Source organism: Vicia villosa, linkage group LG6 (genome assembly GCF_029867415.1).
Source record: "Vicia villosa cultivar HV-30 ecotype Madison, WI linkage group LG6, Vvil1.0, whole genome shotgun sequence".
Taxonomy (NCBI): domain Eukaryota; kingdom Viridiplantae; phylum Streptophyta; class Magnoliopsida; order Fabales; family Fabaceae; genus Vicia; species Vicia villosa.
In genome coordinates, this window is record NC_081185.1 from 74,847,736 (window position 1) to 74,919,824 (window position 72,089).

Sequence of the window (72,089 nt, forward strand, 5' to 3'; positions counted from 1 at the left end):
ATCAGATTCTGAAGAGGTATTTTCTGAACTTACTAGAGATGAGTTAGTTTCCGGTCTAACTGAACTTCTGGAACTCAAGTCTCAGATTAGTCTCAAATACAAAAAGCTGAAAAAGCAATTTGAATTTGAAACAAAGAAGCTTGAGTTGGAGAATTCTGAATTAAAAGAAAAACTTTTAAAATTATCCAATGATGTTGGATCCCCTTCTGATTCAGAAAAATCCACTCCTAGTCTAAACCATACTCTGAAAGAATATGATTTAAGTTTCAGGAAGTTCTTATCCAGAAGTATTGGCAGAAGTCAGCTAGCTTCTATGATATATGCTGTGTCTGGAAACAAAAGAGTTGGCATTGGTTTTGAGGGTGAAACCCCATACAAACTTGAACCTGTTGATGAAATGAAAATCACATACAAGCCATTGTATGATCAGTTCAAGTATGGCCACTCCCATGATATTAGGCACACTTCACATGCTCAAAGTTTTCACATAACACACACCAAAAAGCATGTGACACAACCTAGGAAATATCATGAAACTCACATTAAGAATTATCATGCTGTTCCTCCTATTGCTTACAATGTTAAACCCAAGTTCAATCAGAACTTGAGGAGAACTAACAAGAAAGGACCCAAGAAAATGTGGGTACCTAAGGATAAGATTATTTCTATTGCAGATATCCTTGACTGCAAAAAGGACAAAGCACAACATGTCATGGTACCTGGACTCTGGATGCTCGCGACACATGACAGGAAGAAGGTCTATGTTCCAAGACCTGGTGCTTAAGTCTGGAGGAGAAGTCAAGTTTGGAGGAGATCAGAAGGGCAAGATAATTGGCTCTGGAACTATAAAGTCTGGTAACTCTCCTTCCATTTCTAATGTACTTCTTGTAGAAGGATTAACTCATAACCTCTTATCTATCAGTCAATTAAGTGACAATGGTTATGATATAATCTTCAATCAAAAGTCTTGCAAGGCTGTAAATCAGAAGGATGGCTCAATCCTATTTACAGGCAAGAGGAAGAACAACATTTATAAGACAGATCTGCAAGATCTTATGAGTCAGAAGGTGACTTGTCTTATGTCTGTTTCTGAAGAGCAGTGGGTCTGGCACAGGAGATTAGGTCATGCTAGTTTGAGAAAGATCTCTCAGATTAACAAACTGAATCTTGTCAGAGGACTCCCTAATCTGAAATTCAAATCAGATGCTCTTTGTGAAGCATGTCAGAAGGGCAAGTTCTCCAAACCTGCATTCAAGTCTAAGAATGTTGTTTCTACCTCAAGGCCATTAGAACTCTTGCACATTGATCTGTTTGGACCAGTCAAAACAGCATCTGTCAGAGGAAAGAAATATGGATTAGTCATCGTAGATGATTATAGTCGCTGGACGTGGGTAAAATTCTTGAAACACAAGGATGAGACTCATTCAGTGTTCTTTGATTTCTGCATTCAGATTCAATCTGAAAAAGAGTGTAAAATCATAAAGGTCAGAAGTGATCATGGTGGTGAATTTGAGAACAGATCCTTTGAAGAGTTCTTCAAAGAAAATGGTATTGCCCATGATTTCTCTTGTCCTAGAACTCCACAGCAAAATGGGGTTGTAGAACGAAAGAATAGGACTCTGCAAGAAATGGCCAGAACCATGATCAATGAAACCAATATGGCTAAGCATTTCTGGGCAGAAGCAATAAACACTGCATGCTATATTCAGAATAGAATCTCTATCAGACCTATTCTAAATAAGACTCCCTATGAATTGTGGAAGAATAGAAAGCCCAACATTTCATATTTCCATCCTTTTGGATGTGTATGCTTTATTCTGAACACTAAAGATCATCTTGGTAAGTTTGATTCCAAAGCTCAAAAATGTTTTCTTCTTGGATATTCTGAACGCTCAAAAGGCTACAGAGTATACAATACTGAAACATTGGTTGTAGAAGAATCAATCAATATCAGGTTTGATGATAAGCTTGGTTCTGAAAAACCAAAGCAGTTTGATAATTTTGCAGGTTATGATATTGACATATCAGAAGTTGTTGAGCCAAGAAGCAACGCATCAGAAGCAGAGCTTCTCAGAAGCAAAGAATCTGAAGATCAAGTATCAGCTTCTCTGGAGGATCTGAGTATTTCTGAAGAACCATCTGTCAGAAGATCATCCAGACTCATCTCTGGTCATTCAGAAGATGTCATTCTTGGAAAGAAGGATGATCCAATCAGAACAAGAGCATTCCTTAAGAACAATGCAGACTGTCAATTAGGTCTTGTATCTTTGATCGAGCCAACTTCTGTTGATCATGCTCTAGAAGATCCAGACTGGATAATTGCTATGCAAGAAGAACTGAATCAGTTTACAAGGAATGATGTTTGGGATCTTGTTCCTAGACCAGATGGATTCAATATAATTGGTACAAAATGGGTCTTCAGAAACAAGCTCAGTGAGAAAGGCGAAGTGGTAAGGAACAAAGCCAGATTGGTGGCTCAGGGTTATAGTCAGCAAGAAGGGATTGATTATACAGAAACCTTTGCACCAGTGGCCAGGTTAGAATCTATTCGTCTATTAATTTCTTTTGCCACTCAACATAACATCACTCTCTATCAAATGGATGTTAAGAGTGCCTTCTTAAATGGTTATATAGATGAAGAAGTTTATGTCCATCAACCTCCTGGTTTTGAAGACTCTATGTCTCCTAATCATGTTTTTAAACTAAAGAAATCATTGTATGGATTGAAACAAGCTCCCAGAGCTTGGTATGAACGCTTAAGTTCTTTCCTTCTAGATAATGGTTTCACTAGAGGAAAAGTGGACACTACTCTCTTTTGTAAAACCTTTGAAAAGGATATTTTAATCTGTCAAATATATGTAGATGATATTATTTTTGGAACATCTAATGCTACACTTGGAAAGGAGTTTGCTAAGTCTATGCAGGCTGAGTTTGAAATGAGCATGATGGGAGAACTCAAGTATTTCCTTGGAATACAAATAAATCAAACATCAGAAGGAACATATGTTCACCAAACCAAGTATGTGAAGGAACTTCTGAAGAAGTTTAATCTTCTGGACTGCAAAGAAGCCAAAACTCCTATGCATCCAACATGCATCCTAGGTAAGGATGAGGTAAGTAAGAAGGTAGATCAGAAGTTATACAGAGGTATGATTGGATCTCTTCTATATTTGACTGCTTCTAGACCTGACATTCTGTTCAGTGTTTGTTTGTGTGCTAGATTCCAATCAGATCCTAGAGAATCTCATTTAACTGCTGTTAAGAGAATTCTAAGGTATCTGAAAGGTACTACTAATGTTGGTTTAGTTTACAGAAAATCTAAAGAATACAACTTAGTAGGATTCTGTGATGCTGATTATGCTGGAGACAGAATTGAAAGAAAAAGTACTTCAGGAAGTTGCCAATTTCTTGGAAGTCATTTGATCTCCTGGTACAGCAAGAAGCAAGCAACTATTGCTCTATCAACGACAGAAGCAGAATATGTCGCTGCTGCTGGCTGTAGTACACAGATGCTCTGGATGAAGAGTCAGTTGGAAGATTATCAGATATATGAGAGTAACATTCCTATATTCTGTGATAATACTTCTGCTATATGTTTATCTAAGAATCCTATTCTTCATTCAAAAGCTAAACATATTGAGATTAAACATCATTTCATAAGGGACTATGTTCAGAAGGGTGTTATTTCTTTAAACTTTGTGGATACAGACCATCAATGGGCTGATATCTTTACAAAACCCCTGGCTGAAGATAGGTTTAAATTCAGTCTGAAGAACATCAGTATGGATTTATGCCCAGAATGAGAAGATGAGAAGTTCTCATGTATGAGTATCTTCTGAAATGAAAATGGATTATTTTTTTATATCAGAAGTTCTGATTGAAATCTTTTAGAAATTATGATTCGGTTATTACTAACGTTTCATTGTCTAAGTTGATTCAGAACCTCTTGTAAAGCAAAACAGCTGTTACGTTTTATCTCGGGATGGTAAACCTGTCGTTACTATTCGTGGATAAACGTGCGTGCAGTTGAAGGGACACCGACCATAGGTAACTGTGCTAGTCACCTCATTTGTCTTTATTATCTCTCCTCACGTCACGTAACATTAAATGCTTTTCATCATTTGTTTCATTTTATTTGTCGTTTTATGCATCTGAATCTTTTGAAATATTCTTTTTGATGTTATGACAAAAAGGGGGAGAAGATAAATGATAAATGATTTGATTAAATCTATCAGTTGCTGGGTAGAGGCTCCCACATATTCACTAACAAGAACTGCAAGTTCTATATGGTTTAAGTGTTTTGCAGGTACAGAGAAGTGAAGTGAATCTTCAGAAGCAAACACTAGAAGCAAAACCATAAGAAGCGTTATTCTGTAAAAGGAATAAGCTCTTGGAAACTGAAGCAAGCTGAGTGCTGTCAAGCTTCAGAGATCAGAAGCAAGAAAGAAGAATGAATCAGAAGCACTGATAATAGAATTTGAATATCATTGTCTATCCTGTTCTGACAAAATTCTATTTGCTCTGATACATATAATGTTATGGCTCTGATACATTATTTGCTCTGATACATTATTTCAGCCTATATGGCTCTGATACATATAATGTGTTCAAACATACATTTTATGTTCTAACTCGTTCATGCTGACTTTTGTCGTTTAGTTTTTGTTCTGTAACATTTCAGGATGTAGAGATGCTCAGATGATGCTCTGGTACATTCAACAATGTTCTGATACAAATCTAGCATGAAGTGATGATTGGTAGACATTCAAAGTTCTGAAGCTATCCGAGGGAAGCAGAAATCAGAAGATGTGAATGTTCTAAAAGATCCAGAAAACTCAAGTTCTGAAGCTGTCCTGAATGGAAGCAGAAATCAGAAGCTGTGAATGTTCTGAAGATCAAAGAAATTCAAGTTCTGAAGCTGTCCTGAATGGAAGCAGAAGTCAGAAGCTGTGAATGTTCTGAAGATCAAAGAAATTCAAGTTCTGAAGCTGTCCACGATGGAAGCAGGAATCAGAAGCTGTGAGTGTTCTAAGGATCTAAAGAAATTCAAGTTCTGAAGCTGTCCAATGGAAGCAGAAGTCAGAAGCTATGAATTCTCTGAAGGCAGAAGCTTATATGATCGTCTCTACCGAAATAATCAGGGAAGTCTTTTATCAAAGTTCTTCGAGTATTTATTTCAGGGGGAGATTATTTATCTCAGGGGGAGATTGTTAATCTCAGGGGGAGACATATTCATATGCTTATGCTATAGCTGTGTAATTTGTCTTTTGCCGTCTACTCTTTCTGATCGCAAATTCATATCATTTATATATGTTTTTGTCATCATCAAAAAGGGGGAGATTGTTAGAACAAGATTTGTTCTTATCAATTATCTTAGTTTTGATGATAACAATAATATGAATTTTGCTTAAGATAATATGGTACTCTAATCCAATGCAATTTTCCTTCCAGGAAATATATATAAAGAGTACGCATAATTCAGCGCTCAGAAGTTGTGTCTCAAATGGTTCAGCATGCAACATCAGAACATGGTCTGGCAAGACATCAGAAGATGGTCGAAGCAGAATCAGAACATGGGTCTATGGAAGCATCAGAAGAACATGAGATCAGAAGCACTGAAGATCAGAAGATGGTATCACGCTCAGAAGCACTTCAAGGTCAGAAGATCAGAAGATGCTATGCACCAAGCTGTTTGACTCTGATGATATTCAAACGTTGTATTCACAAACATCAGATCAGAAGGAAGTACACGTGGCAGACTACGCTGACTGACAAAAGGAACGTTAAAGCTACTAAAGGCAACGTCAGTAGACACAGCGTGAACAAGGCTCGAGGTAGTTGACAAAAGCGTATAACATTAAATGCAATGCTGTACGGAACACGCAAAGCATTAAATGCACTCAACGGTCATCTTCTCAACGCCTATAAATATGAAGTTCTGATGAGAAGCAAGGTTAACGATTCTGCACCAAAACAACTTATATCAAACTTGCTGAAACGCTGTTCAAATCTAAACTCAGAATCTTCATCTTCATCAAAGCTCACTACATTGCTGTTGTAATATATTAGTGAGATTAAGCTTAAACGATTAAGAGAAATATCACAGTTGTGATTATCGCTTTTAAGAAGCATTTGTAATACTCTTAGAATTACATTAAGTTGTAAGGAACTAGAGTGATCGTGTTGATCAGAATACTCTAGGGAAGTCTTAGGAGTGAACTAAGCCTAGAGTGATCGTGTTGATCAGTAGACTCTAGAAAAGTCTTAGAGGGTATCTAAGCAGTTGTTCCTGGAGTGATCAGTGTGTGATCAGAAGACTCTGGAAGACTTAGTTGCGGACTAAGTGGAAAACCATTGTAATCCGTGCGATTAGTGGATTAAATCCTCAGGTTGAGGTAAATCATCTCTGCGGGGGTGGACTGGAGTAGCTTCGTTAACAGCGAACCAGGATAAAAATAATTGTGCAATTTATTTTTATCGTCCAAGATTTAAAGTCACACTTATTCAATCCCCCCCTTTCTAAGTGTTTTTCTATCCTTCAACTCATACATAAGATCTTCTCATCTTCTCATTCTGGGCATAAATCCATACTGATATTCTTCAGAATGAACTTAAACCTATCTTCAGCAAGGGGTTTTGTAAAGATATCAGCCCATTGATGGTCTGTATCCACAAAGTTTAAAGATATAACACCCTTCTGAACATAGTCCCTTATGAAGTGATGTTTAATCTCAATATGTTTAGCTTTTGAATGTAAGATAGGATTCTTAGATAAACATATAGCAGAAGTATTATCACAGAAAATAGGAATGTTACTCTCATATATCTGATAATCTTCTAGCTGACTTCTCATCCAGAGCATTTGTGTGCTACATCCAGCAGCAACAACATATTATGCTTCTGTTGTTGAGAGGGCAATAGTAGCTTGCTTCTTGCTGTACCATGAGATCAGATGACTTCCAAGAAATTGACAACTTCCAGAAGTGCTCTTTCTTTCTATTCTATCTCCAGCATAGTCAGCATCACAGAATCCTACTAAGTTGTAATCTTTGGATCTTCTGTAAACTAAACCAACATTAGTAGTACCTTTCAGATACCTCAGAATTCTCTTAACCGCAGTTAAATGAGATTCTCTTGGATCTGATTGGAATCTAGCACGCAAACAAACACTGAAGAGAATGTCAGGTCTAGAAGCAGTTAGGTATAGAAGAGATCCAATCATACCTCTGTACAACTTCTGATCTACCTTCTTACTTACCTCGTCCTTACCTAGGACACATGTTGGATGCATAGGAGTTTTGGCTTCTTTACTTTCAGAAAGATTAAACTTCTTCAGAAGTTCTTTCACATACTTCGTTTGATGAACATAGGTTCCATCAGAAGTTTGGTTGATTTGAATCCCAAGGAAATACTTGAGTTCACCCATCATGCTCATCTCAAACTCAGCCTGCATAGACTCAGCAAACTCCTTTCCAAGTGTAGCATTAGATGTTCCAAAGATAATATCATCAACATATATTTGACAAATTAAAATATCCTTTTTAAATGTTTTACAGAAGAGAGTAGTGTCCACTTTTCCTCTAGTGAAACCATTTTCCAGAAGGAAAGAACTCAAACGTTCATACCAAGCTCTAGGAGCTTGTTTCAATCCGTATAATGATTTCTTTAATTTAAAAACATGATTTGGAGACATGGAGTCTTCAAAACCAGGAGGTTGATGGACATAAACTTCTTCATCTATGTAACCATTTAAGAAGGCACTCTTAACATCCATCTGATAAAGAGTGATGTTGTGTTGAGTGGCAAAAGAAATTAATAGACGAATAGATTCTAACCTGGCCACTGGTGCAAAGGTTTCTGTATAGTCAATCCCTTCTTGCTGACTATAACCCTGAGCCACCAGTCTGGCTTTGTTTCTTACCACTTCACCTTTCTCACTCAACTTGTTTCTGAAAACCCATTTTGTTCCTATAATATTGAATCCTTTAGGTCTTGGAACAAGATCCCAAACATCATTCCTTGTAAACTGATTTAACTCTTCTTGCATGGCAATTATCCAGTCTGTATCTTCTAGAGCTTGATCAACAGAAGTTGGCTCGATCAGAGAAACCAGACCTAATTGACATTCAACATTGTTCTTGAGGAATGCTCTTGTTCTGATAGGATCATCTTTCTTTCCAATAATGACATCTTCTGAGTGAGCAGATGCGAGTCTAGATGATCTTCTGATAGTTGGTTCTTCAGAAATTCTCAGATTTTCCAAGGATGCAGCAACTTGATCTTCTGATTCTTTGCTGCTTTGGTTTTCAGCTTCTGAAACTTTTCTTCTTGGTTCTTCAACTTCTGAGATATCAATATCAATATCTGCAAAATTCTCAAACTGCTTTGGTTTTTCAAGACCAAGCTTATCATCAAACCTGATATTGATTGATTCTTCTACAATCAATGTTTCAGTATTGTATACTCTGTAGCCTTTAGAGCGTTCAGAATATCCAAGAAGGAAACACTTTTGTGCTTTAGAATCAAACTTACCAAGATGATCTTTAGTGTTCAGAATAAAACAAACACATCCAAAAGGATGAAAATAAAAATGTTGGGCTTTCTATTCTTCCACAATTCATAAGGAGTCTTATTTAGAATAGGTCTTATAGAGATTCTATTCTGAATATAACATGCAGTGTTTATTGCTTCTGCCCAGAAATGCTTAGCCATATTGGTTTCATTGATCATGGTTCTGGCCATTTCTTGTAGAGTCCTATTCTTTCGCTCTACAACTCCATTTTGCTTTGGAGTTCTAGGACAAGAGAAATCATGGGCAATACCATTTTCTTTGAAGAACTCCTCAAAGAATCTGTTCTCAAATTCGCCACCATGATCACTTCTGACCTTTATGATTTTGCACTCTTTCTCAGATTGGATCTGAGTGCAGAATTCAAAGAAAACTGAATGAGACTCATCCTTGTGTTTTAAGAACTTTACCCATGTCCAGCGGCTATAATCATCAACGATGACTAATCCATATTTATTTCCTCTGACAGATGCTGTTTTGACTAGGCCAAACAGATCAATGTGTAAGAGTTCTAACAGCCTTGAGGTAGAAACAACATTCTTAGACTTGAATGCAGGTCTGGAGAACTTGCCCTTCTGACATGCTTCACAAAGAGCATCTGATTTGTATTTCAGATTTGGGAGTCCTCTGACCAGATTTAGTTTGTTAATCTGAGAAATCTTTCTCAAACTAGCATGTCCTAATCTTCTGTGCCAGACCCATTGCTCCTCAGAAACAGACATAAGACAAGTCACCTTCTGCTTCTCAAGATCAGAAAGATCAATCTTATAGATGTTGTTCTTTCTCTTGCCTGTAAATAGGATTGAGCCATCCTTCTGACTTACAGCCTTGCAAGACTTTTGATTGAAGATTATATCATAACCATTGTCACTTAATTGACTTATGGACAATAAGTTATGCGTTAATCCTTCTACAAGAAGTACATTAGTTATGGAAGGAGAGTTACCAAGACTTATGGTTCCAGAGCCAATGATTTTGCCCTTCTGATCTCTTCCAAACTTGACTTCTCCACCTGGTTTAAGCACCAGGTCTTGGAATGTAGACCTTCTTCCCGTCATGTGTCGCGAGCACCCAGAGTCCAGGTACCATGACATTTTGCTTTTTGTCCTCTTTGCCGCCAAGGATATCTGCAACAGAAATTATCTTCTCCTTAGGTACCCACAATTTCTTGGGTCCTTTCTTGTTAGTTCTCCTCAAGTTCTGATTGAACTTGGGTTTAGCAAAATATTTAACAGGAGGAACAACATGATATTCTTTAGGTTTGTCAGCATGATATTTCTTAGGATGTGTCACATGCTTCTTGGTGTGAACAGTGTTAAACTTCTGTGCATGTGAAGTGAGCCTAATATCATGTGCATGGCCATATTTGAACTGATCATACAATGGCTTGTATGTGATCTTCAGATCATCAATAGGTTCAAATTTATGTGAGGTATCACCCTCATAGCCAAAACCAAACCTTCTGTTTCCAGAAACACCATATATCATAGAAGCAAGATGACTTCTGCCAATACTTCTAGATAAGAACTTTCTGAAGCTCGAGTCATATTCTTTCAGAATATGATTCATGCTAGGAATGGATTTTTCTGTTTCAGAAGGAGATCCACTATCTTTGGATAGATTTAAAACTTTTTCCTTCAGTTCAGAATTTTCCACTTCCAGCTTCTTAGTTTCAAATTCAAACTGCTTCTTCAGCTTTTTGTATTTGATACTAAGATGAGCCTTGAGTTCCAGAAGTTCTGTTAAACTGGAAACTAACTCTTCTCTAGATAGTTCGGAAAATACCTCTTCAGAATCTGATTCTGAAGTAGATTCTGATCCATCATCTTCTGTAGCCATCAGCGCGAAGTTGGCCTGCTCTCCTTCAGAGTCTGATTCTGATTCTGATTCAGAATCATCCCATGTTGCCATAAGACCTTTCTTCTTATGAAACTTCTTCTTGGGATTCTCCTTCTGAAGTTTTGGACACTCGTTCTTGTAATGTCCAGGCTCATTGCACTCATAGCAGACAGTCTTCTTCTTGTCAGATCTTCTGTCACCAGAAGATTCTCCACGTTCAAATCTCTTTGAACTTCTGAAGCTTCTGAACTTCCTTTGCTTGCTCTTCCAGAGTTGGTTTACCCTTCTGGAGATCATGGACAGTTCATCTTCTTCTTCAGATTCTGATTCTTCAGGATCTTCTTCTCTAGCCTGAAAAGCGTTAGTGCATTTTTTAACATTAGATTTTAATGCAATAGACTTACCTTTCTTCTGAGGCTCGTTTGCATCCAGCTCTATTTCATGGCTTCTCAAGGCACTGATAAGCTCTTCCAAAGAAACTTCATTCAGATTCTTGGCAATCTTGAATGCAGTCACCATTGGACCCCATCTTCTGGGTAAGCTTCTGATAATCTTCTTTACATGATCAGCCTTGGTGTAGCCTTTATCCAGAACTCTCAATCCAGCAGTTAGAGTTTGAAATCTTGAGAACATCTTCTCAATATATTCATCATCCTCCATCTTGAAGGCTTCATATTTCTGGATTAGAGCAAGAGCTTTAGTCTCCTTGACTTGAGCATTTCCCTCATGGGTCATTTTCAATGACTCATATATATCATGGGCAGTTTCCCTGTTAGATATCTTCTCATACTTAGCATGAGAGATAGCATTCAGCAAAACAGTCCTACATTTATGATGATTCTTGAAAAGCTTCTTCTGATCATCATCCATTTCTTGCCTTGTAAGCCTTACGCCACTGGCTTTCACTGGATGTTTGTAACCATCCATCAGAAGATCCCATAATTCACCATCTAGACCAAGAAAGTAACTTTCCAGTTTATCTTTCCAGTATTCAAAGTTTTCACCATCAAATACTGGTGGTCTAGTATAACCATTGTTACCATTGTATTGCTCAGCAGAGCCAGATGTAGATGCAGGTGGATCTGTTGGAATTTCACCAGCCATCTTTTACTGAAGCGTTTTTCTCTTCCTGAATCTTTTCTAAACACGGTTAAGTGCTTGCACCTTAGAACCGGCGCTCTGATGCCAATTGAAGGATAGAAAAACACTTAGAAAGGGGGGGTTTGAATAAGTGTAGTCTAAAAACTTGGACGATAAAAATAAAGTGCACAATTATTTTTATCCTGGTTCGTTGTTAACCAAACTACTCCAGTCCACCCCCACAGAGTGATTTACCTCACCTGAGGATTTAATCCACTAATCGCAACAGATTACAATGGTTTTCCACTTAGCCCACGACTAAGTCTTCTAGAGTTTCCTGATCACAACCTGATCACTCTAGGAACAAATGCTTAGACACAAGCTAAGACTTTCTTAGAGTATCCTGACCACCACGTGATCACTCTAATTACAACTGCTTAGACACAAGCTAAGACTTCCTAGAGTATCCTGATCAACACTTGATCACTCTAGTTACTTACAAATTAATGTAATCAATTCTAAGAGTATTACAATTGCTTCTGAAAAGCTATAATCACAACAGTGATATTTCTCTTAACGTTTAAGCTTAATCTCACTAATATATTACAGCAGCAATGTAGTGAGCTTTGATGAAGATGAAGTTTCTGAGCTTTGAGTTGAACAACGTTTCAGCAAGTTTTTCAGAATAAGTTCTTTCAGAATCGTTAACCTTGCTTCTCATCAGAACTTCATATTTATAGGCACTTGAGAAGATGACCGTTGGGAGCATTTAATGCTTTGCGTATTCCGTACAGCATTGCATTTAATGTTTCACGCTTTTGTCAACTACCTCGAGCCTTGTTCACGCTGTGTCTACTGACGTTGCCTTTAATAGCTTCCAACGTTCCTTTTGTCAGTCAGCGTAGCCTGCCACCTGTACTTTCTTCTGATCTGATGTTTGTGTATACAACGTTTGAATATCATCAGAGTCAAACAGCTTGGTGCAAAGCATCTTCTTGTCTTCTGACCTTGAAGTGCTTCTGAGCGTGATACCATGAGAACTTCAGTGCTTCTGCTTCTGATTTCAAGTTCTTATGATGCTTCCATAGACCCATGTTCTGATTCTGCCTTGACCATCTTCTGATGTCTTGCCAGACCATGTTTTGATGTTGCATGCTGAACCTTCTGAGCGCTGATTTGTACATACTCTTTATATATTTCCTGAAAGGGAAATTGCAATGTATTAGAGTACCACATTATCTCACACAAAATTCATATCCTTGTTATCATCAAAACTAAGAATATTGATCAGAACAAATCTTGTTCTAACAGCTCTCTCAACAAAGTCACAACACAAATTTCCAAAAGATACAGAATCATAAAAAAGACAAATTTAAAAACCAGAAAACAAACCATACAATAGAATGGGAAAGAAAAACAAGAATGATATGAACCTCCAAATTAAGAACAATGGCCATCCCCTTGTTTCAAACTGTTTACTAAATACTAGTATTTGAGAAAGAAGGTAAAATTTCATGAGTTTTAAATGTATTTTTTGGAAATTTGTGTTGTGATGAATATAGTATTTTTAGGTTTTTGGGTTTGACTGTGAATTGGGGAAGAAGATGAAGGAATATTAGAACATTTAGTTTTTTTTTTAATTTTAATTTTAATTATTTTTTATTTACTTTGTTTTAATTAAAAATGAAAATTAATGATGTGGCAAATATTTTTTCAAACTTGGTCAAACTATGCAGTGCCACGTCATAAATGAGACTGCCGTGTCATTAAAAATGCTGTTAAGTGATAAGGGACCTTCAAAAATTCATGTTATTTAAAAATGGGGACCTAATAATTGGCTTTTTTTAGTTTGGGGACTAAAAAATTAAAAATGTTAATATAAGGGAACTAAAAGTGCATTTAAGCCAAAACTATTTAAAAGCACTGAAAATAACAATAAGTATCCGTAGATCAAAGTTTTTTCAGGTTTAATTTGAATAAAAATAATAATAGTTTTGACATTTAAGGATCATAACATGATATAAAATTGTTATAGTATACAATTGTCTTAAAATGCACCTCTATAAATGCAATATATTGTAGCAGATCTATATGTAAACAAATCTCAAATGATTTTTAAGCTTGGAAACATGCCTTATTTATACATACCTCTCTTAATTTAAAAAAATAAAATTCAATAGGATTAAACATAGAATTTCTACTCGTAACAAAAATAAGAATTTATACAAAGACAGATTATAGATTGTTCATAGTAAAAAAAAATCATATATATATATATATATATATATATATATATATATATATATATATATATATATATATATATATATATATATATATATATATATATTTGCTTAATTAAACTTATAAACTTCTAATCCATAAGCCTTTTCTTCTTGTATGGGAAATTTTACTTCCTTTTCCGTTTCCAATAGCACGTATATTATAAATGTAGTGAATCTTTACATTTTAATTAATTAATTAAAATAAATAAAAAATTATCAAAATGTTAATGGTTATATCTTGGGAATAGGTTTTGTGAGTAAGGATCCACTCCATTTCTTACCCTCCATTTCTTTTTCATTACTATAGTTTTGTGTGCATAAAATTAAATAAATAATAAATATGTGTCACATGTCTTAGAAATATGTGTAATATACACAAAAAACTATGGCAATGGAAAAGAAATGGAGTGTAAGAAATGGAGTGGATCCTAGCTTAGGTTTTGTGGGTTGTAAGCCGTAAAGTTATGATACCAATAATGCATATTTCAACTACTTGTTCAATTTCTGGTGCATATATAATTGTTGTTTGAAAAACGTGATAATCATAATTAGTGCAGTATAATAAATATAAATAATAAATAATTAATGGTTAAAAATAATATAAAATTCAACAAAAAATATGGTATTGCCACGTCAGATGCAATAAATATCAAATCAATATGGTTATGGTAGTTTTACAAAATGTTTAATATATCCATTGTAATTAGTTTAATTGTTAATTTTAAACAGAGGGTAATTAATAAATTTCGTAGCACTTAGATTTTATATTAGATTATTATTATTAGATAGATAGATTAGACAGATAGATTATTAGATTAGATAGATAGATTAGATTATTAGATAGATAGATTAGATAGATAGATTATTAGATAGATAGATTAGATTAGATATATATTAGATATATAGATATATTAGATTAGAAGAGACATATGTATTTCTTTGAATGATATCTATTATTCAATGCTTAAATGTAATTTTTTGTCTTTCTATTTGATTCTTTGAAACTTTTAGTCCATTTTCTTGAAAAATTAATATTTTAGGCCTTCTATTCAATATATTTTAGATTATTTTGTCCCACTTCAAATATGCATGGTTAACATATATTTTTTTATCACAAAAAACTGAGTGGCAGAGTATATCTCACAATTTTGCCAGGTCATATATTTAAAAATAAAAATTAATTTTTATAATATTACTCTCTCTGTCTCAAAATAAGTGTCTTTTTAGCTCTAAAAAGTTGTCTCAAAATAATAGTCTCTTTGCTTTTCCAATGCAATATTGATTAATTTTTACCAACATTACCCCTTATCTACACTCTTCTCAAGATATAACAATATATATCAATCAATAGTAATTAAGGGTAATTTTGTAAAAATGTTACCTTTATTGACTCAATCATTACTTTTCTTAATCTGTGTGTAACAACCTTAAACGACTTTTATTTTGAGACGGAGTGAGTATTTGATAGTAAAATAAATTATTAAATTAAAAAAAATTTAAATTATTTATATTTTTAAGGAATAATCAAACTACTTTAAGTTAATATATTTATAAAAATTCAAAGTAATTAATTAATTATATAACTGGACGTCCACCCGCACGATATGCGGAAAAGTTTTAAGTTTTATTGAATTATTAATAAAAAGTACTTTAGTTAAAATTAATAATTTAAAATATAATAATATAAATTAACAATAATTCAATCGTTTGAATGTCACATTTCTCAAAGGTATTAATAGTTTCCTGGATCCAAAAAGCTATCAGCTGTTGTTTTTCTAAATTAGAGAGGTGGATTTATACAATTTGGGAAGAAGTTATGAAGAGGTGCATTTATACTATTTGGAAAGAGGTTGTGAAAACTAAGTAGATTGAAAAATGTGAGAATGATAAAAAAAAAAAACGAGAGAATGATAATGGGATTAATTGAAGAGGTTAAGTGGATTACTTGAAGTAGTGGGTTTATAAAAACTTAATATTAATTAATTAATTAATTACAAAAATGGTGGATTAAATAGTAATTTATTAATAATTTTTATATGTATTTAATTAATTGGTAAAAATATGGAGAGGTTACGTGGAATTGGTGGGTTTAGTTATTAATAATTTTTATTTAATTAATTGATAGAAAGATTTGAAGGGAAATTTTAGTGAGAATAAGTATAGGATTATAATTTAGTATGATTTTTGAAAAATTGTTAAATAATACTACTACTAAATAAAATTTGACCTACCCAGGATTCAAATTTCAAACCCTCTCCCTCGTGGCTATGATTAGGGGTGTTCGCGGTGCGGTTTGGGCGGTTTTGACGAAAAAAATCATCCGAACCGCAAGAGAAAAAATTGTGCGGTTTGGTTTGGTTCGGTTGGCTTTTAAAAAAAATCCGAACCGAACCAAACCAAACTAATGCGGTTTGGTTCGGTTCGGTTGGTTCGGTTTTTTACAAATATTTTATTGAATCATACATATACATATAGATGACAACATAACTTTATATTTAGACATTCATACACTATCAGATAACAAAAAAACTCGTCATATTTTGACAACAACTTTCTATTTAATATGTAAAAATTAAATTACTCAAAAGTGGAATAATAAACATAAAATAATAGTATAAAACAATATAAAAATTATTAGAATGAAACAAAAAAGTAGAAGAGACGAGAGATTAGTAAAGGTGAAAAAGAAAAAACAAAAGAGTTGAGAGATTAGAGAAAAAGATGTGCGATAAAAATGAAATTGAAATAGGGAACATTTGCATAAAAATGAGAAGGTGAAAAAGAAAGAATATAAGAGAGTAGAGATTATAGAAAAAGAAGGAAGATGTATGTGGTAAAGAAGGCGCGATAATGCTATTAGAGATTTGAGAAGATCGGGACTAAAATCATATGTGTAAGGATGAGAAAATTATTCGTAATCATAAGGTTAAGGTATAATAGATTTAAGTTTGGGTTGGATGTGAGTTAAGTAAAAGTTAGGTTATAACATAATGCGGTTTGATTCGGTTTGGTTCGGTTTACAAAATACAAACCACAAACCGAACCGAACCGTGCGGTTTTGTTAAAAGATGGCCCAAACTAATCCGAACCAAATACGGTTTTTTGCGGTTTCGATTTGGTTTGGTTTGGTTTGTGGTTTTTTATTGGGTTGGTTTGGTTTTGATCACCCCTAGCTATGATTCTAAGATCTGATATTCTTGCCAGCTAAACTTCAAGTTGTTAAATTTATCCCAGATTTTATATTTATTACATTTTTTCCATCAAATCTTTTCAGTGGCATTTCTCTTTCATCAAACACCTTGCCTCACACCTTGCTCCTTCCAAAACCCAACCGTGGTTGAAACCCTCCTCGCCCACCTTCACACCAGCATGCAACATTCCCGATTCTCTCTCTGCTTCCTTGGTTTCATCATCATCATCTTCAAACTTAATTTTACCCTCTTAATTCGACATTTAATTTTATGCTATACTGTAATTCAGTAAACAATCCAATTCATTTTTCACTATTATTAGCAACTTTGTAAATTATACTAATAAGTTATGGATATGAATCACTATTTTCCTTTCTATGTTCAACATTTTACTTAGAAAGGTTGCTTTTCAATGATTGTTCGAAAATAAGAACAATTGCTTGTTAAGGCTGATAAATTGAAATTGTTTAATTCATTGAAATTGTTTCATATTCTTAAACCTATTAATTGACTTTTAGTTATTGTTCTTTAAGGCTTTTTTTACCCATGCAATAATATTGTGATAATATTCATTGATTGTTAAACAATTATTAATGTGATGCGGTTATTTCCTCTCCAAAGTAACACTCCCTTGATCACATAGTATTCCGGTTCATGTATTTTGTTCAATACTAAGATATTTACTGTATCTCTTGGATAAACGTTGTTATTTACTAGTACATTCTCTAAATTTTTAAAATAAAACATCAAATTAACCATTAACAGAGCCTTTAATTTGTTGCATTCTCTCTGGTGTAGGTTAATAAATTATTTTTTCCTTTCCAATGTCATATACTACCTAGAAACTATAACAACTTCAAGTATTATCAATTTTTTCCACTAATTTAAAAAGAAACAAGACGTTCATTTTAGTAACTGTCTGTACTTCGTATTATTTTACTTCTGCAATTGCGCATTTGCAATAATATGGATGCAGCTCAATCAGATGAACAAGCTTACAATGTTCGGCTGAGAGTTATGTTCGACAGAGAAAGGAACAAAGTTCTTTATGCTGAGGCTGGTAAGGATTTTGTTGATGCTCTCTTCAGTTTCTTAACATTGCCTTTAGGGACTATTACCAGACTCGTATCTAAGGACTCGAATATTGAAGCAGTTCGAGTTGGAAGCCTGACTTCACTCTATCAAAGCATAGCAGCTCTTGATAAACAATATCTATGTACACATACATGCAAGGAAATGCTACTTTATCCTAGAAACTCAAGTTATGATTATTGCCACAAACTCAAACTCAACATAGATGACACTGAACCTATGCAGTCTTTCCTCTGTGAGAATTGGGAGTGTAATCAGCACCGTTTAAGCTTATTTGTGAATCAAAACTGTAGCTGTGGAAGAGCAATGAATGGAGTTTCATTCCTATCCTCACAACCAGAAGATCAGAGTTTAGAAAATGGTTTTGCTAAGGAAAATGCTTCATTCATCGTTTCTGATGATCTTTCTGTGATGCCTAATGTTTATGGATCGGTTGTACATCTACATCAAAAACATAAAATCACTAACTTTGACGCCATTGTGGAACAAAATGTTGAAATCACCAAAAAAGAGGCATGCATGCTACTATCTCTATAACTCTCATCCTGTATTTGATTTTGTTTTTCCTAATTAAAAATTTCTTCATGTTTTTCTCAGGTAGTTGATATTCTGAAGTTGTCATTGACTTCAAAGACACCTTTGACAGATTCCATCTTTAAGAAGAAACATTTCCATGTAGAACATAAAAATAGAAACCAAACCGAATTTAAGATTGGAGAGGTGACATCTGACAAGGGTAGGCAGATGTCTGTCAAAGTAGTGAGACAAAACTCAACTGGAAAGATTTTGTTTGCTGAAGCAGGAGTAGATTTTATTGACTTTGTTTTCAGTTTCCAAACTTTTCCCTTAGGGGGAGTGTTGCATATGCTTGAAGGAGTCTCTTCTTTAGAATGTATTGATAATTTATATAAAAGTGTGGCAAAGTTGAGTCCAGATATGTATTTAGAATCAGACAATGCTAGAGAAAAGCTAAGCCTGCCTCTTGTTGCTGCACAATTTGAGCTCAGTAACCAGATATTACCAATTGATGCAGCTTCCTTACCTATCTATGCCATTACTACTTCACGCAAACATGGGGGAAGTTCTGTACCTTTGAAGTTGGTAGATCCTAAGTTTTCAGCTTCAAGTTCTTCAAGTTTGGGAATATTTGCAAAAGGTCCGTCCTTGTTTATGGTGACAGATGATTTGGTTGTGACTCCAATATCGTCCTTCAATGCTATTTCATATCTAAATAGTTTAAATGTTCCTCTATTGGACGTGGAAGAAAGAGTTGTTAAAATTGGTCTAAAGGAGGTAAATTCACTGTGTAATACTCTTAGCATTGTTATTCATTTTTTATTCATTATTTATTTCAATGTCTGTATTGTTTATATGTTGCATATTCATTTTTTATTCATTATTTATTTCAATGTCTGTATTGTTTATATGTTGCAGGGTCTCAGTATTCTTAAAGCTTCTCTGACCTCAACTTCTGCTTTAACAAATGGTCTCACCAATACTTTGAAACCGCGGAAGCAGTGGTGGCTTTCGTTGTGGTTGTGGTTGGTCATCATGATTGTGTTAGTTTCTTTTGCGGTTTTTGGTCAAGCATAACTAATGTTGTTTATGATGAGGTAGGATCGAACCAATGTTGCAGTACAACAAAAGCCATGGTATCAACCAATTCATAGACAATTAAAAAATTTCCTTTGGATTGCTTGCAGTTGATATATACAATTTCATCATATGTTTGATTTTATTTTGTCCTTTTCAATGATATATTTACATGGGAAAAGCTAACATGTGTCCCAAGGGCACAAGTTAATGAGATATTTATAGAAATTTTTTCTTGGAACTTGTGCATTCAGTGTATCGAAACTTTAAATATGATTTTATTGCATTTAATTATATTTAACTTTTTCTAATTATAGTATCCTTAACATGTGCCCTAGCATGACCCTATTTACATTTATAATATTCTAAATGATATTATGCAATTTGTAGCTTATTAATCTTTATGGTATCTCCTTAAAAAACTGAATGAATCTGTGTAGTAAGCTTACCAAGTGTACAACATACATGCAATGCATGAAAATACACATATTATATAGTATATACTGTGAGAACTGAGAAGATAACTACAATTTGAAGAGCTTTCTGTGATGAGCTATTAAAGTTGTAAATCAAACATAAAAAGTATGCATGTTAGCAAAAATATTGTATGCACGCACTGGCATAATTAATACAAGAATAATACTAGTAGCTCTAAATTTTTGGGAGAAACATAACACATATCTAGATTAGATAGAACTATGGCACCCAACAGCCCAATAGCTGGCCCAATTATGGTTTATACTAAGAGTGAGGTCAATCCACTCTGCTAACTCCATGGAAAAGAAATCTGTCTTAATTCTATCAGGGACCTTATGAGTCCAAAGTTGCTTTGCTCTGGGACAATCCATTAAAGCATGCAGTGTTGATTCCTTGACCCCTCCACATATCTTGCAATCAGCTCCACCAAACCCTTTCAAGCTTTTATTATAGTTGGTTAAAAGTTGAGCGTGGCACATCAACCAAATGCATCATTGAATATTTTCTATTTGAAATAGTACCATAATTATTGCAGAATGTATTGTATTCAATGTCTTGCATTAACTTGCTTAATTTATTTAATTGTTTTTTAAAAGTAAAAATTGGGAATATTCCTTAATACCAAAAAAAATTGGAAAATGAAATTGTATTGGATAAAGTACATTAGGTGATCAATAAAAAAAAGAATTACAATTATGTGCATAAGGGTTTTTTAGATACTTTAATGTGTTTTGAAGCCACAATATTGATACGGAATGAGTAAGGTATTATAGTACTCATTCCCATACATGCAGTTAGAAAAAATTCTCATAATCAAATTCATATTCGCTTTTGTAACAACTATAACACTCATATCCGTGTCTTATGGGTATGTAAGTACCCATACCTATACTTTTTACCCGCATTTATTTATATATATATATATATATATCAAGTATAAAAACTTAACACTAAGTCTAGAATTTTTGTAGCCGCAAGTAACCTTTAATAAGAGGCACGAGAACCTTTATCCTTTTTGGTCTAGTTGACGCCAGTACATAAGAAAATGTAAAAAATCATACCTGAGGTTGCAAAGGCACGAGAACCTTCGTCCTTTTTGGTTTGTTGGAAGCGTTTTGACAGTCGAAGAGCGTTGCCTCCCTTAGAAACAATAGAATAATCTGTAAAGAAGGGATTTATGAGCGAAGGATATAAGGGGATTGGAGAAAAGAGAGTAAACCTTATTAGGTCGAGCTCCTTCAATTGCAACGTTAGGATTTGATTGCTAATTCTCAGTTGGGGCCTCTCAAGGGAAGGTCGACTGTTTTCCCAAGTGTTGAAGGGGTCCATTAGTTTTTTGAGGAAGTTAGGCGAAGAAAAATACCGTGCTTGATACTTAGACCACCAATGGGCAAATTCTTTTGAATGGAAAAATGAAGTTTTGAATTTGAACGATGGGAATTCAAGATTTTGAGTAGTTCGGTAAAAATGAAGACAATTAATGTGCTTTTCAGCAGTCAATTATTGATCACCCTAGACGACATCCTGATCATGGGAGATAAGAGATTTTTGGGGCATTTGGCTAAGGCCAAATTGTCGGGCCACCAGATTTAGCTGGTAACTCACGATGCCTTAAGCTTTAGACCCAGAGTTAATGTGAAAGGATAGAAATGTAGGAGTAGAGAATGCTCTCCATACATCATTCGATATAGCAGCCAGTTTGGGACTAACACTAGGGAATGGATCTTTAAACTAGGACATGGCTGACAGTTCTTTTCACAAACGGAGCCATAGCCTCGACGAAGGTAGTAGTGTCAAAGAACAAATTTATATACTTCATGAAAACGTACATGCTTGAAGTTTCGTGAGGGGTAACCAGGGATAGCCTCCAGCCTTCGACAGAGCTATCCTTCACCGAATGTCAACATATACCGATATATGGCAAGCTAGTCAGTGCTCAAAAGTGGTATTCAGTCAATGCTTCTGGAGCAAGAAGGGGCCTGAGAGGGTCGGTCCTTTGGGGTTCTTGGGAATATCCTTTATCCTTGAAGTGGAAACACTTAACATATGATAAAGGTACGCCAGTAGATGTTTGCTCAAAGAAATTTGTCGACCCTCATGAATTTGGATCGCCAAGGGGATAAAGTCTTTAACTATTTGTAATGATCTAGGGCAGAATAGAAAATAATAAAGCCAAAGAGTGAGGAAAGCGACATGTTCCTCATCAGATACGTCGAGGATGTTCGTGACATGATGATCTGTGATATAGTGTTTAAAGCTGGCACGAGCAAACTGAAATGTGAGTTGAGTCGACAGAGTGGGGTCGAAGGTTTCACCCAGCGGAGAAATACCAGTAATGGCCGCCACATCGAAGAGGGTTGGAGTTAACATCTGACATTGAAGATGAAAAGTGTTAGTCGAACCTTCCCAAAAGAAAATCAACATCGTAATCATACTAAGGTTGATTCTATGGTCATTCCTCGACAACTGGATCGCATCAAAGATACCTGCCGCTTCCCATTGCGCTTCCTTCTTGCCTTGGACTTTGTCCAAGCAAGCCAAATAATCTGGCTTTCCTGGAGTGGCATAGAATGAATATCCCTCACAGCATGTCTACAAACTGCATATCCAGAGGGCTTTCTTGACCAAAGACAAGAGGTTTGGCAGGAGTAAAATAAGTAAATAACGTTTGATCTTGCTTGGGATCAGTTTTGCGGGTTAGATACGGTCCATGGAAGGCAAAAAGTTCCCCAGAGACTGTGAAAGGGATAAGCATTTGTTTATGCCAAATAACAACCTGGCTTGACTCGATGGGCGGTGGTTGCGGAATGAGTGGTAGGTTTGGGTCATCTTCAAGGGCAAAAGCCACAAAATTGTTACCAATACTAATGGGAGTAGAAGCAAGAGTTACCATTGTAGTGAAATGATGAGAAGAAATACTAAAAATGTGACGGTGTTCTGTTTAAGAGAGTTCTGGAAATGAGCAAATGGAAGAAGAAGAAGAAGAAGGAAATAGTGATTGTCTAAAGCAATTATTTAAAGGGAAATAGACCCGTCGATGACTGACAGGTGTTGTTCGATCTAACGATGACAGACAGGGAGTGGGAAAGTTGGTGGAGTTTGGTTTGAAAGCCCAAGTCCTAAAAATTAGGAGTCATCGTGAGAAATGATGGATTGACATGGGAAACTGTTGCGCAGAAAGTGGTCATGATGACGCGTGACGTCATTTTGAGAAGACGTGTAGTAAAAAAACACGAGAAAAGAAAATGCCCAAGTTCTTCATCGATACAATCTCTATCGAAATTGGCATTTTATGGGGAAATTTGTTGACAAGCAATTTTCGACTAGGATACTATGGGCCTCAAGAAATAAGCTGGCCCAAGTGGAGAAGGTATTTTTTATCAAAAGGCCCATTATGTGAAAGAAGTATGGGGGTTGTCGACGTAGTTAGTGAGGAATTTCCAAAGGCTGGTCGACTAGGACGTCACTTGGGAAATTCGGTCCGACCATCGACATGCTTGGTAAAATGGCGGCAAGAGGAGGTTTCAACTTACGAGTTATGAAGTAGAACGTGGGAAAGTTTGGGAACAGCTTCACACAAAATTCCAACGTGGGATACTAGTAACCGTCAATGAATACTTATATGTATTATCTATTTAAGCAAACTATTGTATTAAGTTTAAAAGGTCGCAATTTATTACATTGAAAACATTACGCTCAAAGTATCCGCTTTTAAGAGAGAAACGAGTTTCACTGTTTGCAATGTATGTTTCTTCCACTATTTTAATTCAAAGCAATTTCCAGCCTTTTCATTTTGAGTCTTTTTTTTTTTTTGTTTACTTTGTTTCTTCTTTGAATTTGCCTTGTTCTTTTGCATTTCTTCTTGATCATTGATTCACATTAAAAACTCCACAGTAAATCTAGTATTCTTGTAGCATATCCTGCAACTAACCGTTAATAAGAGGTTAGAGAATGTTCGCGAGAAACAGGAGGTTAACAACACATATAGAAGAAATAGAAAAAGATGAAGAATATCACGTTGCATAATCTCATGCATGAGTTAGTCAGAAGGTGTAACCAACTTAACTCCATTTACAACTCTTCATGTAAGACTTTTGAAGCTAATGAATGCATATTCGTCTTTCTCCTTCTTCTCTTTTCATCTATGTGTTTCATTCTCCTTTAATGAAGTTTTACACCTCTTTCATGAGGGTTTGCATTGCTTAGAACATGCAATATTTTTGCTAACATGCGTACTTTATGATTTACAAGTTTGATAGCTTATCACTTAAAGCACTTCAAATTATAGTTAGTTTTTCTAAGTTTTCACAATACATACTAGTATACGTTTAATTCCATGCACTGTATGTATGTATGTTGTACAATTGGTGAGCAGAATATAGAGATTCATTCAGTTTTTATTGGACCTGGTCTCTCATTGAAGGAAGCAGAATATAGATTAGTAAACTGGAAATTATATTAGACCATTTGGAATAATAGAAATGAAAATATAGAATCGAGAAAGACAAAATAAACCATAATCCAACATCTGATGAAGCTGTATCAAGTACAAGAATTCTAGAGGAAAATATTTGATCATTACATCTCTTTACTATGGCTAAGAATTGGTTAATACCATGGTTTTTGTTGCACTGCAATGCAACAGTGATGATCTTTCTTTTATATGTTTTGTGAATATTTAAAAGGATTTTCCTCCGCAATAGTGGCAACGCGACCAACAACCGCAAAAGCAACTAACACAACCATAATGACTGACCACAACCCCAGCGAATGCCACCACAGCTGCATCCGTGACAGCATCCGCAATTTAAAAACAATGCTGAGACCATTCGTTAAAGCAGAAGTTGAGGTCAGAGAAACTTTTAAAATACCGAGACCCTGCAACATATAAACAATTCAAACATTGTAATAATGAATGCAAAATGCGTTTACTTGATAGTTGATAACAATGCTAAGATATGAGTTTTACAGAGTGAATTTACCTCCTTTAGACCAATTTTAACAACTCTTTCCTCCACATCCAACAGAGGAATATTTAAACGATTCAAATACCAGATAGCATTGAAGGATGACATTGGAGTCACAACCAAATTATCTGTCACCATAAACATGGACGAACACGAACCTTTTGCAAAATTTCCAGAAATTGATGAATTTGAAGCTGAAAACTTGGGATCTATCAACTTCAAAGGTAGAACACTATCTCCATGATAACTCCCATATTTTCCCAAAGTGGTAACAGCGCCAACAAAGCATGATTTAACTAGAGGCTTACTTAGTTTTTCTTTCACATTCTGGTTACTGAGTTCGAATTGTGTGGCAACAAGAGGCTTACTTAGCTTTTCTCTCATATCCCGTGACACTAAATACATATCTTGACTCAACATCGCAACACTTTTGTATAAATTATCAATACATTCTAAAGAAGAGACTCCTTCAAGCATATATAGGCTAAATTGGTTCCGATTACAATTCGAATTCTCACAGATAAAATACTGCATAGGTTCAGTGTCATGTCATCTATGTTGAATTTGAGTTTGTGGCAATAAGCATCCATTGAGTTTCTAGGATTGAGTAGCATTTCCTTGCATGTATACTGTTGATCAAGATCTACTATACTTTGATAGAGTGAACTCAGGCTTCCAAATGGAACTGCTTCAATATTTGAGTCTTTAGCCACGAGTCTAGTAATAGTCCCTAATGGCAATGTTAAGAAACTCAAGAGAGCGTCGCCGAAATCCTTACCAGCCTCGGCATAAAGAACCTTGTTGCTTTCTCTGTCCACCATAACTCTCAGCTGAGCCTTGCAAACTTGTTCAACTGATTGAGTTGCACCCATATTATTGCGATTAAACAATTGCAGAAATAAACCAATACCAATATTATTATATGAATCTCTTCTTTCTTTTTAAACTAGTGGAAGGTATGGATACTACTTGAAGTTGTTGTATTTTCTAGGTAGCAGATGATATTGAAAAGGTGGAATATGCGGAGTAACTGCATTACATTACCCATCTTAATGGTCAAGAGATTTAACACTTGTCATTGAAATTAAATATCATAATTTTCAATTATTATAGCAGTAAATTTTTTATAATTAGATATTTAATCTATTTGAATAAATTGATTGGGGACGACTCAAGTGAGAACACTTGGTTATTATGAGAAATGAGAACAATGAATCACGACCATTAAATTTGATTTTAATGGATTGGATTGGTTTTCCTTTCTATGATCTTAATATTTATTTTAAATTAAAATAGAAAAAGAAACCAATTTAGTCCATTAAAATCAAATTTAATGGTCGTGATTCATTGTTCTCAATTCTCATAATAACCAAGTGTTCTCACTTGAATCGTCCCCTGAATTGATTATGCATAACTTCATATGAGTAACTTAAACAATGAGCCAAACTTACAAAATTCCTCTACACTTTTTTCTTGACATTTTTTTTTTGTATACACTTTCGAAAAGAAGCATTTGCATAGTAATTAATGTTTCAGATTTATTATTTTTTTCATCTATATAAATTTTTCATTCCAAATTAATGAAAATGGATTTGGCAAAAAATAAAATAAAATGGATGTTAATTTATCTTGTTTTCATCTATCACTACCAAAGATCCGTGAAACGCACGGGTGTCGATATAAATATTAAATAAATATTATATAATTATGGTTAAAAAATATATAAATTAAGAAAAAAATGTCTAAAATGATGATTTTCATATAAATATTAATTTAATTTATCAGGATTGTAGTTCTTATTAGGATATACATAGAATATAGGAGTATATGGTATAATACACGTCACACAAAGACATAATTGTATTAACGGTTTGAATTATTTCCATTCATAATATGTGCAATGCCCGCATGTCCACCATGTCCCGCACCCATGGTTTTGCAGTGCGGAGGCAAATCAAATGAACCAATTGAAAATTCGGTAAATTTAAATATATTCCATTTATATTATTAATATTTGTTAGTATTTATTATTATGTTTAGTACATTATTAGTATTTATTATTACTATATAGTTTTTTTTTTTTTTGAAATCAAGAAATATATCTTAAACTCCAACCGTTCGATATTACAACACCAAAAAGCCAAAAAAAGAAAATTACAAACCGATTGAAACTTAACTTAAGTAAAACAATGGGTTATTGCTAAACTCAAAAAAAGTTATAATTGGAATGTGTAATTTTTCCGATATACGACCACCTCCAAACTAAAGTCTTACAACTCCAAACAACATCCCTCGAATTCCACGATCCATGGTTAAAGACTATATCGTTCCTACGCATCCACAAGCTCCATAGAATAGCTAACCAAACGATACCAACTTTCGCAACTTTAACTTTCTTAGACCGACAAAAGGAGCTCCAAAAGATAAACCACTCCTTAAAATTTAACCCGATTTTAAATGGTAACCCGATCCAATCGGCCATTTCTCTCCAAACAATACCGGCATTCCGGCAAGAAAGAAAAGAGTGGAGAAGAGATTCATTAGAATCGGCACAAAAAACACACTCCAAGTTTGAGGTATTAGTAATGATACCTTTAAACAATAGAGAATCCTTGGTTGGGACTTTGTTGATGAAGCATCTCCATCCAAAAGCTTTCACTTTCAAGGGGGCATCAATCTTCCAAATATCTAAGAAAGCCGAGTCAAATATATTAGCCGGTCCAAGAGGAACAAAAAAACTACACAGGAAATGGTAGCATGATGCTACGGTGTAATCTCCATCCGGATGAAGCTTCCAACGAGCTGAGTCCGCACGGGAAGCTGATAGCCTTGCCTCGGCTAATAAAAGATAAATGCTGTTAAGATCACAAAGAAGGGCAACAGCACCCGATTGCACAGAGAAAGAAGCTCCCGCATTACCGGGCCAAACAGAACCGGTTCGGTCAGAAGCAACACCAACAGCAGCTTCACCGGCAGCATGGTCACTTGCAGGGGCAGAGAGGACATTCAGAACAGCATCATTTGGAGCAGCAAAAACACCAACAGCAGGGGTAGAAACCTCACCATCAAAATGAGCAGCATTCGGAGCAGCATCCTCACGTAAAGCATGGTTAACAGAGACACCTAAATCTCCCCAAGACCAAGTCCCATCAATCCATCCACCCATGGCTCCGATTAAAACTTCTTGCAACAAAGAGTACTTGTAAAGATTCGCAAAAAGATCCTTTAGAATACCGCAATTCAACCAATGAGATTTCCAAAAAGAAATATCGTGCCCGTCTCCAACCTGAAAATGAAAATTGTTAGTAAAAAAATTCTCCGGTAACTCTTTCCCCAAAGATAATAAATCCGCCCACCACACCGACGATGATCTATCCTTCTTAGCTTTCAAATAATCACCGCTCAACCTAAGATTCACATCCTCATACCGAGCTTTGAACATTCTATACCATAATTCATTAGATGCACCGGAAACCCTCCAATTCCACTTCAAAAGAAGCGCCTTATTAAAAAGGTCCAATCTTCTAAATCCAAGCCCTCCTTTCTCCACCGGAAGGCACATGTCATTCCACTTCACCCAATGCATTTTCCTTTTTCTCTTCCGTCCCTCCCCATAAAAATTACTTTGCATCTTGTTAATCTCTGATATTATCTTCTTCGGAGCTTTGTAGAAAGAAAGAGTGAATATCGCCAAACTACTTAGAACCGATTTTAAAAGAGTTATCCTCCCACCAAAAATAAGCCACCGCCCTTTCCAAGAATTCAATCTCCTCCTAACATTGTCCAAAAGGGGCTTCCAAGAAGAGATTCTCCTATGATTTTTACCAACAAGAATACCGAGAAATTTGAACTCCTTCTCCTCCTCCCTACAATTAAGGAAATTGGTAGCCACTCCCATAAAATGTGAGTTAATGTTTATCCCTATCAACTTGCTCCTGTGATAATTAATACGAAGGCCCGACACCAATTCAAAGCTCTGTAAAACCGCCTTAATGGCCTAAATGTGATTCCAACTCCCATTGCCAATTAAGAGCGTGTCATCGGCAAATTGGAGAATATCTACAAAGCATTTTCCATTCACATTAAAACCAACAAAGTCACCGTTATCGACCGCTCTTCCAACCAAAGCCTTTAAACCTTCCGTCACTATAACAAAAAGAAAGGGGGAGATAGGATCTCCTTGACGAAGACCCCTTTCCACCAAGAATTCCTTCGTTGGACTACCATTAACAATCACCGACATCTTGCTAGAGAAAACAATAGCTTCCATCCACCTCATCCATCTATTCCCAAAACCCATCCTTCTCATCAAGTACCTAAGAAAATTCCAACTCACTTTTTCATAAGCCTTTTCGAAATCAACTTTAAAAAGAAGGCATTCCTTTCCCTCTTTACTAGTAAAATCAACTAACTCATTGACAATTAAGACTCCATCCATCATTTGTCTACCCGGAACGAAAGCACTTTGGAAATTAGAAATGATAGAAGGAAGAACTTTCTTAATCCTACAAGCCAAAAGTTTAGAGACCATCTTGAAAATACTTCCCACAAGACATATTGGCCGGTAATCATCTAACAATAAAGGATTGCTATTCTTCGGAATTAGAGAAATAAAAGAAGATGTAATACATTTGGACAACACCGCTCAGGAGAAAAAACTATTAAAACAAGCAAGAACATCTTCTTTTAAAAAAGACCAACACTTCTTAATAAAAAGAAGAGAAATACCATTCGGCCCCATACTTTTTGTGCCATCACAACTCCACACCGCCTCTTTAATTTCTTCCAACGAAAAAGGAACCTCAATCGATAAAGATTGCTCCTCGCTCAAAGAATTTAAGTCAATTCCATCCATCAAAGGTCTCTCAAAACAATCCTCCTTGAATTTGCTTTCAAAATGAGACTTCACAGCTTCCTTCTCCGCATTAACCGAATTAACGACTCCCTCATTAGTGTTTAACGAGCAAATACGGTTCCTACGCCTCCTCTCCTTCACAATATTATGGAAAAATATACTATTAGCATCACCATCATTTAGCCACTTCAATCTACTTTTTTGAATAAGCATGTTTTCCTTTAATTTGAGATTAAACCAAATGTTCTTCGAAGCTTTTACCTTGTTTAGGTGGACTTCTTCCTCCCAATAATCCCTATCATCCCACTCGTTCAAATCCTTTACATTTTCCTCAATCTCCAAATCAATTTTACCAAAAACATTTTTTCCCACCATTTCAATCTTTCTTTAATTAATCGAAATTTCTCCTTCAAAACAAAATCTCCTCTCCCATGAACATTAATCTCTTCCCATTCCTTCTTAACAAAATCAAAGAAACTCTTGTCATTAAACCATTCATTATTGAATTTGAATGGTTTTGGTCCCCAATCTTCTTAGTCTACCATAAACCAAACCGGACAATGGTCGGAAACATCTCTCATCCCTATCCATTGGCCAACCACCCCCAATTCGAAATAATGTTATTAGAAACAAGAAATCTATCGATTCTACTTTTAGACTTTCCATCGCCACTAAACCAAGTGAATCTCTTTCCTTTGCAAGGAACGTCAACAAGACCGGTATCATCTATGAAATCCGAGAACTCTCTCCATTCCAAGTTGCTACTTCCTGAAGAAGTTCCGCTTCTCTCACTTCTCTTTTTCACCGAATTAAAATCCCCCCTATAATCCATTCGCCATCTTGATACTTGTTTTTCAGCTCAATCAAACGGGACCATAGAACACGTTTAAGAGACACTGTACAAGCAGAATACACATTGAATATATAGTAACAAGATCCTTTCCACATAACTTTTGATCCAAGAAACCCCGGGCCACCAAAACTAGCCAAAAAGGTGACCGAATTTGTTCTCCAGATGGACAATAAACCTCCTGATAGACCCTCCGAACCTGAAAAAGAATAATCCATTTCATCCTCCCCCCACATACTTCTCACAATTGAAACCGGAATATTTTTCAATTTCATTTCTTGGATAAGAAAGAAATCAGCCCTTCCTTTTGATAATAAGCTTCTAATTTTTTTTCTTTTACCCCTTATGTTAAAGCTTCCAATAATCATTTAAAACAGTTCAAAGTCGCCTTCCTTCCCTCAATTCTTTTACCTCCCCTAGACAGTACTTCCATATCCAGCATATTATTTAAATCACCATTCCCTTCCTAAGCAAGAAACACTCCTAATTTTGCCAACTCCTTTCTCAACCTTCCACCACTGCTTCTGTCTAAATTAGATAGAGTTCTAGAATTGCATCTAACAATATCTGAGTCAACTGGCTGAGAGGCAGAAGAAGTCGATTCAATGATATCATTGGTACTACTAGGAACAGCAATAGCGAGAGAATTAAAGTAAGCATTAGAAGAAAGCACCTGATTAGGGCCATCCAAAGAAAGAACAGCGTCCTTCTTCTGCTTCATGGGCTTGGGAAGAAAGTTTCTCTTACTGGGCCTACCCTTTGCCCCAACTTTGGCCCCACCTAATTCATTTAATTGTTTATATAATTTCTTTTTCCTAGCCACCGCCTTAAGCTTTGAGATGCCAACCTCTTCATCCGAAAAACTAGGTTTTTCTCTTTCCTTGAACACGAGAAAAGTATTATTGTTAATCTATCATATAAGAAAAGTCTACCATTTGGGACTTTCTTAGGCTATCCACATCAGCAACTCTTCTATGGTTGATCCATATCAGCTTTGGTGGTTACTACAAATTTTTGATCCTTCAACTGCCTGGTGGGCTGCGGCAGTTATTCCTGTGGAAGTTTCACCCTCACAGCTTCTCATGCTATTGCAGTTACAGATTCTTTACTCTCTCTCTGCCCATCCACGTTCCAAACCCCTGTTACCCAAATCATTGTAATTTATTTCCCTTTTCCACTTCTAATCTTTCCTATATTCATGCAATTGAAATAATGCTTTCAGAATCGTTTCAATCCACCCATTAATCTTCTCAATTGAAGTAACCCTAACATTAGATGGTAGCTCCTTCAACACCAACAATCACAGAGAAATATTGAAAGCAATTGAAGTTGTCGAACGAGATTCCTTCGCCATTAGTCAGAGCTTCACCTCCGTCTTCGAAGCACTCCGATTGTCCCTCTCTCAATCCACCGACACCTCATATCATCATATTCAATGCTTCACCGACGCCGCCGGTCATCTTCAAGAATCCGGTACTCATTCCCCTTTTTTTCTCAAATATAACGCTCAGAGTAATAATAATAATAATCATGATTTGTTTGTGGTTTGATTTCAGTGCTTGATGCAGCAACTAAAGGGAATCGATATATAAATTCGTGTCTCAAGTAAGTTTTTATACGTGTTTTTGATAATTTTCTCAGAAAGTTGAATGAATTAGATAAAGTTTGATGCTTAACGATGCAGATTGAATGAGGAAATGAAGAGCGTTGATAGTCTAGCATCCCAATTGTATCCATTCACTTTGATCTTTGCTAATTGTTAACTTAATTTGTTTTTACTGTTTTTGTTTATGATACTTGGAAGGTTAAGCATAGATGTCATTTACAAGTCACAAATAGGGTACCAACCAAAATATCTGATATGACGACATTACCGTGGATCCGACGTTTTCATCGGTTTTATAGAGATGTGCGATTTTCCGGTGGTAGATCAATTGTGCTGCGTTTCCGGTGGCGAGTTTGGTGGTGTCGGGTTCGATATGGTTGAAGCACTCCGATTGTCCCTCTCCCAATCCACCGACACCTCACTACATCATATTCAATGCTTTACCGATGCCGTCGGTCATCTTCAAGAATCCGGTACTCATTCCCCTTTTTTTCTCAAATATAATGCTCAGAATAGTAATAATAATAATAATAATAATTATGATCTGTTTGTGGTTTGGTTTCAGTGCTTGATGCAGCAACTAAAGGGAATCGATATATAAATTTGGGTCTCAAGTAAGTTTTTATACGTGTTTTTGAAGGTTTGATTCACCATCACTTTATCTGCTACACGTCTTTTATTTATTTTCTTTTACATTTGTCATATAAACTAATAGTGAACGGCAGAAGCATAACTTTAATGAGTGGATGTAGCATCTTTTACAAAACTGGAATGCGTCGTATATGTTGTCTTTGAATCAGCGGGTATGTTTTGGTTTTCCTAACTTTCATCGGAGTGGAAATTGACAATTACATTATGGTATTTCTGTGATAATTTGGTTTAGAGTGTTGAGGTAATGCTTAGATCTTATTATCTTATGGTATCAACTATCATTCTAAAAAATCTTTCACTATGAATTTGAGCGAAACTGAATCGTGAATGTTGTTTGGTTATGCTTTTTTTCTTTTCTTTCTGATATCAAATTTGATTACGTACTTTCATTTTTCGTTTTGGTTATGGTGTTGTTTGGCTGCAGTGAAAGAGAGTATCAGAGAGGAGACAAGATTGCGTGGTACGCTGATGGTGATAAGATTGTGAGGTACATAATGTTTGAGGTATTGATGTGGAGTCTACATATTATCGCGAATTGCAAAATTGCAAAGGAGGAGCGCAGAGCAGCCGTTGGGTTTCGATTGAAAAAAGGGAAAACTGGCCTTCTCAGGCTAATTTGAACATGAATGAGCCAGCCATACATGGTAATTGTGATGTTCTTTGCGGAAGTACAAATATTGTAACGTTAACTTCTTAGTCACTAAACTTTCTGTGTCGCTACTAGGATTGCTGCCTGGTGAATTTGCTGACGATTTTGACAACTGGAAATCAGTTGTTCAAAACTATTGGTCACTCCTTTGACCTCTAAGATTTTCTGATCATCCAAAGAGGGTTGGTGATAAGGACTTCGTCACCTTACAACATACAACATGTTCAGAAATACTCTAGACATGAATGCTAATTTCGGTGGCTTTAACTGTGCATTATTACACTGCAACAACATTTAAGTATGCATTTGATTACAAACCATCTGATGTCTACTGGTAACTTCGAAAGCTCATCTTGCATAATTTTTTATCTTTGAAGTGTTCTTGGTGAAAACAGGATCAGTAGTCTTATTTAATAACCCCTATTCCCTGATTATAGGTGCACAGCGGATTGTGGTTGGATTACTGGGCACAGCTATGTCACTTATGGACCCATACTCAATGGTGCAACTGTTGTTCTGTATGAAGGGGTAATAATTTTGAAACATAGTGCAAAATTTTAATTCCCTCAAGCTAAGCTTTATAGATAATTTTTTTGACTTGCCTACATATTTTAGAAAGATTGATATTATGGGGTTTTTGAAAAAATTAATAGTGATTTCCACCAACATCATTCTATTAATTTGGCAATTTGAGTTAATGGATAAATTTTTTTTAAGAGTCATGGAATTGCAAAGAAATATTTTGCTCTGAATCTGATACTATGAATGCAGGCTCCCAATTATCCTGATGCTGGGCGTAGTTGGAACATTATTGATAAATTTAAAGTATCAATATTCTACACTGCCCCTACATTGGTGCGGTCCCTCATGCAATATGGTGATGAGGTAAGATACATCTATGCTTACTCGATACCTTCCTGAAAAATTATTTGTAATGGTGAAAAAATGCTCTTACACATGGAAAAGAATTGAAAGTAAAACATTGCAGAAGAATGTATACAATATCAAACAGGACTGGAAGCATCATTAGTATAATTAGTGGTTCCTTAAGCCTTTCTTGCCCCTTCTGTTCCACCCCACATGTATGATGCAAGCAGCAGGGTTCTCCCTTTTCCCATTTGTGTTGCTTTACGCATATGGAACCTTGAAGATATTCAGTAGTTTGGGTCAATAATCTCTCTTATTACTACTTCCATTTATGGGATCAGACCGTTTTGGTAAAATCATCTCTTTTGCCTCTTGAGCTATATGTATAGACATAGTAGTCATTTAAGAGATTATATTTCCCTAACATACATTATCTTTCTTGATGACATATTTGCTTGCAGCAGGTCCTTTGGGACTGGTGTGAAGAGCTTCACATACGGCAGGTTATGTTATTTAGACACCGGTTAGCTTGATGTATACGGCTGCTGAGATAATGTGACGGTCATTGAATCCGAATGGAATCGTCCCTGTTTCGAATAATGTCTGAACTGAGTGTATGTGTTTATGAGTTTTATATGAGTTTTTCCTTTGGAATGTATCAGTTGTATATGTATGTTTTTGACTTGTGCATAGAATCTTTGCACTGATTTTGGACAGTTTAGTATATTTGGATATTTTCGAGAATGAATTGAGTTGCTTTAGGATTGAATTGGTGAAATAAGTTTGATGTTTTGTTCTCTTATAAATGAATGAATAGGATTTACGATGTATCTTTGGTAGATTGTGTAGATTAAAGTGATATTGACATGGTCTTTATGATTTCGATATGATGCTGATATGGTTTTGTTTATAATAGTGCAGAGCGGTTCAGCTGGGTCTGGAAATAACGCCAGCATTTGGCTGTGATATGCAGATATTGATTTGGAAAATGTTAAGGAGAACATACTCTCATTACCGAAATATTCTAACTTTTGCATGATAGATACCATAACTCTGTATCAGTATTCATACTTAGCATTCTAAATTATGCAATGAACCATATGCCAGAAGAACACAACCTAAAATGTCTATGTGGTACATTTAATTTCCACAAGAACCAAGATGTGGTTGGTCCAAATATTAAGAGACTTGGGCTCCATAAACAAGAGTTCTTGGGTTATGGCTCAATTATGTCTTGCAACGCGGTGTCGAGCACCTTACTCTCGATGTAGGCTCATCCGGGGTCGAGAATATAGTTTTATCTGGGTTGAGTATAGTTTTTCTGCGGTTGAACTTCCATTGCTCAAAACTCTTAATTTACAATTTATTACTTTTCTTAAGGATCTAGATTTTATGTTGCTTTTAGATGGATGTCCAATTCTTGAGAAGTTATTCATATCTGATGTGTTTTATGACTGCCAAGAGGACTCTATAGTAAGCTCAAATAAATAGAAAAACTTTAGGTTAAGTAACTTAATTGTAGCAGATGTTGATTTCTCTTATTTTCATTTTCCATTCCAAGCACTTCAGAGTGTACGGACTCTCTATTGAAATTGCTGAGGTTTGATTACTATATGATAGAAAATCTCCATTTGTTTTCTGTTCGGTGTTTTTCATGATTTTTCTTATACTTTGTTCTCACTTTTTTACATTTTAGGAGTATGTTAGAATTGATGTCATTCATATCTTCATATTTCAACCTACTTGAACCTTACCTTGAGAGGAACAAAAATATATTGTATGAGACCACTTTAGTATTTTAATCAATAAAATATATTGAAAGAGACCCCGGTAATTTATCTTACTTTTTAATATTTTAGTATATATTATATAATATATTTATTTTAATTATGTAGATTCCCGTGGTTAATTTATTTATATAATATTAAATTTTTATTTACATTATATTAAATAAAAAATATAAGTATTTCATATATAATAATGCTTTATTCCACATGACTCTTATTAAAATGAGTGAAATTTAATGCATCTTAGTTGAAGTAAATGCTTTCTTTTTCCTGCTGTCATACTTAATATTTCAAGTAGTGAAAGAGGCGTTGAATATTTGAAGGCAATATTAAATTTCTGATCAAAATATTAACTGTATTGAATATTAACGGAAACATGAAGTTACTGATAAAATATGGAATGTTAACGTGAGCATAAAGTTACTGATCAAAATATTGAATATTAACGAAAAGACGAAGTTATTGATCAAACTATTGAATATTAACGGGAAAACAAAGTTATTGATCAAACTATATTGAATATTAACGGGAACATGAAGTTATTAATCAAAATATTGAATATTAACGAAAAAATACAGAGCAAAGTATATAATATTAACGGGAACATGGAGTTACTGCTAACAATATTGAATAATAACCGAAACATGGCGTTATTAATCAAACAATTGAATATTAACAAGAACAAATTTGGAATATTAACGGAAACACAAAGTTAGTGAACAAAATAATGAATATTGATGGGAACATGAAGTTATTGATCAAAATATTTAATTTTAACGAGAACATGAAGTTACTGAACAAAATATTGAATATCAACGAGAACACGAAGTTACTAATCAAAATATTTAATATTAAGGGGAACATGAAGTTATTGGTCAAAATATTGAATATTAACAGGAAATGAAGTTTATTGATGAAAATATTGAATATTACTGGGAACACGGAATTACTGAACAAAATATTGAATATTAACGGGAGCACGGAGTTATTGATTAAAATATTAAATAATAACGGGAGCACAAAGTTAATGATAAATTTTTTGAATATTATCGGAAACATTAAGTTACTGATCCAAATTTTGAAAATTAACAGGTACAAATTTTGAATATTAACGGGAACACGAAGTTACTGATCAAAATAATAAATGTTGACGGGACACGGAGTTATTGACAAAATATTGAATATTAACAGGATCACGAAGTTACTGATAATTCTTTTAATATTAACAGAAACATTAAGTTACTGATAATTTTTTTGAATATTAACGAAACGAATTCGGAATATTAACGGGAACACGAATTTATTGATCAAAATAATGAATATTAACAGGAACACAAAGTTACTGATCAAAATAATGAATATTAACAAGAATATGAAGTTACTGATCAAAATATTGAATATTAACGGGAAGAAATGTGAAATATTAACGGGAATACGAAGTTACTGGTCAAAGTATTTTTCTATTAATTATGTATTTTGAATGAATCATTATTATAAATGGAGTTTGCAGTGGTTTCTCATTGGCCTACAAGAGAGAGCTGATAGTTTGAGATTGGGCCGGTAGTTTATAGTTATAATTGAGCCAAAATAATTAATTTTCTCCTTAGCAGCCAAAAATAATCGATTCTCCTTAGCTGATAGTTTGAGATTGGGCTAATAGTTTGTAGTTTAATCAATTATATTAAATAGTTATATCTAATTGAATTATATAACTTGATTGAATATTTCTTCATTATAATTTGTGAATTTGCGATTTTAAAACTTTTCCTTCGTTATAATTTGTTAAATAAAATATTACTATTTTTATAACTTTTTCAATTTTACCCAAAACTTAATTTTTTACTAATATCTTTTATTTTTCCCAATCACAATGCGCGAAAACGATGAGATAGGTTATAATATAGTATATTCAATTCAATTCAATTTAATTGTATATTGTATAGTGATCGGTCACCATTTCTAGTAAGTTTCCGCACCTTTTTCCGACCAAAAGTCATAATCTTGGTAATACTAAGTGGCATTGTTATAGGTTTTATTATAAGTTTCTTAATTTGTCGGTTGTTTGAATTTTGCATATTAGTGTGTCTTAAGGTTTATAAAAGTGCCATTTTATGCGTTGGTTGTTAGTTTGTTGTTGGCCAGGTTGACCCAGGAATGAGATAGGAACTTAGGACACTTCGGGGCGAAAAAAGAAGCTGAAAGAACCAAAGATGAAGGTTCACACGGGCACCCGTGTGCATGCACACGGGCCGTGTCAAAAGATGGCTGGAAAGATGTTTTTGAGAAGCAAAACAGAGGTTTCACACGGGCACCCGTGTTCCTGCACACGGCCCGTGTGGAAAGATGCGTGGAAAGGAAATTTTTGAGAGCTGACCAGAGGAACAACACGGGCACCCGTGTTCCTGCACACGGACCGTGTTGTTAGGCGCGGGCAGATGTTCAAGTTTTGTAATTTTGAAAGCATGGATCTCATTAAGGGTATTTCGGACCTTTCGGATGCGGAGGAAGTGAGCCAACACTACTAAAACCTAACGGGAAGAAGTGTGAAAGGATCTTGGATCATTGAGCATAGAGAATTACAGAGAAAGAAGAGTCAAGGGTTTTGGAAGAGATCTTCAAGAGCACTCGCGATTGGAGATCATATCAACTGATAATTTCTTGTAATGACTTCAATTACTCTTGTTATTTTCTTAAACATTATGAGTAGCTAAACTATTTTATGCTAGGGTGATGTCCCTAAATCTTTTCATGTAATGACTTGTTAAAACCGTTGTGATGAATTTGATGTTTTTATAATTTGAGTTTATGATTCAAAGATTTTCATGCTTCATTGTATTGGAAAATATTTTGTTGATCTATGATTAGGGTTAGGCTTGACACACCACTCTAATGCGTTTTGAATCAAAACATTACCGGTAAATCGCTTAGGAATAAGGATTTCACCATAGTGATCATCCATTCTAGAACACGATGCATAATGCCTTAATACTAAAATCAATTATTGAGGAATTGAAATTGACTTTTAAGTATTAAGAAGTTCTCCACTAAGGAATTAGGGAAAACTATTTTATGGAATTGATACTCAATTGTGGTCACATCTTTTCATGAACAACGGTGTTTTCAAGGAGTTACATAAGATTTATACATCAACCTTAGCATGCTTTCTCATTTGTGAACCAAATCATCATTTACTTATAGTTTTTAATTATAAACAGTTAGTAGTTTCATCAAGCGAATCAAAAAAACCAACAATAGCTTTTTGTTCAATTGAAATTTAGTACTGGCTTATACTTTATTCGCAGTCCTTGTGATCGATACTTGGATTCAACTCCATTTTAATAACTACATCGGTAACAAAAGTAGTACACTTGCTATTTTCCGATCAAGTTTTTGGCGCCGTTGCCGAGGACTGCCAAACTATAAGCCGAACTTTAAGTCAATTGAAATTTTGTTGCTCTGCGACCAAAATTTTATTTTTATCTGTTAATTTTAATTTCGTTGCAGTCTTGTATCTGTTCTAACTGTTGTCTAACTGTTTATGCGAGGTCAGACCTCAGCTAAATTTTCCTTTGACACAGAACCAGAAAGAGCTCTGCACGAGAGACGCCGCAAGGCAAGAATTGAAAGACTGGCAGCACCAAGTGCAAGTCTTAGTGTTCCACATCAGGAAAGCGACGACGAAGTGTCTGTGCATTCGGAGCACAGTGACTCTGACTTTGACAGGGAGGTAGTTCAGGAACCAGTTAACATGGCTGGAAATCAACCTCCTGCAGAAAGATTGTTAGGGGACTATGGAGGGGCAAATGCTCACCCTAACCGGATGACTATTGTTAATCAACCTGTGAATGTGGCACATTTTCAATTGCATCCATCCACCATTCGCCAGTTAGAGAGCAAGCCGTTCTCCGGAAGAATAAACGAGGATGCAAATAAGCATCTTCAGAGATTTCTCACTACGACAACTTCGTTGAAGATCGAATGTCATTCAGAGGAAGCCAAGAGACTTGTTATGTTCCCGTTTACACTTACTGATGACGCAGAGGAGTGGTTTTACTCACTTCCGGCTGCAAGTATCACAACATGGCAAGAGATGGAAACGGCATTCCTCAATGAATATTTTCCTGCGTCGGTGTTCATCCGAAAAAGATACGACATTGTAAATTTCAAACAAAAAGAGGGGGAATCATTGGGGGATGCATACAAGAGGTTCAAAAGGTGTTTGACTGCATGTCCTACTCATAACATGGACGCTACCGAGCAAATGCAGAATTTTGTGAATGGGTTGCGACTTAAGACAAAGCAGCTTATTGATACCGCTGCTGGTGGTTCAACAAATTTTGCTACAGCCACAGTTATGAAAAGGATCATAGAGGCAATAGCTGCTAATGAGCATCTTGAGTTGTATGATCGTACCATGAGCCAATCGGAGGGCAAAATTGATTTGAAGTTGCCAGAACAGGTTGTAAAGATGGAGGATCAGATTGCTGCAGAGGTAGAGAGAAGGTTAAAAAAGATGAATATTGGAACTCAGACAGTAGCACAGGTGGAACCAGTTAAAGCGGTTCTTTGTGAAATATGTGGTGGACCGCACTTTGCTATGCATTGTGTAGCAACTCAAGAACAGGTTGAGCAGATTCATATGTTGAGGCAAAACAATCCTTATGCCAACACATATAATCCGGGGTGGAAAAATCATCCGAATTTCTCATGGAAAGACCAGCAAGGAAACGTCCAGAAGCCGGTTCAAGGACAACAACCATATCAGCCTCAGACTCAACAATACCAACCACAGGGACAACAATATCGTCCGCAACAACAACCATACCAGCAACCTCAACAACAATACCAACCACAGGGTCCAAGAAAGGCGGATTGGGAAATTGCCATTGAAAAGATGGCCGCTCAAAGCTCCCAATTCCAAGAAGAGACACGTAGCAATTTAAGGAACACCGGAGCCTCAATCAAGAACCTTGAAGTACAAATGAGTCAAATTGCTCAACACCTTGCAATTCCGCAAGCACCAGGAGCCCTCCCAAGCGCAACTGTTACTAATCCTAAAGACAATCAAAAAATCAATGCCGTCACTACACGGAGAGGGAAACCACGTGAAGTGGTGGAAAAGGATTCGGAGAGTGAGGATCAATTGCTTGAGGTGGAGCTGGACATAAGAGAGAATGAGCAAGTGGAAGAAGAAGTGGTAACACCAGCACCAGTTACGAAAGAAAAAGTATTAACACCAACACCAGAAGTCAAGCTGCCTTACCCTCAAAGAAACAAGAAAAAGGGGCAGCAAGAAAAGAATTTTGAGAAGTTCCTGGAATTATTCAAAAAGCTGGAGCTGAACATTCCGTTGTTGGAGGCACTTGAGCAAATGCCCACCTATGCCAAATTCATGAAGGACATCATCGCTAAAAAGCGAACCATTGCAGACCACCCCATTATTCTAACAGAAACTTGTAGTGCTATTTTGCAGGGCATGAAGATACCAGTGAAAAAGAAGGATAGAGGAGCAGTTACTATCCCTTGCACTATTGGAGATAGATCTTTCAAGAGAGCTTTAATTGATCTGGGGGCAAGTATCAGTCTCATGCCTCTATCCATCTACAAAAAGTTGGGAATTGGTGCAATCCAAGACACTCGGATGACTCTCCAATTTGCAGATCATTCGGTCAAGCGACCTTACGGAGTAGTCCAAGACGTCCTTGTGAAAGTGGATAAGTTTGTGTTTCCGGTAGATTTTGTAATTCTTGAAATGCCAGAAGACGAAGAGATGCCGATAATCTTGGGACGACCATTCTTGGAAACGGGGAGAGTCATGATAGATATGGATGGGGGCACTCTGACTTTGAAGGTTTATGATGAAGAGTTAAAAATCAATGTTCATAATACCATGAAGAATAAAGAGGATATTGGCACTAGTAGCAATATACAAGTGCTCCAACAAGTGGTAGAAAGTGATCATGTGGAGAGTGTATTGCAATTACCTCTCCAAAGAGTTTTGAGCATGTCAATTTTTGGAGAAAATGAAGAAGCCAGTGATAATGACTTGGAGGTGGTATCAATGTTGGAAACTCAACCTATCTTTAAAGGTTCTCGAACACATAGGTGGGAAGATCTAAGGCAACCAATAGCATTGGGTTGCAATGAAGAAAAGCCAAAAAGTTCAGAATTGAAACAGCTTCCGGAGAATCTTAAATATGTTTTCCTTGATTCTGAAGAAAAATGTCCCGCCATCATTAGCTCGAGCTTGAAAAATATACAAGAGGACAAGTTAATTGAAGTTCTGAAAAAGTTCAAGGGAGCTATGGGTTGGAAAATTGAAGACCTCAAGGGAATAAGTCCTACAATGTGCATGCACAAAATTCTCATGGAAGAAGATCACAAACCGGTGGTGCAACCTCAAAGGAGATTGAACCCAGTTATGAAGGAGGTGGTGAGAAAGGAAGTTGTGAAGCTGTTAGATGCAGGTCTTATTTATCCGATATCAGACAGTTCATGGGTGAGCCCTGTTCATGTGGTACCTAAAAAAGGAGGTACAACGGTGATAGCTAATGAAAAGAATGAGTTAATTCCTACCAGAACGGTCACTGGGTGGCGGGTGTGCATAGACTACAGAAGACTAAATCTGGCCACAAGAAAAGACCACTTTCCATTGCCATTCATTGACCAAATGCTAGAAAGATTGGCTGGGCATGACTATTATTGTTTTCTGGACGGGTACTCGGGATACAACCAAATTGCGGTTGCACCGGAGGATCAAGAGAAGACAGCCTTTACTTGCCCATACGGTATCTTCGCTTATAGAAGGATGCCGTTCGGGTTGTGTAATGCCCCAGCGACATTCCAAAGATGCATGACTTCTATTTTTGCTGATATGCTTGAAAAGCATATGGAAGTCTTCATGGATGACTTCTCGGTATTTGGTTCCTCCTTTGATAATTGTCTGGCTAACCTTTCACTTGTTTTGCAGCGATGTCAAGAAAGTAATCTGATCCTAAACTGGGAGAAGTGCCATTTCATGGTACGAGAAGGCATTGTGCTTGGTCACAAGATCTCCCACAGGGGAATCGAAGTTGATCAAGCTAAGGTGGAGGTTATCTCAAAATTACCACCACCTGTGAATGAGAAAGGTATTCGGAGTTTCCTAGGCCATGCGGGATTCTACCGTAGGTTCATAAGGGATTTTCCGAAGATAGCCAAACCGCTGACCACTTTGTTGGTTAAAGACAGGACTTTTGTATTCAATAAAGAGTGTGCCGATGCATTTGAGACACTGAAAAATAAACTAGTGTCGGCACCCATTGTGATTGCCCCTGATTGGTCTCTACCCTTTGAGATCATGTGCGATGCTAGCGACATTGCAGTGGGGGCTGTACTTGGACAGCGGAGAGAAAAATTGCTTCATGTTATTTATTATGCCAGTCATGTTTTGAACCCTGCACAGATCAATTATGCAACTACCGAGAAGGAGTTGCTAGCCGTTGTGTATGCCTTTGATAAATTCAGGCAATATCTGTTGGGTTCAAAAGTGATTATTTACACTGACCATGCTGCTTTAAAATATCTCTTTGCCAAGCAGGATTCGAAACCCAGACTTCTGAGGTGGATTTTACTTCTCCAAGAGTTCGATGTAGAGATTCGCGACAAGAAAGGGTGTGAAAACACTGTTGCCGATCACCTTTCGCGAATGTCACCCATTGAGGAGACAGAAGAGCGGCGTCCAATAAAGGATGAGTTTGCTGATGAACACATCCTAGCTGTTATTGGAGTGCCTTGGTTTGCTGATTACGCAAACTACCTTGTTGGCGGTATAATACCTGATGATTTTGATTCTAACCGCAAGAAAAAGTTTGTTATGATTGCAGGTTCTATCTATGGGACGACCCATACCTATACAAGAGAGGAGTAGATGGGCTGATAAGACGATGTGTGCCTGAGGAAGAGCAAAAGGATGTGTTGAGAGCATGTCATGACTCGGAATATGGAGGGCATTTTAGTGGGGATCGTACTGCCTCCAAAGTCTTGCAGTCAGGGTTGTACTGGCCATCATTGTTCAAAGATTCCCAAGAGATGGTAAAAGAATGTGATAAGTGTCAGCGTACTGGGAACATTTCAAAAAGAAATCAAATGCCCCAGAATTTCATGTTAGAGGTGGAGTTATTCGATGTTTGGGGAATTGACTTCATGGGTCCTTTTCCACCATCATTCGGGAAGAATTACATCTTAGTTGCAGTGGACTATGTCTCAAAATGGGTGGAGGCGGTAGCTTTACCAACTAATGATGCAAAGGTAGTAGTCAAGTTCTTGAGGGAGAACATATTTGCTAGGTTTGGAGTACCGAGAGCACTTATTAGTGATGAAGGAACGCACTTCCTAAATCACCTCATGGAGAAACTCCTGCAGAAATACAATGTGAAGCATCGGATAGCCACCCCTTATCACCCTCAAACAAGTGGTCAGGTAGAGGTGTCTAATAGACAGCTCAAACAAATTCTCGAGAAGACAGTGAGTTCGTCGAGAAAGGATTGGGCAACAAAGCTAGATGATGCGTTATGGGCTTACCGAACGGCGTTCAAAACACCCATCGGGATGTCACCATACCAACTTGTTTATGGAAAAGCATGTCACTTACCTTTAGAGCTTGAACACAAGGCATTTTGGGCAACTAAACTTTTGAACATGGACTTGTCTCTAGCAGGAAATTCTAGAATCTTACAGTTGCATGAATTAGAAGAGTTCCGGAATCGTGCGTACGAAAATGCCAAGGTTTACAAGGAACAGACCAAGAAGTGGCACGATAGGAGGATTCAGAAAAAAGAGTTTTGGGAAGGACAGCTGGTCCTTCTGTACAATTCCCGTTTGAAGCTTTTTCCGGGAAAATTGCGATCCAAATGGTCGGGACCATTTATGGTTCATAAGGTGTTCCCTTACGGTGCAGTTGAAATAAAAAATCAAGCTAATGGAGACATCTTTAAAGTTAATGGGCAGAGATTAAAGCCATATTTCCAAGGTCAACCAGTTGGACAGGTTGATGTCATTCGTCTTGCTTAGTAGGACGATGGACCGTCGAGCCATGCGACGTTAAACGAAGCGCTCCGTGGGAGGCAACCCACGTTTGTTTCCGTTAACTTTCATTTTCTTTGTTTTATTTCGTTTCTTTTGTAGGTGGTAGAGTTTGGACCGGTAGACGCAACTCGAGTAAAAAGGCACGGAGAGTGTCCATTTTTGGTGCATTGAAAGCCATCAACACGGGCACCCGTGTGCAGTAACACGGCCCGTGTTGAAAACTGACTGAAAAGAAGAAATAAAAAATTTAAAAAAGTGGCTTCAGCACTTGCAACACGGGCACCCGTGTGCAGCAACACGGCCCGTGTTGCCCTCAGCACACCCCTAATTGCCAATCCAGCTTTTTCACACGGCCGCCCGTGTGCAGGGACACGGACCGTGTGAGCTGTGCGGGACAGAATTTTTCAAATTTTTTTAAAACCCCATGTGGGGCCCATCTCCATTATAACCATTCTTCTTCTTTCCATTCATTCTCCCACTTTTCTTTCTCATCCTCCATTAAACCCTAGCCTCCACCTTCACTAAACTCATCCTACCACCATCAACCACCATTCAAAACACCATAGTGCTTTCACAAAAGTTGTTCTACTCTCCATCCTCTTCACTTCTATCGGTTCAGATTTTTGATTTCGTGCAATTTTATTTTTCCGAATTTTTCCTTGTGTTATTTGTGTGTTTTTTGTTAACTTTTTCTTGCAGAGCCATTACAATGCCTCCCCGAAAGACAACCACACGCCGTAATGTTCGGGATGATTTTGCCGAACCCTCCCAACCGAGGCAGCGGGTCCGTCGCGCTCCTAGTCGTGCAACCGTTCGTAGAGGGGACCAAGAAGAGAATGCCCATGGCATTACGTTTGCACTTCCTGAACACAAAGCAAGGTATGATATTTTAGTGCAACGTAAATTGCTACCGACTAGATATATTTGTGATGATACTCTTACCAAGTTAGGCCTCAAAGATGAAGTCTACCGGATGTTTCACAATATCGGTATGTTGCCTTTTATGCTGTTTGAGGCACCGACTTATGAGGGCCTAACTTTGGAATTCCTGAGCACTGTAGATTTCAAATTGAGACACAAATGGAATGGCTCCGAAATGGAGTACTTTGGTGATCTAGAGTTTTATATGTTTGGGCATAAGCATGTGTTGTCTGTGGAAGAGGTAGGGGAGGCACTGAAATTACCGTCATCTGGACCAGGCGCCCCCCCTGAAACTTTTCCTGCTTGTGAATTTTGGGAAGCCATTACAGGTGCAGCTGGGTACAATCCAAGCAAGGCTAAGGCCTCGGGGATTCATAACCCTTGTTTCCGTTATGCTCAGAAAGGTTTGGCTTTCACCTTGTTTGGGAGGGGGGATAGTACAGGGGTCTGTGCGAAAAGAGAGCTATTTTTGTTGCATAACATGCTTGAGGTAAGCCGGGTGAATGTCGCTGCTTTTGCTGCTAACCACCTGAAGCAAGTTGGTAATGCTTCTTGTGGAGAGATTTCAGTTGGGGGAATGATCTCTCAATTGGCTGAGCACCTGGATTATGGCCACTTGTTGAATGATGAGCCTTCTTTACCGGGTAAGAAAATTGATTTGCAAACTCTTGTAAATCAGAGGATGATTATAGTGAAGCCTGGGTATTTCTCACTAACTGTCCATGGACAGCATGTTTTGGCATTGCCTGCACCGATTCTGTTTCTATTGCAAATCGTGCTAACTGGCTATATGTAGCTAGGTGAGTTTATGGGTGAAAGCCCTCCACATGACCATAATTTTGCAGGTGATGACATGGAAGATGACCTCCCCGCCCAGGATCGCCCTGTCCCGCCCCCTAGACAGTTTTTCCAGCACACTGTTGGATCATCTTCCATGACTCAGGATCAATGGGGGTGGGTGCAAACGGAGATTGGCGCTCTCCGCACCGAGCAAACACGACAGGGTGTTGAGTTGTTCAGGCAAGGAGCTGTGGTGGATGATGTCCAGGAGATGATGCGACGCCTCATGTTGCAATTTCCTCAGGATCCTCCTCCTCCACCGCCTTACCAGTGAGATTGGTAATCTCCGTCACACTGGAATTAAAACATTGAGACAATGTTTAGTTCAAGTGTGGGGGAGGATCTATTTTGCTTTGCTTTCTTTTTTTTTTTTAATTCATAGTTTAGTTTGTTTAATTTGAATTTTTTTTTCTTTTGTCTTCCTGTTTTTATGTTTATTTCGAGTTTGCAGTGCTGCCATTGTGTTACCAGGTTGGATACAAGTCGGAGGGTGGCGAATGACTAGATAGTGGTTGAACAACACATCTCACACTTGATCTCTACAGGCACCACGGAAGTTGACACAATCAAAGAAAAGAAGGTTGGACGCAATGAGGAAAACACTGAACCAAGAGAGAGTATGGTGAACTTTGGAGGAAAGGAAATTGCAGAACACCTAGAGCACTTTGAAGCATGCAAGCTTAACCTACCCGGTGAGATGTCAGAGCCAAATTTATAACATCCATATGAGAGCTCAGTCAGGTATGACACTATTCACTTTGATTTTGCGTATTTTCTCATAACACAAGCACACTATGAAAGCACACACTGAGGCAAGTTTTTTCTCCGTAACCCCGAGCCTTTCTAACCATCCCGTATGCATGTTATCCATCGTTAACCCCCTTTGAGCCATAATAGTTGTTTTGTTCATTGTGTTAGTCTTTTTATCACCCGTTATCTCATTGTTCATGTCATCGCTCGGCATTCATGATTAATCACTTGTAAGACACTAAAAGGATCTAAGTGTGGGGTTGTGAACCATTGAAAAGGGGGGCAAGAAAAAAGAAAAAAAAAAGAATATCTTAAAAAAAAAAAAGAGAGAAAAAGATGAATATGATCTTGTGAAAACCAACAAAAAGAGGTTTAAATTTCAAAGCAGAATAAGATATTTGCCCCGGTCCACTTTTAAAATCTGAAAAAGGTTCAAACCCCATTCTTATGATTCAGATCAAAATGAGTAGAGAAGTGAATCCTATGTAATGCCGAGCACCTAAACCATTTGTTACCCCGTTCTTTGTTTACCCACCAAACCAAAGCCACGTTACATCCCTAAGACCTCATAAAGTGTGTGTAATCTCTGTGTGTAGTGATTTGAGGATTTATTCAAAGTTGAAAGTAATATGCATGCCTTGATATTATGAGTGTAGACACTTTAACCCGGAGAGATTTTGTGAGAGTGTGAAAAGCTTGCAGGTGAAAAGCGTGTTCGAAAGTGGGAATGCCATTGATAGTCTGAAAAAGGAAACCTTACACTCGATTGCTAAGTGTAGGAATCTTGCGAAAAACCTGGTTGTGTTGTGGAGAAAAGAGTCTCGTCGATGACCTTTGTTTTGACTCGATACATCACTTGAGGACAAGCAATGAGATAAGTGTGGGGTTGTGATCGGTCACCATTTCTAGTAAGTTTCCGCACCTTTTTCCGACCAAAAGTCATAATCTTGGTAATACTAAGTGGCATTGTTATAGGTTTTATTATAAGTTTCTTAATTTGTCGGTTGTTTGAATTTTGCATATTAGTGTGTCTTAAGGTTTATAAAAGTGCCATTTTATGCGTTGGTTGTTAGTTTGTTGTTGGCCAGGTTGACCCAGGAATGAGATAGGAACTTAGGACACTTCGGGGCGAAAAAAGAAGCTGAAAGAACCAAAGATGAAGGTTCACACGGGCACCCGTGTGCATGCACACGGGCCGTGTCAAAAGATGGCTGGAAAGATGTTTTTGAGAAGCAAAACAGAGGTTTCACACGGGCACCCGTGTTCCTGCACACGGCCCGTGTGGAAAGATGCGTGGAAAGGAAATTTTTGAGAGCTGACCAGAGGAACAACACGGGCACCCGTGTTCCTGCACACGGACCGTGTTGTTAGGCGCGGGCAGATGTTCAAGTTTTGTAATTTTGAAAGCATGGATCTCATTAAGGGTATTTCGGACCTTTCGGATGCGGAGGAAGTGAGCCAACACTACTAAAACCTAACGGGAAGAAGTGTGAAAGGATCTTGGATCATTGAGCATAGAGAATTACAGAGAAAGAAGAGTCAAGGGTTTTGGAAGAGATCTTCAAGAGCACTCGCGATTGGAGATCATATCAACTGATAATTTCTTGTAATGACTTCAATTACTCTTGTTATTTTCTTAAACATTATGAGTAGCTAAACTATTTTATGCTAGGGTGATGTCCCTAAATCTTTTCATGTAATGACTTGTTAAAACCGTTGTGATGAATTTGATGTTTTTATAATTTGAGTTTATGATTCAAAGATTTTCATGCTTCATTGTATTGGAAAATATTTTGTTGATCTATGATTAGGGTTAGGCTTGACACACCACTCTAATGCGTTTTGAATCAAAACATTACCGGTAAATCGCTTAGGAATAAGGATTTCACCATAGTGATCATCCATTCTAGAACACGATGCATAATGCCTTAATACTAAAATCAATTATTGAGGAATTGAAATTGACTTTTAAGTATTAAGAAGTTCTCCACTAAGGAATTAGGGAAAACTATTTTATGGAATTGATACTCAATTGTGGTCACATCTTTTCATGAACAACGGTGTTTTCAAGGAGTTACATAAGATTTATACATCAACCTTAGCATGCTTTCTCATTTGTGAACCAAATCATCATTTACTTATCGTTTTTAATTATAAACAGTTAGTAGTTTCATCAAGCGAATCAAAAAAAACCAACAATAGCTTTTTGTTCAATTGAAATTTAGTACTGGCTTATACTTTATTCGCAGTCCTTGTGATCGATACTTGGATTCAACTCCATTTTAATAACTACATCGGTAACAAAAGTAGTACACTTGCTATTTTCCGATCATATAGTATACTACAAATTCATATACCACCACATTGAACCAATGTTTCAATGAGGCTGCTGCTGCTGACTTTCCTGTTTGGGAAAGAATTTGGGCTGTTGTGAGACTCTGCTATGGCATCAGTGAGAATTGTGATGATATCGTGATGCTAAAGTGTGGAACTTTGTAGATACCCTTTTGTTTACTTTTATGAAAAATTAATCTTTAGCTAATTGGGTTAGATATAAAAGGAAAAGTTTATGTTTTCCTTTTTGATTGAATCAATGTTTTTCCAAATTGGAAAATTCTTACTTTGTTTATGGAGATTATTTGGTGTATTTGCATCAATTTGGTTTTCAATGAGTTGTTTTGTTTCAGGTATTTATGGTGCCATGGCTGTTGCGGGGAGTTTTATATGTTCGATTACCGGAATTGAATATCTTGGAGGTTTTATACTTGATGTAAGTTCTTTTGGCTATGCAAATGATGATAAGGTTGTGATTTTGTTGTTTGAGTAGAGATAAAAATGTGAAATTTGTAAGTTTCTCTTTGTTCACTTGAATTGAGCTTTCGGCGACATGGTTATTATTAGAATGAAGTAGTGAAGCTATCGCCTCATGCCCGTGCGATTAGAGACGTAGAAGATGAAGACCTATGGAGTTTTTTTCTATGGCATGTCCCCTTTGCAGGTAGTTTAATATAACTTAGTACTTTTTGTATAATGAATTATTGTCGATCCATTGCAACCATTGAGATTGATATGATTGATTTTAATTCACAGTTTATACTGATGGTTGCTGCAAGGTCAGTGGGAGAGGAGCTCACATTTCTTATTTTATTGGAAAAAATATATGAACAAATTATTATTATTGAATAAAAAAACATCCTAATATTTCATTTGTAAGTCAAACACGTGAAAATTACTTCCGTAATCAAAATACTTTTTTACATGTTTATGTTATAAGTTTTATTGATAAATTTTTTCACACATAAATTCCAACAAAAATATTTATTACCCATGATCATATATGATCATATATTTATAGGGTTTAGAATTTGCATTGGTAAGAGAAATTGTAAAAATTATTTTATTAATCTGAAATTTTGTCAAGACAAGAATCAAACCCACATCCCCTATGTTTGGAAAATTACATGCTTCCACTAGGTTGATTGGTCTATTAGTATGTTTTATTATGAAACTGAAGTATATACAATTGATACACAATATTAAGTTTTAACGTTAATATATATGTATTATAAATATGTAAGTTTTAAACTTTAATATGTACGTTTTAACGTTTATATATACATATATATATATATATATATATATATATATATATATATATATATATATATATATATATAATATTTATGATATATATATATATATATATATATATATCATAAATATTATATATATATATATATATATATATATATATATATATATATATATATATATATATATATTACATTTTTAATAAATAATGTATATAAACTTGAAAATAAAATTTAACAAACATTTAGTTTCAACAAAATGTAATAATCGCTAATTAAAAAACGCTATAAAATATTTTTAAAACGTCTATAATATAAGAAGGGAATATGTGCTGGTTAAGACAACATAACCCTTGCTTAATTATGTGACAAATCTCACTTATGGGGGCAATTTGGGTCCAAAGTAATCATTTGTCAGTCCATTAGCTGGTTTTAGTTACATAATTGATATCTTTTACCCTATTCATTCGCTGCAGCCATTATTTAATATTATTCTTATACTTATTAGTTACATTTGAACCAAAAAATGCAGAAAAGGTGTCTCTGCAGAACATGTGCTCAGTGATGGTCTTCCCAATGACCACACTGTTTGCAGATTGTAATCTTCCTTTCCTCTTCTCTTTCTTTCTTTCCTATTCTCTTTCTTCACTTATCACATCACTGCCCCCAAGACTTCACTTTTCTGCTAGAAACAAATACAAACACACACAAGCTCTATTCTCTCTCATCAGAACAACCGATCTCTCGCTTCTCATTCCTCATTCTTCAACTCAACCTTCAGATCTATTCATCTTCTACTTTTGATTCTCAAACACCTTTTTTTTAGATTGGACATTACGTGTTTGATTTTAACGAATATTACTTCTGTTTGTTAGGTTATTCAAGGGTCGTCTTTTGCTTTCTAGCTGAGTTCTTCTTCAACTGAAGATATGAAGATTTCTAGGAATCTTAATGAAGATAAGTTTATGGGTTTCAATGTTTCCTAAAAAAATGTGAAAAAAGGTATGTTAGGGTTCAACAACGGGAATGTTAGGGTTTTGATTTTGTTGGTGTTGATAATGAACAGGGGATAATTTGTGATTACTTTTTTTAGAATAGAAAATTGGTTTGATGATTTGAGTGATGATATATGATTTTCTAGGTGTTGTCATTTTTGTATCTTCTAAATCATTTTAGTTTTTAGTTTGGATGAGAAGTAGAAGAAGCTGAAAGAGAAAGCAATGGATCTGGGAACAGGGAGAGAGGGTTAAAAATACGAAGGTGTTGGAGAGTACTTGTATTGTGTAGGGTGGGGACAGAGAGGAAAAGAAAATGGCCGGAAAAGAAAGTCTTTGTGGTTTGTTTCTTCTATTTAATGTCCATTAAGTTTCATGACTCCATTTTCCTTTAAATGATTGTCACACCTTTTCTGATGTAGTTGAAAAATATATTACTTTAACATTACCTGTTAGTTTCTTTACTGTTGATAGTTGATTGTTCTTGAGTATATTTTCGACTTACGGTGTTTGAAGTCAAGTTTATCAGGTGAGGAAGGAGCAAAAGAATGTAAAGCGCTCGATAATAAAAAGTGTTGTAGGAACACTTGATTTGAATATCCGGTATTTCCTGCAAGGAGAGACTTTTCCCGGGGTACTACACATTATATACTTTTCCCGTCTCAGTTCTATCTAGACTGGTGTTGTTTATGTTTTTCACAACATAGTCATCATTTATGTAGGAAAGAGTTAAGAAACATTTTTCTTGCAGCACAAACAGGAATCACAAGCAACATTTGTATTTTGAAAAACTAATTCTAATATTCTTTTTAGGCTCCAGTTTTCAATCAAACTGATAGAGTTTTTCGGACAAAGTTATTCCTTCTAATTGAGTGGAGGCGTTTATCGATGCACAGCGTATGGCTGGACATGATGTGAGGCTATTACGGTATAGTTCTTCAACTGTAACTATAATTTTCTTATATTACTTTAAAGTTAGGCCAGTGGATATTCATGTTAACTCCGTTGTATTTGCAGTCATTGACGAAAGTAATGGAAAGATAGGTACCATTGTACGAGTGGTTAAAGTTGTGATTTTTATAATGATCTTCTTAGTTATTTTGATAAAGAATCTAAAAGTTATTATTTTTATTAATTTGTTATGTTGTGTTTTTTATATTTATTTTTAATATTATTGATTTATTAAGTAATGTACTTTTAGCAGTTGCTGATATGTTTCTTTTTATTGTTGATTGTAGCTTGAGATTCAACTTTTGAGAACATATGTGTTGGATCTGTGTTCAAAAAGTGGCATAGCTGGAAGGTGTTTTGGATGCCACGGGACTCGTATGAAGATTACCATAAGGCAGATTGGTTTGGGCATGATTCAATAAATGCAACACGGCTGTGCTGACTGCAAAGGAACTGGTAATAAAAATTTCATTTTCCATATCTGTTTGGTTGTTTATGTGTTGTTGCCCAGCTCACGCATTGGTGTTTCAGGGGAGGTCATTAGTGAGAGAGATAAATGTCCTCAATGCAAGGAAAACAAGATTACTCAGCTGGAGGTGCATGTGGAAAAGGGAATGCATCAAGGTCAAAAGATTGTATTTGAAGGACAAGCTAATGAAGTCGTAAGTAGTTTATTTGAATTTTTCCGTGCTAGGCATTTTGGTTTATAATTTAGTGTACTCGTCTCAACCTTAGAATGCAAAGTTGTTGCACACAGATCATTATGAATATGTTACTTATCTCAACTGTGGAACATATATTGCTTGCTTCAAGGCTAGGCCTCATTAGTCATAGTTTACGCTGGTTTAGCCGGGGAAGATGTATGGAAAGAATTTTACCAATACTGCAGGGGAAGCAAATTTTTAAGTTTAAACTCAACTCTACATATAGTGGCCTGAATCCTTGTCCTTGTAATCATTATTATAAGATTTAGCTATGCCATATAATTATCTACTATAATTCCCTTTTACAAAAGTATGTGGGTAATATGACTTTAAAGCTATGTTACTGATGTAGTTACTCCAACATAAAGTTAAAGCATGTTCAATTTGATTTTATTCTCTACTATAATTTATTTAGTTTTTGTTATTTGTGTAAGCTTGAGATTTGAGATTTCTTTTCTGTTTTGGATTAGTTTTCTGCTAGATTTGTGTACTGATAGTTTAGTTTGGAGGAACCAACATCGACAATGCAGAAGTTGTCTTTAAAGATTCAGAAGAACATGCTAACATTGTTTAGGTGAGAGACATTGTTATGTATCATGAGTAAAAGTGCTTAATATGTGTTTATTTATTTCTTTGTTATTTTAAGGACATTAAATTTTATCATGTTCAGGGGCTTTGAGACTGTGAAGATGCAACATGGGGAAAGAGGAGTCTTGAGAAAATCCACCCCGGTAAAGTACATACTTTCTAGATAATAAGTTATAAACTTTGAATTGGAATTGATGATTCATTTTATAATTGAAATTTTGTGTTAAAGTCGTTGAGTGATCTGCAGTGCAGATATTGCTGTTCAACTGCTTGACTGTACGAGATCCTCAATTGCTTCTTTCTCGGCCGATGGAAACATGCGTTGATCAAGGTCGGTAGTCCAATATGGTTTCTGCGAATAATTGATTATTCATATTTGTTGCAGCATTATTTGAATTTTTTGATTATTTAGCATTATTTGTTAATTGATCCTTTGCATTATTTTAGAATCAAAATTATTGTTTTTATCTTTCTACCCGTATTGCAGTTCATTTTTCTTTTGAGCAGAATTTTTCTGAATTAAGCAAGTTCAAATTTTAACTAGAACTGTTTTCAGTGTGCAGAGTTCTATATTATTAAAGAAGTCCAATATTGATGATGAGATGATAATAGATGTAAGTGTTATCAAGTAGCGTGTGTCGTGCAGATTGCGGTAGCATATTTTGTCACTAACTGCTATGGCCAATTTGTGAAGGATGGCGGCACTGCAGCGTAATGTAAGCAGCAAGTTACTATATGATACGTCAAGAGGAGATATCGAAGTCTGGGAGCTTCATTTGAAATTGTACTTTTCAAACATGTGTGTTTATTGTATTTTTATCTTCAATTTCTTATATTTACTAGTCAGAGACCCGTGCTGTCGCACGGGTGCATTATTTATGGTGTAGTATTTTTTGAATTATATGAAAAAAATATGAAATAAAAAGTTTGACCAAATTGTATATTTAAAATAGAAATTAACCATTAAAAAAATTAATTTCAACAACATATATTTTGAGGATGGGTAATTTAATTATGATATTGTGTAAATAACTAAAAAAATATGTAGTAATTTAGAATATTCAAATAATAATCATAAATATATTTGGGGGCGACCGTTGTTGAACTGTCGCAATTTTGTTTTAAGGGCAGTTGGGCCTACAACCGTCGTACAATGTTTCCAATTTTTTTAAAATTATGTCGCAAAAAAAAAAATTCTTTTAGTGTTAGATGGAGAAAAATTAATATTTAAAAATAAAGATTTTGTCTCTTGAATTAAAATAATGATTGATTAACTAAAATAAATATTTTCTTGTTAGTGACCCGTGAGATAAATACATTTTTCATCATGCTAATTAAATTTAAAAAATACATTATACAAATAAATCTAAAATGAATTACTTAATTATTAAATAATTATACAAAGAAAAAATTGATCCATGAGACGGAAAGAGAATAAAAAGAATTTTAACATTTGAAAAAATAAATAAAATATGTATTATGTTGATAGTGACCCGTAAACTACAACATAGTATCAAGTAAATTTATTTAATATTGTATCATATATATTTAAAAATATGTAAATTTAAAATGAACGATTCAATTATAAATGAATAATAATCATAAATATGCAACTATATTATATTTTCAATCGAAATTGTACTTTATAAAGAGAAAGAGAATGAGGTAGTGTATTATGTTTTTAAAATTAAAAAAATACATTATACAAATAAATTTAAAATAAATTACTTAATTATTAAATAATTAAGCAAAGAAAAAAATTGATCCATGAGACGGAAAAAGAATAAAAAGAATTTTAACATTTGAAAAAATAAATAAAATATGTATTATGTTGATAGTGACCCGTAAACTACAACCTAATATCATGTAAATTTATTTAATATTGTATAAAATATATTTAAAATATGTAAATTTAAAATAAATGATTCAATTATAAATGAATAATAATCATAAATATGCAACTATATTATATTTTCAATTGAAATTGTACTTTATAAGGAGAGAGAGAAAATGAGGTAGTGTATTATGTTGTAGAAAGTTGGTGGACCAATGAGAGTGGAACACTTGGTGCAAAAGGTAAAAAGATGAAGGGTTATTTTGTTAGTTACCAAATTGTCCTTTTTGTAGTGTAAATTTATTTTGAAGAAAGGGCAATTTAGGAAGTTTGGTCAATCTTTTAATATATGTTAGAGAGTAGATTTAACTTTTCCTCTATATTATTCAGGTATTACTGAATTAGATATTGATCCATATCTTGAAGATGAAGGCACTGGTGAATTGCAATATGTTCAGGTGAACCATTTATAAGAAATTGAATGCCTATATGATACATGCAGTTAACAGTTAAGTTTTGAAATTGGGATAATTAACTAATGGTGGGTGTGTTTTTATAGATGGTTGTGACAACAAACAACACATCTCTTCCCGCTGCACAAAGATATATGAATGATTAGTTTTTTGCTCTGACTCGTGAAATATGTGGAAAAGTGTATTGGATATTTTATTTTAGTTAACGAAATTAAATTAATCATTATTTAATTTAAAATCATAACTTTCAGGTAAGGTTCAGGTTACATTGGTTTGGAATTCTAGAAAGAAAAATTCCTATGGTTCAGACAAATTGAATGCATTAGCAAATGTAAGCTTGCTGATTCCTTTCTACCATATGTCTTTACTGTATCAGATTCTCTTGCTTGACACCTCCCTTTTATCCTAAAATGTGGTGGTTCAATTGATTGGTTGCAGTTTCAATGGAGAAATGGCGGGCCACATAGCATGCTTCATTTAATTTATTCTGTATGGTCCAACTTTCAGACTTCTGATAAAAATGTGAGTTTTAAACTGTTCTTGTGAAACAAATGAATGAGTAGATTTGGTTATAATGGAAAACAATATGCTGCATGTCATACAGGGATGGTCAATGGATATGATTGAATGGATATGATTTACATGCGCCGATCAGTCTTCAGCTGAGGCAACCACAGGCTCAATACAGTGAACCCGCAACCATGAAATTATGGTATTCCCTCGAACTAATAATATATCGCATATAGATCCAGTTTCGCTATTTTTCTTTAGAAACTAAACGCTTAAATTCTGCACCAGATTACAGCTGCATTCCTAACAAGCTGTCATGAACCAGTTCAAATATATAGCAGCCTAGCAGGTGGTTTTAGAATTTTGTTCTCTAGCAGCTGAGATATTATTGTATGAAATCTATAGATTAATTATAGAATCAACAAATGCATCTAATATTTGTATCAATTTCTCTTTCTAATTTAAATTCTCAAACTTTCCTGATATGTTATACTACTGATCATTTTCAGTTGTGATCAGTTGAAATTACACTTTAAACACTAAAACTCAGTGTAGACCTCTATACCATACCAATATACTATTCACATGCATATCTTTATGAGGATATCAACATTAATGTTTCCACAAAAAAAAAAACATAATTATAATTTAATATAAGAGCAAAAATGCTATTCATTATAAATAAAATTGTTATTAAGGTTATTCATTAGCCTATTTATTTCAGTATAACGATGAGTTTTCAATTTGAATTATTGATTTTAAATTTTAAGGCAAAATTTTCAATTCACCCTGTTGAATGTGGACTAAATATTTTGTTGAATGTTGACTAAATATTACTGTTTCCAAAAAAGTTATTAAATACCATGTAATTTTATTTTCAAAAACTGCTTATAATTTATTTTGAATAAAAAAATTTATGTACTTCAAACATTAATTTTGTTCTCATTAATATATTTTTTATAAACAACAATTATTATTTGGAAAAACAATACGTGTGACCGACCAGAACCGGTGCATACGCACGGGTTTTTATTGACTGATTATAATGGACTATTATCATGCAATTAGGGGTGTTATAATGTAGTATCATTAAGAGAAACAAAATTATTTAGTATCATTTATATCATATTATAAGGAAAAAAATTAAGAGAAACAAAATTATTTAGTATCATTTATACCATCATTATTATAATATTAATAAAATTTATTATTCTTTATGACATTTATAACTTTTTTAATATACTTTATTATTTATTATTTAACTACACTCATTTCTTTCTCTCCAATTAATAATTAATAGTATTATTTATAAAATAATTATTGTTAGATTAAACCCTAAATAGATAACTATTAAGAAATTTTAATTTTTAAAAAATAAAAAGTAAATGAAAAAATATATAATAACTTACAAATTTTATATAAAATAATATATATTTTTTCAATATTTCGACAAATATTTTATAAACGACAAATTTGTTTATACGGGAAATTTTTAATTATTTTAAGAAAAATCAAAAATAATTTTAAAAGTATATAATTGATTGTAGTGTGTTTGATTATTTTTTTAAAATAGGTTTGATTAGATCTCTAATAAATAATTTTAAATTAAAATTTATACATGAAGACAAGTTTATAATTGATTCTAATGTTTTTTTAATTTATAAAATTACTAAAACAAAACAAATAAAAATCAAAGTGACTTTAAGATTTAGAATTTAAAATAACCATTTTATAGTAAATTAAAAATAAATGAATGCTTAAAAAACACGTATACTTTAAAAGTTTGATAAATGTATCTTTAATATTTTTATTGAACCTAATATTTTTATGAAAAATCAAAACAAAAATAATATCTAAATATAGAAAAAAATTATTAATTAAAATATTTTTATATACAAACAAAATTATAAGCACATATTTATTATCTCTTCTAAATATGTGCAATAAGTTATTGATATATTTTATTGTGATCATTTTGACATTGAATAAGTTATTGATATATTCTCTCTTCTAAACTATGCACTTTGTCATTGATAACTTAAATATGTGATCATTTCGACATTGAATACCAAAATATTTGAAAGTAGTAATATAATATTTAATGTCAGATTTACTTTTTTTTCACTTTTTTCTGACATTGAATACCAACTCTCTCCTATGTCACCTCAACAATTATTAATTTCCTCTCAATATTTATGTCTTCTCTTTTTTCAATTTAAATTTTTCTTCTTTATTTATTTATTTCAAATGTATTAATATACCTTCTTTCATATTATTATTTTTAATTTATGTTCTCTCCATTTCTAAGTTTACTAACATTTCATCTATATTTTTTTTCGACGAGTTGTTCTTTTGTTTCCAACAAGAAAAAAAGTTATCTATGTTGTTTTTCTTATATTGATTTTTGTGTTTTATTTTTTTTCTTCTTAATTTATAATTTTATTTTTATTATTAGATAAATATTAACTTATATACTATTTTCTTTTTTAGGTTGTTCAATTTGTTTTTCTACAATAGATTTTCAATGTTTCATATTTCATTTATGTGAGACATCATTATATTTTCAAAATTTTGAAGATAATCATGACTTTATTCTATTATTTTTGACTCAACTCCATTACTTCTTCCCAATCAATGCACACTGACATGCACCAAAAAAATAGTTTTCCTTCTCCCAATATTTGCTAAATAGTCTCTTTATGAAGTTTCATCCTTCTCCCAATGTTTGTTGAGTTTGACTGCTATTAAAAATGTTTGTTGTGTTTATGAATTTTTTAAATAAGTTTTAATTGATGAGTTTTGAATTTATTTTTGGTAAATGGTAAAGTTTATATCATATTTAACTCAAATTTTTGTAATATTTATATCTTATTTAATTTTATTTCATTTCTACTTATTTATATTTTTATTCATATTTGTTTATTTATTTATAAATTTTTAGATTGATGAAAGAAATTATTGAAGAGAAACCATTGTTGTCAAAACAATATTTATTTCAAATCATTTTTTAAAATAATTTTTTATTATTGTCAAAACAAAACAAAAAATTATTCGGAAAAAAATACATTGTTGATTAAAATATTTATTTATACGGGGAACAAATATACTATTGATTCAAATACTTCTATAAATAATATCATAACAAAATTATCTTTTATATATAGAAAAAAATATTACTATTATAAATGGAAACAATTTTACTATTAATCTAAATATTGAATAACAAAAAAATTTATCGATCATTTTTTTCAAATATGTGAAAACATTAAGGGAAAAAAATATTATTGTTATAAACAAGAACAACTTTACTACTGATCTAACTTTAATACATGACAAAAAAATACTATTGTTATAAACAGGAAAAACTTTACTACTGATCTAACTTTATTACATGACAAATGATCATTTTTAATAAAAAGGAGTAACTTACTAATTCAACTTTAGTACGGGAAAAATGAAACCACTGATTCAAACATGTAGTTAGTCAATAAAATTTTATTGTTTTTTTTTCTCATATCGTAGAAATTTTATGAAACAGGAAAAATGAAACAACTGATCCAAATATTGATATCATTTACATTTCATCTTCTAAATAAATAAAAAATAAATAATTTTTTTTATTTTACAATTTAATTTTTCTTTCATTTCATTTTTATTATATATTAAAAACAAATGCGCGTACCATACCAGTACCCGTGCGAATGCACGGGTATCCCGCTAGTTAATAAGTATAGTAAATAAAAAGCATTTAGTTTCAAGTTCAACAAAATGTTGTAGTTCAGTTGGTCGAATCCTGGATATGACATAAAGTTTAATTGCTTTTTGCTTATTAAACATAACATGTAAGTCCAGTCAGCCAAACAAGAAATAAGGGGCGTAGAAAAACAAAATCTTTATTTTATAGGGGGCGGATTACAAAAAAAAAAACTTCAGAGAACAAAACTGAATCTCACCCTAATAGGAGAGGGCATCGTATATCTAACCTAATATTTTATTACTGATAAAGTTTTTCATATATAAATTTCAACAAAAACATTTATTACACATCATCATATATTTATAGGGTTTAGATTGCATTAGTAAGACAAATTTTCTCGTACATGAATCATGGAAACCAAATACATATCTTTTAAAAAGAACATCATAAATAAATAAAGTTGATAAATATATAATAATTATACCAAGTTTTCTATTTTTTTATTTAATGTGACAAAAAAATTTTTATGCGAGATTATAATTTTATGTACTAATTATAATGAAAAAAATAATTATTTTTGTGATTCTATGTTTAAAATATTTAGCATATTAATAAAATAAACTAAAATTGAATTATAATAATTAATTAAGCTCAAAATTTATTAGGTAATTCTATGTTTAAAATATTTAGCATATTAATAAATTTTATTTTTCTTTGTAATTTAATTTCTTATAATTACACTCATCTATAAACTTTTGTGGTTTATAAATGACCACATATTATTTCTGAAATAATCTTCTTCTATTTGTAATAGTAAATATCTTTTAATTTTTTTTAATTCTTCAATTATATTATTTTAGAAAATTTCTTCACCTACCTCCTAACCTTCTTGCCCATCCCTGGTGAATTTACCACACTACCCCTTGTTTCGGAAGTTCATTTCCGAAAAGGTATTTTTTTGTTAAAAAAGGTGTTTTCGGAAATGTATCTCCGAAAACGTGTTTTTTTTAATATAAAATATTGATTTCGGAGATGCATCTCCGAAATAAAGTTACTTTTCAGAAAATGTGGTGTTTTCGGAAGTTCATCTCCGAACGCACCCCCTTGGAGAAATTCGGAAATGAACTTCCGAAATATTCCAAGACCAAATTGGTCTTGGAATATTTCTGATATACACTTCCGAAATAATTAATAATTATTAAAAAAATTAAAATCAAGGTGAATCAATACAACTAATAGGTATAAAATCAAGGTGAATCAATAAAATGAAGGTGAATCAATAAAATCAAGGTGAATCAAAACATCCTAAACTATTTGAAAGTTAAAAATTATTTTACTAACTTATATAAATCAAAAATATTTTAATTCCATAAGTAAATTTTGAATTATATAGAATTAAATATAAAATTTATTCATTAAATAAAATTAAGACAAAATCTTTTTTTAAGTTTTTTTAAACTAAATAAAAAATTATCTCATTTTTAATTATGAATCAGAATAGAAATATATAAATATATAATAATAATTATTAATTTTGTAAGTGAAATATATAAATATATAATATATAAATATATAATAATTAATACATAAATATATAAATATATAATAATTATTATAAATTAAAACACTCATTTTTTTAATTTTTATAATTATTATATAAATATATAAATATATTTATAATTAATATATAATAATTATTATATAAATATATAAATATATAATAATTTTTATAAATATATAATAATTATTATAATTATTATATAAATATATAAATTTAAACACTCATTTTTTTAATTTTTTTTGTAAATACATAATGATTATTATAAATATATAAATAAAAAATTATAACTCATTTTGTAAGTGAAATTATTTTAATTTTTTTAATTAAAATTATTTTAAATTTTAAAATATGAATCAGAATAGAAATATATAATAATTATTATTCATAACTAATAAATTATATCAAAATATATAATTATTATTATTTATTACTCATAAATTATATCAAATTTATAATATATAAATTAATTCATATCCTAAAATTAATTTTTGGAATTTTTAGATTTTTTTTGTTTTTTCGGAGATGCATCTCCGAATTAATCAAAATCTCAATTTTTGGGATTTTTTCGGAAATGCACTTCCGAAGTCTGAAAAAATTTAGAAAAAAAAATATTTCGGAAATGCATTTCCGAAATAGGGGTAAAATGGAATTTTCGCTGGGGGTGACCCCCATAGGGAGGTGGGTAAAGAAAAAACCTTATTTTATACTCATTATTTATTATTTAAACTTTTTTTTTGTATTATGTTATACAAATTTGGTCTAAGAAGGGACGCAACTAATATTTTTTTTACACACGTTAATAAAAAAGATGAATGGATTTGGTATTGAAACAATAGGAAGTGATACACTATACTTAAAATTAATAGAATATAATTAATATTTTTGATTATCATTGTTTTGGAACATACAATGACAATGAACTTCAGGGCATTCTCTTTCTTAAGTGAGGTACTTGAAACACTCGACAAACAATTATCTTTTCTCTCTCGCCTTCAGGGTATTCTCTTTCTTAATCGGACACATTGCTTCCTTTCGATCACAAATAGGTAACGCATAAGACTCCACTCAACGAGCAGTTATCCTAATGCTAGAATGCGAACGTAACTTCGTCCACTAAAAAACACAAACAAACAAATACATGTGAGTCGAACTACGGCACTCTGATTCCTCATAAGGGGATACATAGGCATTAAGTTGCGGGACCTAAGCGAGCACAATTATTTAAAAAACTCTATTCCTTCCGTATTGTTTATAATCCTTTCATTTTCCTCTTAGCAAGTAAGCAATAGTTAATACACCCTTAGAATAGAACAAACATAAGCGGACCCTGTGGAGTACCACAGACGCAAGGGGTGCTAATATCTTCCCCTTACGTAACCAACTCCTTACCCGACCTCTGGTCGCAAGACCTTTTCTTATCCATCCTTTCCTCTGAGTTTTCTCGATGTTTTCCCTTCTCTTCGTGGGATAAATGAAGTTCGGTGGCGACTCTATTGATTCCTAATCCTTTTTTATGCGAGCGTGTGACAGTTGGGTTATTGAATTTGAGTTTCCATAAGCCCGCTGGTAGCTTGTTGAGTGGACATTGCTGTGTAAAATTTGTTCAAACTTTGAAATGATGTGTCTTTTGATCCCTAACTCCTTTTTAAGTGTTGTTTGAACCTCCGTGAAGTTTAAATCAATGCCTATCTAATGATAATTATTTAAATAAATTATTGAGAACTTTTATTGGTTTTTATTTTCCGATTTAATGATGCTTTGCGAAGGCGAATGTTTTGTGTATGTTTATGTATCGTAAAGACGTGAATTGAGAAGTATTAGAAGATTATTTAATATGACTTATACTTTTTGTATGTGTTTGATATGTATGAATTAATAAGGATGTTGTATGTTATATGCAATTATTTGTGCGTATTTGATATGTATGAGCCGATAATGATGTCATGTGATGAATTAACAATAAATATGTTTTATTATGAAGTTGAATATAACGTGTTATGATGTTACTTGATTCGTATATTGTGATGTTTACTGTTTATATGATGAATTTCTTGTTGTTAATGTTAATATGAAGGACGTGTTGACGTTGTTGTTAATAAGATGAACGGTTGGTGTTTGTTGTTAACATGATGAATTAGTTAATGTTGTTATTAATATGATGAAATTGTTGTCGTTGTTGATAGTATGTGGAATTTGTGGTTGTTGTAGACCTTATGGTCAATGTTGATAAGTTGTATTGTGATGTGTTGTGAAGCGAATTAATTTTGTATAATGATATGACATAGCGACGTGATTGTGAAGTGATGTATTGTTATATGATGTTACAACATAGTGACGTGATTGTGAAGTGATGAATTACTATAAAAGTAAATATGTTTAGTCGATATTTGTGATGTGTCGTAAATGTTGTGTTTGTGTGGATGTTACATTCATTGAGTCACATCCATTGCATAAAAGAGATGTGACCTTAATGGAAAAAGCGACGAGGCCTTAATGGCAAATAGCGACATCTGCCCAATGGCAATTTTGAAACGTGGGAATTATACTCTGAATGGTACCACATGCATTTGTATAAGTTTGAGTCACATTTGAATTGCATTTGAATTACATTTGAATTGTGTTTGGGTTGTTGAGATTATGAGATGTTTGTTGAGACGTGATGATGAGATGTTTGTTGTGACGTGATGATATTGTAATTGTGCATTTGAATATGTTGTCCTAATTGATTAATGACATTGTTGTCGTGTTGAAAGTTGTATTATATTGATAAGTGGTTTTGCAATGGAAATTTTTGTGAGATGTTATGTGATGAGAAGTGGTGAAATTATGTATGGCCTATATCTTCTATATTATTTATCATGCATTCCTTTATATTGTAAGATATCTCACCCCTTTGCTGATATTTCCCCTACCATGGGAAATGGGCAGGTACTCAACAATAGTCGTGGAAGTTTGTAGCTTCATCGTGTTCAGTTGGTGTGTCGCTCTGATACATAGCACTCGGGAGGGATGTTTATTTTTTTGTTTCATGTAGTTGATATATAACTTATTGAATTCTAAGTGGAATAATGAGAAGTACTACGATGTTTTAAAGTTGTTTCTGATTGAATAAAGATGATTTATTTATAAAGTCGAATGTTATGATTCCGCTGCATATTAAATAAAAGTTGGTTTGTCCTTAGAGCTGATATAAGTCGTTTGTGATCCTCTAAGATTAAAGTGTTGTGTATCTGATTATGTGTTGTTTATATGAAGTAAATGTGTGTTTACGGTGATTTCCGATAAACAACCGCTAGTCCTCCAAACTATAAAGTATACTTTGGTTACTCGCAGGATCGACTAGATTGATCCTAGGAAATAGTCAAACAATTGTCTTTCGATATGATTTGATCCATGCTTGTTTGTTCAGGATTTGAGAAAACTTGTTTATGATATGATCATGTGAATGTTTACTTAAAAACAACACTTGTTATACACATAAGTATGTCTTTCGACGAAGAAATATAAATAAAAGCGTATAAACTGCAGAAATGTAAAGTGCAAGAATGTAACGTGCAAGAATGTAAAATGCATATATATAAAGTGCTTCGAAATGAAAGTTAGACAAAATAAAGAAGTGCAGAAATATAAATAACAGGAAGTAAACGAAAGCAGTAATAATGAAAAGATGTTTGAATAAAGAAAAATACAAATGTATTAAACTGGTGTTGGTGTCATACGTACATTTCTCAGCGAACTCGTTCTCTAAACACTTGATACTTGAGTGGTTTATGAGTGATTTGTACAAAATGAACACCCGGAATCCTAACATTAAGACCCTTATTTATACTACATTCGACCCTAACGGTCCTACACTAATCTGATGCCACGTTGCCCACAGGGATCCCTGGGATGCCATCTGTCTTTGTGCAGTTACACAAACTACTTCAAAATTCAAATCCTCCCACCTGAATCCTCTTTCGACGCGTGGCAACATGATCAGAATTGAGAATGCCACGAAAACACGTTAAGCTTTAGTACTTTACGTATTTCGCAAAAACGTTTAAGTCTTTAAAGATAATCTTCTTCGAACTAGCTCCAAGTTTAACCATCTTTACTCCAACTCAAACCAACATTCTCTCGAAACATGGCCATCAGTAGCCATTTTTAAACTCAGAAATGGTCATCAGTAACCATCTTCCTTCGAATTGTAACTCTTCAAAGGATATTCTTTCTAAACGAAATCTCCAGCTAACAAATTGCCCCCAATAAATGCCTGTTTCGAAAACAAGAGAAATATGCGTTTCTTGTCATGATGAGATTTCGTTTTACTCACTTCTTAGAGTTCCAAGACAACTGACTAACGTCATAATCATTTATGACTCCCCTTTCAAAACGTCTTGTCATTTTCAAAGATGTCTTCTCAGAACTTACATTCCCACGTTCTGGCATTACTTCATGATCATTACTCCTATATACTAGGAATAAGGCTAATAATTATTCGACCGCCGTTGGATTAAATCAACGCCTGCCGCGTGTCTTTTGACCTTTACCCAAAAGATTTGAAAGGGTTTCCGTTAAACCTTTAAATACTTGAACTTCTACCCTCGCATAACTTCCACTTCAATTTTCTTTACCCTCAACACAGAAAAGAAAAATTCTCTTTGGCCTCGTTTAACCTATTCCTCAAATCAAATTCACCCATGGCGTCTTCTTCAAATGCTCTTCAACCCATTCAGAAACTTCAAAATCCTACACAGATAAAGAATCAAGCACATATACCAGACCCAAATGACGTAGAGGCGAGCGCTATCTACGCTTCTCAGGTAATCATCCCTTTTGAACTTTCTGAAAAAACTCATGCTTTCATGGGTCCTTTACCAGGAGGAAATAACCCCTCTTTGAGTAAATTCTTCCATGCTTATTATAAGACTAGACCTTTAGTTAGCAAAATTAAGATAGATGAAGAAGGTCGTCCAGTCCTAGCTGATCCTGATAACACCACAGAAACCTCAACTGAAACTTCTTTGGTTTTGGAGAAAATTAGGTTAAACTATGTAACCAACTTTGTGAAAGTCTTTAGGTCAATCCCTTTAGCAAAAGATCCTGAACTGTATTACTCTTGGCTAGCGAAGGTGGAAAAACAAAAGGCTTCTTTCTGGAAACAATTAGGGATTTATGACCTAATCCAGTTATCCAAAACAGGCCTAGAATATAACCAAACCATGTTAGTAGCGTCAGTTTATTTCTGGGATGCTTCTCATAATACTTTCCACCTTCCATGTGGAATGGTTACCCCTACCCTCTTCGATGTAGCTGCCATTACAGGGCTTCGACCAACTGGGGAAACCTTCGACCCCAATTTCATGGATACTGACACCATCAATTTTAATGAAGCAACAGTCACCTATACTGCCTTCATTCAACAATACCACAACGAAACGAACCCAGCCGTCTCAGATGAAGAACATATAGCATTTCTAGCACTCTGGCTTTCGAGGTGCGTCTTTTGCTCTAGGTCCATACAAGTAGCAAAGAGATACCTTTGCATGGCCAACCAACTAAATGCTGGGAAAAAGTTAAACCTAAGCCAGTTAATTCTAGGATTTCTCTATGAGAATCTTGGTGAAGCAACAGACCTTGTTAAGAACTACAAAACAGGATCTCTTCTTTTTGCTGGTCCTTTCTGGTTGTTGCAACTATGGCTTAATGCCACTTTTGAGGCTCACCTCCCATATAAAGGTGTTGTGGATGAAGAAAGTGCAGCTATAAAGAATCGAACAGTAGAAGGAACCAGATTAGCTTACCTAACTCCAAAGGAAGAAACTGGCAAACTTCGTGAAACCTTCCTGGCATACATAATGATGTTTGCCAAACATTATCAATTCACTCCCTCGATGGCTCCATTCGTACAACGTAAAGTGGGTCCCGAATGGTTTACTCGAGCATTTCCAGCAACTTCTGTTGATCAACAAGCTGAATCCATGGCTATCTGGGAAGCCTTCCTCACACCAAAGTTGTTATATCACCGACTTCGATCTTCCAAAAGTCACTGCTGCCTCCTTTGTTATCAACCAAATCTGGTTTCGAGACAATTTGGGTTGGTTCAACTCAAACCAAAGTGCTTATATGACAAAAGGAATCACATGTGTCTACACACTTCGCATCTGGCAGAAGATGAATATGAGTCAAAAATCTCCAAATATGTTGGCATCACCACTTTGTCTCCCGTTTCTTTTGAACCTGCTTTTTACTCTCCCATAGATTTTCATCAATGGTGGACAGAATATTATTCTGCGCAAATCTTCGATACTGAAAGCCTTACTCGGGAACTAACTGAAGCTTTTGCTGATGTGCAGGAGAATTTCCATAAAGGTACTTCGACACATATTAAAGAAATCCAAGCATTTCAAAAGTTCTTTGAAATTATCTACAGGCCTGATGACCTTAGTCGGACCGTTCGTGAAGCTGCGGTCACTTTACGTGAAAAGTTTTCTGCTAAACTGGATAAGTTGAAATTGCCTACGTCTGTTCGACCTGAACTACGTTATAAAGTGGCTTTCGAACTTCATCCTCCAAAATTTCCTCCACTTCCTAGTGCTGATTTTGGGGTGGCCTTAAGCCTTCCTTTTCCAGACTGGTTTGTGTGTGGGAATCTCATAAAAATTCTTTAGGAAGAATCTAAAAAACGCGCTGAACGAGTGGTCCCGACTAAGCATACCTTGGATACTTTCAAAGGACATCTTCATATAGGTCTTGAGCACGTTCGCGTCTTGACTCCAATACTCGAAGGTTGGGGTTTAGACAATCTTTCGACTAACTTTTCCTTTTCCATTGAAATACTGATTTATATTTCGTTCACAGCTGTTACTCGAAAGAGACAAATCAAGGAAGCCCCTGTACAGAAGGGTTCTGGAACTTCGAGGAATACCAAGGCGAGTGGGTGCTCAACCACTGCATGGTCAACAATGAAATCTGATACGATCTGCCCTTTCATTGCTTTAAGTGGTTGAAATATCAAAGAGTACTCCGTAAGGGCTAAAGCCCATTTGCCAATTCGACTATGCAATATTGGTTTCGATAGCATATGTTTAATAACATCACAATGAGACGAAACATAAACATTAACTGGCTTTATATAATACTTGAGTTTAATACAAGAGAAATATAAACAAATGCAGTGTTTTTCTATTGCGCTATACCTAGTCTCTGCATCATTGAGTACTCTACTTAAATAATAAATAGCTCTTATAACACCATTGTCATCTTCTTGTGCTAGCATGCTGCCTATTGTATTATCTGAAGCTGAGATATACAGGCGCATATACTTCTTCCCATCTGGGGGAGACAATATTGGTGGATGCATCAAGTATTGCTTGATTTTTTCAAAAGCTTCTTGGTGTTCAGCACGCCATTCGAACTCTCCTTGCTTGAGCCGCAGTAAGGGGGAAAAGGCTTGCGTGTGTCCACTCAAGTTTGAGATAAATCTTCTCAAGAAGTTTATCTTTCCCAGTAAAGACTGTAACTCTTTCTTCGTGGATGGAGGCTTTGTTTCCATAATAGCTTTTGTTTTATTTTGATTTATTTCTATTCCCTTCTTATGGACCACGAAGCCCAGGAAATCTCCAGCCTGCACAAAGAAAGCACATTTAAGGGGGTTCATCTTTAAGCCATGTTTTCTCATTCTCTCGAATGATTGGCTCAGATGGTCGAGATGACTGTTATCTGAAACAGACTTTACAACAATGTCATCTATGTATACTTGCATGAAAGTTTCTATAAAATCATGGAATATAGAATTCATTGCTCTTTGATAAGTTGCCCCAGCATTTTTTAAGCCAAAAGGCATTACAACCCACTCGTAGGTGCCTATTGCCCCAGGGCAACGAAAAGCTGTTTTGGACACATCTTCTTCTGCAATGAAGATCTGGTTATACCCAGAATATCCATCCAACATACTTAGATATTCGAAGCCTGCGGCTGAATCTACTAGCATTTCTGCCACAGGCATGGGATATTCATCCTTAGGCGTTGCTGCATTTAGATCACGAAAATCTATGCACACTCTTAATGAACCATTCTTTTTAATAACTGGCACAATATTAGCAATCCATTCAACATACCTTGTGGTTCTGATGAATTTGCACCGTAGAAGTCTCTCGACCTCTGCTTTGATCTTCGAATGAATTTCTGGTGCGAACCTCCTAGGAGTCTGTTTGATGGGCTTTTTCCCCTCTTTTATGGGCAGCTTTAATTCGACCAAGTCTCTTCCTAAACCAGGCATCTCGTTGTAATCCCACGCAAAGCAATCTTTGTTTTCTTTCAATAACTTAATGACTCTCGATTTCAATGCTGGCTCTAATTTTGTACTGACATATGTTACCCTCTTCTGATCTCCGTCTCCAAGATTTACTTCTTCGAGTGGATCTTAGGCTAACATTTTGATATTTGCCCCCATTGGGTCTTTCTCGAATCCCAAAGGTTCTTCGTCGTAGATTGCATCCAGCCTTTGACTTAACTCTTCATCTGAAATCTTCCCAGCTTGAACTGTATCTTCAAGGAATTGAGGGATCGGACGCATACCAGCATATGTCGTTTCTTCCTTTCTTGAAATTGTATCAACAACCATGTTTGATAATTCGGCTTCAAGAGCCGTCTTTCTTTTGTTCTCGGCTATGTAAGCCGAAATCTTTTCGAAAAAGGATGATTCAGGCATCATCAATATCGTCGTCCCAGCCTGTTGGCCGTATTGTTGGAAAATGCTCTATCGGTGCGGTATCTTCTGGACCGTCCATTATTTCTCTATTCCATTGGAACCCATTTGGGTGCAAAGACAAATAGTATAAAGCATTCTTATTTGGGGTGTATATATCTTCTGCAGCATGGCAAGGCCCTATGTTTGCCAAATTCCTGTCGAAACTGGTTTTATTGACTTGATTAACTTCAGCCATGTAGTAACTCTGATCCCCTTCAATGTTCTCTACTATACCATCTTCCCTCCAAATGGTTAATCTTTGATGCATTGTCGAAGGCACCGCAGCAACTCCATGGATCCACTCTCTTCCTAGCAAGAGATTGTAGTTTGCCTTCGCTGGTATCACCATGAACATCGTTGGTCTAGTGACCGAACCCACAGTTAAATTCACTTGAATGACACCAAGAGTTTGCCCGATTTTTCCTTCGTAGTTAGACAAGACCATATTATGTGGCCTTATATCAGTGTCGAACATACCAATTCTCTTTAACATGTACTGGGGCATTAGGTTCACTGC

The 72,089-nt window shown here is 34.7% G+C and overlaps 2 protein-coding genes and 1 pseudogene across 2 annotated transcripts; all 3 read left to right on the forward strand.

The window, feature by feature from the left end:
• The first annotated feature begins 17,930 nt into the window (after positions 1–17,930).
• On the forward strand, positions 17,931–23,128 carry LOC131613879 (uncharacterized; annotated as a pseudogene).
• Positions 23,129–31,772: 8,644 nt separating this feature from the next.
• Positions 31,773–32,602, forward strand: LOC131613881 (uncharacterized). Its single transcript, XM_058885518.1, has 4 exons — positions 31,773–31,954; positions 32,021–32,271; positions 32,355–32,403; positions 32,483–32,602. Exons 1-4 carry the CDS (start codon positions 31,773–31,775, stop codon positions 32,559–32,561), a joined length of 561 nt encoding a protein of 186 aa, XP_058741501.1. The 3' UTR covers positions 32,562–32,602.
• Positions 32,603–33,334: 732 nt separating this feature from the next.
• On the forward strand, positions 33,335–34,909 carry LOC131611670 (acetyl-coenzyme A synthetase, chloroplastic/glyoxysomal-like). The gene is made up of 4 exons (XM_058883593.1): positions 33,335–33,699; positions 33,780–34,038; positions 34,142–34,232; positions 34,476–34,909. Exons 2-4 carry the CDS (start codon positions 33,950–33,952, stop codon positions 34,623–34,625), a joined length of 330 nt encoding a protein of 109 aa, XP_058739576.1. The 5' UTR covers positions 33,335–33,699; positions 33,780–33,949; the 3' UTR covers positions 34,626–34,909.
• Positions 34,910–72,089: the final 37,180 nt, after the last annotated feature.

Coding starts and splice junctions, on each gene's coding strand:
- LOC131613881 (XM_058885518.1), top strand. CDS start 31,773: ATGGTTGATCCATATCAGCTTTGGTGGTTACTACAAATTTTTGATCCT. Junction 31,955..32,020: donor CCCCTGTTACCCAAATCATT/GTAATTTATTTC, acceptor TAATGCTTTCAG/AATCGTTTCAATCCACCCAT. Junction 32,404..32,482: donor TATATAAATTCGTGTCTCAA/GTAAGTTTTTAT, acceptor TTAACGATGCAG/ATTGAATGAGGAAATGAAGA.
- LOC131611670 (XM_058883593.1), top strand. CDS start 33,950: ATGCTAATTTCGGTGGCTTTAACTGTGCATTATTACACTGCAACAACA. Junction 34,039..34,141: donor AAACCATCTGATGTCTACTG/GTAACTTCGAAA, acceptor CCCTGATTATAG/GTGCACAGCGGATTGTGGTT. Junction 34,233..34,475: donor CTGTTGTTCTGTATGAAGGG/GTAATAATTTTG, acceptor CTATGAATGCAG/GCTCCCAATTATCCTGATGC.